The following is a 72089-nucleotide window of genomic DNA, read 5'->3' on the forward strand; positions in this document are numbered from 1 at the left end:
CTGCGGCCGATCGAATCCCAAACAGGCATCTATTGTTATTGTAGATGAACAGATCTTTGTGCGTGTTAATGCAGGCAAGGCCTTTCAAAGATTCCGCCAGCTCCTGCATCATGTAGGCCAAGGTCAGGTCTAACTTGGTGAACGTCTTTCCTCCTGCCAGGGTTGAAAATAGGTCGTCTGTCTTGGGTAGCGGGTATTGGTCCTGCAGCGAAAACCGGTTAATCGTTACTTTATAGTTCGCACAAATTCTGACCGTGCCATCGCCCTTGAGGAATGGAACAATCGGACTGGCCTACTCGTTGAACTCCACCGGCGCGATGATGCCTCCTTGCTGCAGCCTGTCCAGCTTGATCTCCACTTTCTCTCGCATCATATATGGCACCGCCCGTGCCTTGTGGTGGATGGGTCGTGTACCGGGAACCAAGTGGATCTGCACCTTCGCCTCCGAGAAACTTCCGATGCCTGGCTCAAACAACGACGTAAATGTGCTCAGAACCTGGGCACATGAGGCGTCATCAACGGACGAGAGCACTCGGATGTCGTCCCAGTTCCAGCGGATTTTCCCCAGCCAGCTTCTGCCGAACAGTGTGGGGCCATCTCCTGGTACAATCCATAGTGGGAGTTCGTGCACTGCTCCATTATACTGCTGTGCTGCCAATTACAGGGATCAGCTCTTTGGCGTAAGTTCTCAGCTTGGTATGAATAGGGCTAAGCTTGGGCCTGTGTGCCCTGTTGCACCACAGCCTGTCGAAGGCCTTTTTGCTCATGATAGACTGACTCGCACCCGTGTCCAGTTCCATGGATACTGGAATTCTGCCCAGTTCGACTTTTAACATGATCGGTGGACATTTCATGGTGAAGATGTGTACCCCGTACACTTCTGCCTCCTTGGTTCGAGTCTCTAGTTCAGTTTGATCCATCATGGATCGATCTTCCTCTGCAACGTGGTGGTTTGCAGGGTTTGCAGCTCGTCTGAACATTCGCTGGAGGTGTCCCATTGTTCCACAGCCTTTGCACACAGTGTTTGAAGCGGCATTGATAGGCTCGATGATCACCTCCGCAACACCAACAAGGTGTTAACTGGCTCGCATTAACGTTTGATGGCGGACTCTGGGTCATCTGAGGTCGTGCAGCTGCAGGCGTGTACGTTCTGCCATATGCATTCCTGCCTGACAACGACGTTACTTTGTGTTATCGCTGGTGGACATAAATGCCTGGGCTATCGTTATGGCTTTGCTCAGGTTCGGTGTTTCATCAGTCAATAGTTTGTGAAGGATAACCTCATGGCCAATGCCAAGCACAAAAAATTCTCTTAGCATTTGCTCTAGGAATCCATCAAATTCACAATGTCCTGCAAGGCGCCTTAGTTCAGCAATGTAGCTCGCCACTTCCCGGCCTTCAGACCGTTGACATGTGTAAAATCGATACCTTGCCATCAGAATGCTCTCCCTCGGATTTAGGTGCTCCTGGCCCAGCGTACACAGTTCTTCATACGATTTGGTTGTTGGTTTCACCGGAGCTAGAAGATTCTTCATGAGGCCATAGGTTGTTGCTCCGCAGACGGTGAGGAGGATCGCCCTTCGTTTGGCAACGTTCTCATTCCCTTCCAGCTCATTGGCCACGAAGTATTGGTTGAGTCGCTCCATGAAGACCTCCCAATCGTCCCCTTCTGAGAATTTCTCCAGGATGCCACAGTTCTCTGCATTTTCGCGTGATGGTTCATTATCTCGTCGCCAGTTGTTATGTTCATAATAAAGTTATGTAACTGAGTACTGTAGATGTGAGTAATAGTGACCTTAGTTCCTTTATTCGAACTCCAGAGTGTTGGTACAGCATGGGAGGCCTGCTTATATACAGTGCTCCCATGGGATGCTGGGATCCCTTGGGACTCCAACAGGTGCACCCTCTGGTGACAGTATAATACTGGTTACATAGGGTTGCATTCATAACAGTTTTGGTTTCCATATTTACGAAAGGATATACTTACTTTGGAGGCAGTTCAGAGAAGGTTCACTAGGTTGATTCCGGAGATGAGGGGGTTGACTTATGAGGAAAGGTTGAGGAGGTTGGGCCTCTACTCATTGGAATTCAGAAGAATGAGAGGTGCTCTTATCAAAATGTATGATTATGAGGGGGCTTGACAAGGTGGATGCAGAGAGGATGGTTCCACTGATAGGGGAGATTAGAACTAGGGGGCATAATCTTAGAATAAGGGGCCACCCATTTAAAACTGAGATGAGGAGAAATTTCTTCTCTCAGAGGGTTGTAAATTTGTGGAATTTGCTGCCTAGGAGAGCAGTGGAAGCTGGGGCATTGAATAAATTTAAGACAGAGATAGACAGTTTCTTAACGAATAAGGGAATAAGGGGTTATGGGGAGCAGGCAGGGAAGTGGATCTGAGTCCATGATCGGATCAGCCATGATTGTATTGAATGGCGGGGCAGGCTTGAGGAGCCGTATGACCTACTCCTGTTCCTATTTCTTATGTTCTAATAATCTGCAATCATTTTTATAATCCTATCATTATAATGGTAGGTAAGCCACTGGAGTCACAACAATAAACATAGGCAGGCTGAAATTCTTGGGTGGTTTGTGACATTACTCTTCTATTATTAAACAGGAAATCTTGCCACTCATTGAGTGATGCTCCTGGAGATTTGCTGCTTCTTGATTACATTTAATAGAGACAATATGGGTAGTTATTTTTCTTCTGATTGGTGACACGTGATCGACCAATGAAAATCAAATGAAACAATAAAACCAAAATTATAAATAAAACTAAAGGAAACTTAATAAATTCGAGTATTTTTCCATAACTTATTTGTGTTCTTTATTGTGTAAATTAATGGCCACAGCCACATTTCTTCTTGTTGAGCAATGGACTCCGGCTGTCGCCTCTGACCTACCCGATTACTCCACTCGCTTCCTCTGGAGGGCACCGTCACTCCCTGAGCTGAATCGTTCACGGCTCCAGATGCCTCACAATGAGACTATTCCATTATATTCCGTCGTGTTAACTTAAATAAACACAAATAAAAGAGTACACAGTATTTTGAGAATCTATTATTAATGTGAGTTATAATTTACCTAGATTGATATGGTCAGTGCTTGCTTATATTTTGTGTGAATGATTTCTCCCCCCCCCCCGCCGCCCGGGTGGAGTGGACGGTGCCGGCCTACTGTCCGCCCGTTGGACTTGGGCTGATTTTGACGGCTGTGCCGTGCGCTCGCATTGTTTGACTTTAATATTAACACAGGTGAGGAAGTGGGCAGCAGCCGGCGCGCTGTCGGGTGAAGGTAATTGGGAAAAGATGGCTGGTGCGAGTGGTAACGTCGCCCAGAAGACCTGGGAGCTGGCGAACAACATGCAGGAAGTTCAGAGCATTGATGAAATCTACAAATACGACAAGAAGCAGCAGCAGGAGATCCTCGCGGCCAAACCCTGGACTAAAGAGTAAGTCGGAAAGTTTAAATCGTCGCGTTCACTCCTGGCAGGATGAGCATTTGAAGAGGAGCAGTTATCGAGAGCTTTAGTAGACCAGATCTTTGTTACATGATTATTAAAGTCATGAATACGGGGGTACAGTAGCATCGTGGTTATGTTTCTGGACTCGTAATCCAGAGGTCTGGACTAATGATCCTGAGACGTGAGTGTAAATCTCACCATGGCAACTGGGGAGTTTATAAATCGGAAATGTGGTCAGTAATCATAGGAATTTACATCACAGAGGGAGGCCTTGGACCCATCATCATCATCATAGGCAGTCCCTCGAAACGAGGATGACTTGCTTCCACACCAAAAAAGGATGAGTTCACAGGTGTTTCAATGAAGGACCTAATATTCCAGATCTCGAACTACATCCTGAAGGGTGGAAGATGCATGTGCGTGGATTTTTTTTAACGTGGGGTGGCTGTTGCACACCAGTCACCACACGGGCTTGACAGAGCTAGGTCTTGGTCCAGTGCTCTTGGATCCATTGTGTCTGTGCCGGCCGAAAAAGGGTTATCCAGCCCAATCCCTCTTGGTCCGTAGCTTGTAGGGGTTAAGGCACTTGAAGTGCAATCCAAATACTTTTAAAATGGGGTGAGGGTTTCTGTTTCTACCACCTTTTCAGACAGTGAGTTCCAGACCCCCACCACCCTCTGGATGAAAAAAAGTTATCCTCAACTCTCCTCCAATTCTTCTACCAATTACTTTAAGCCAATGCCCCCCTAGTTATTGATCTTTCTGTTAAGGGAACTATCTGCTCTGTCTTGGCCCCTCATAATTTCATACACCTCAATCAAATCTCTCCTCAGCCTCCTCTGTGCCAAGAAAACAACCCCAACCTATCCAATCTTTCTTCATAGCTAAAATTCTCCAATCCTGACAACAGCCTCATAAATCTCATCTGTACCCTCTGGTGCAATCACATGTTTCCTGTAATGTGGTGACCAAACTGTATGCAGTACTCTAGCTGTGGCCTAATTAGTGTTTTATAAAGTTCAAGCATAACCTCCCTGCTCTTGTATGCTTTGGCTAATAAACAAAAGTATCCCATATGCCTTCTTAGCTACCTGTCCTGCTACCTTCAGGAATCTGTGGACATGCATTCCAAGGTCCCTCTGTTCCTCTACATTTCTCAGTATTCTACCATTTATTGTGTATTCCCTTGCCTTGTTCACCCTCCCTAAATGCTTTACCTCACACTTCTCTGGATTGAATTCTATTTGCCACTTTTTTGGCCACCTGATCAGTCCATTGATATCTTCCTGCAGTCTACAGCTTTCTTCCTCAGTATCAACCACACAGCCAATTTGTGTATCCTCAGCAAACTTCTTAATAATTCCCCCTACATTGAAGTCTAAAGCATTGATGTATGCCATAAAAAGCAAGGGACACTGAGTCCTGTGGAACCCCACTGGAACCAGGTTTCCAGTCACAAAAACATATGTTGACCATTACCCTTTGCTTTCTGCCACTGAGCCAATTTTGGATCCAACTTGCCACTTTGCCTTGGGATCCCATAGGCTTTTACTTTTCTGATCAGCCTGCCTGTGTGACCTTTTAAAAAAAAAAAAGCCTTGCTAAAATCCATGTAGCCTACATCAAACACACTAACCTCATCAACCCTCCTTGTTACCACCTCAAAAAATTCAGTTAAGTTAGTCAGACATGGCCTTCCCTTAACAAATCCATACTGGCTGTCCTTGATTAATCGTTGCCTTTCTAAATTACGATTAATACTGTCCCTCAGAATTTTTTCCAATAATTTGCCCACTACCGAGGTTAGGCTGACTGGCCTGTAATTACTCAGTCTATCCCTTTCTCCCTTTTATAACAACGATCCAACATTAGCAATCCTCCAGCACCACACCTGTAGCCAGAGAGGATTGAAAAATAATGGTCAGAACCTCCGCTATTTCCTCCCTTACTTCTCTTAACCCTCCCCAACAGCACTAGCAAAACTCCACGTGAGGATATTGGTCTCGACCCAATTGAGGTGCAACCTATCTGGCTTGTACAGGACCCACCTCTATCAGAACTGGTCCCAATGCCTCAGGAATTTAAAGCCCTTCCCCCTGCACCATCTCTCCAACCACGCATTCATCTGCTCTATTCTCCTATTTCTGTACTCACTAGCGTGTGGCACCGGGAGTAATCCGGAGATTACTACCTTTTGAGGTCCTGCTTATTAATCTCTTTCCTAGCTCCCTAATCATAGAATCATAGCATGGTTACAGCACAGAAGGAGGTCATTCGGCCCTGTGGTGACCATGAAACTACAGGATTCTTGTCAAGTCTGGTTCACTGGGGAAGTGCTTTAGGGAAGGAAATCTGCCTGGTGTGGCCTATATGTGACTCCAGATCCACAGCAATATGGTTGACTCTTAACTTAGCAAGCCACTCAGTTATACCAAACCACTACAAAGAGGTATACTAAGAATAAAACCGGACGGACCATCCGGCATCGATCTCGGCACCGGATACAACAAAGTCAAACCCAGCCCAGTCGACCCTACAAAGTCCCCCTCGCTAACATCTGGGGACTTGTGACAATATTGAGAGCTGTACCAGACTAGTCAAGCAACAACCTGACATAGGTTATGATTCTGTGATTGTGACTTTCAGCCAATTACCCAGACTCCTCCATCACCTTCCCTGGTTATGTCCTGCCCCACCGGCAGAACAGACCCACGAGAGGTGGCAGCACAGTGTTTTCAGTCGGGAGAGAGTGGCCCTGTTCTATCTATGTTGTTGGTTCCTACATGGACCACAATAACGGAACCTCCCCCCTCCCCCCTCCTTCTCCAAGTTCTTCTCCAGCTGTGAGGAGATGTCCTTAACCCTGGCGCCGGCAGGGACTCCCAGTTGTGGCTGCAGAGAACAGTATCTAACCCCCTGGTTTTACTATCCCCTACCTCTAGCACACTCCTTTTCGCTTCTCCGACTTGAGTGGCATGTATCACAATGCTGAGGACCATTTGTTCTCATCCACACAGGTAGCAAGCAATGTTCCCCCTAATTTCACATTTGGATGCGCGGCCCCTTTAATGGCCCGTTCAAAGTTTTGCGCATGTGCGAATTTTCGCATTGGAAAAGCTGGTCCTGCGCAGCTTAGAAGGAAGGTTGGTAGCAAGTACCTCATATCTGTTGGACAATGGCAAAGGCTGAAGCTCTTCCACCACTGAATCTGCGGTCCCCTCACCTGCCTGAGTCAAAGTCACATCCTCTTGCCCCTGACCACTATCCAAATCTAAACACTACTTATCCTAAGGAGTGTGACTGCCTCCTGGGTCTAAATGTCCAGGTATCTGCGACACACCTCCTGCACTACCATCTCTATCGAACCTTGTTTTATTTACTTAACGAATTAAAGTTTTATGTAATTAATTCACTTATATGTTTTAGTTTTTTAAACAGCATTAGTTTAAATTATTAATTTAATAAAGTATTAGTTATAGGTTTATAGTTTTAAATACTTAGGGCCCAAGTTTCCACACGATAAAAAATGGGTGCCCTTCCGAGCTGGGCGCCCGTTTTTCGCGCCTAAAACAGCGCCGGAAAAAAAACTCTCGATTCTGGAGCGTTCTGCAGCTCCTTGTCTGTTTGGCGCGGAGCCTACACTCGCGCCAATTTTGTAAGTGGGAGGGGGCGGGTACTATTTAAATTAGTTTTTATCCTGCCGGTAACGCTGCGCGTGTGCGTTGGAGCGTTCGCGCACGCGCAGTGTGAAGGAAACATTGGCACTCGGTCATTTTTTATAGTTCTTTGTAGCTGTTTAGTTTTTGAACATTTTTTAATAAAAGCACATTGCCATCAGCACTGAGAAGGCTGCAGGAAGCCTCAGAAAGTTGAGGCAGCCGTTTCCCTACGACCTCCCCCTTTTGCCGTCGGGAAATGGCTCCTCAATTTCTGAGGCTTCCTGCAGCCTTCTGTCTCCTTCCCTCCCTCCCTCCCTCCTGCCGTCTGGAACGGCTTCCTTCTCCCCCCGCTGCGTTTGGTCGGTCGGGCCTGCACTCCCTCCCCCTCCCCTGGCTCGCCCGCCCGGAATGGCTCTCCTCCCCCCCCCCTGTGTTCGGTCGCTCGCCCGCCGTCTGGAACGGCTTTCCCCCCCCTGCGTTCGGTCGGTCAGTTGGGTCCCTCCCCGCCGTCTGGAACGGCTTCCTCCCCGCCGTCTGGAACGGCTTTCTCCCCTGCGTTCGGTCGGTTGGTTCCCTCCCGCTCGCCATCTGGAACGGCTTCCTCCCCCCCCCCCCCCCCCCCCGCATTCGGTCGGCGGTCGGTTCCCTCCCGCCATCTGGAACGGCTCTCTTCCCCCCCCCCCCCCCCCCCCCCCGCGTTCGGTCGGTTCCCTCCCGCCCGCCCGCCGTCTGGAACGGCTTCCTCCCCCCGCATGCGGTCGGTTCCCTCCCTCCCGCCGTCTGGAACGGCTTCCTCTCCGCCCCCCCCCCCCCGCGTTCGGTCGGCGGTCAGTTCCCTCCCTCCCGCCCGCCGTCTGGAACGGCTTCCTCCCCCCGCATGCGGTCGGTTCCCTCCCGCCCGCACCCCCCCCCCCCCCCCGGCGTGCGGTCGGTTCCCTCCCCCCCGCCGTCTGGAACGGCTTCCTCTCCGCCCCCCCCCCCCCCCCCCCCCCCGCGTTCGGTCGGCGGTCAGTTCCCTCCCTCCCGCCCGCCGTCTGGAACGGCCTCCTTCCCCCCCCCCGGCGTGCGGTCGGTTCCCTCCCTCCCGCCGTCTGGAACGGCTTCCTCTCCGCCCCCCCCCCCCCCCCCCCCCGCGTTCGGTCGGCAGTCGGTTCCCTCCCTCCCTCCGTCTGGAACGGCTTCCTCCTCCCCCCCCCCCGCGTTCGGTCAGTCGGTCCCTGGTCGTCTGGAACGGCTTCCTTCCCCCCCCCCCCACCCCCCGCGTTCGGGAACGGCTGCCTCGTTTTGTGAGGCTGACTGCAGCATTCTCCCTGGCTGAAGCACTTTCACACAGGTAGGAAGATGGTTTATTTAATCTTTTCTTTGCTTATAAATTTTTATTCAGGTTGGATTTATTTGTATAATATTTGTATAAGTATAAATAAGGATTTATTGTTGAATTTAATGACTTCCCTTCCCACCCACCCCACCACCTCGTTCTGGATGCCTAATTTGTAACCTGCGCCTGATTATTTAATGTGTAGAACAGGTTTTTTCAGTTCTACAAAAATCTTCACTTGCTCCATTCTAAGTTAGTTTGGAGTACGTTTTCACTGTGGAAACTTTCAAATCAGGCGTCAGTGGCTGGACACGCCCCCTTTTGAAGAAAAAATTCTGTTCCAAAGTAGAACTGTTCTACCTGACTAGAACTGCAGAAAAAAAAATGTGGAGAATTGCGATTTCTAAGATAGTCCGTTCTCCATCAGTTGCTCCTAAAAATCAGGCGCAAATCATGTGGAAACTTGGGCCCTTATTGTCTCAAGCTTATGCAAACCACTAAAAGTGTTAAAAGGCAAAAAGTAGCACCTCCTTCCGCCCCCCACCCCCCCAGCCCTTTGCATCAAATTCCCACTCTCCAATTTCTCAACTTCCCACTCAGTTTACGATGCACTCAGTTAATGTTGTGATTTGTGGTTACGCTCTGTACCTGTTTAAAACTTTTCCACAATGTGCGAAAGAACGTAGAAGGTAGAAACCCAACGAGAAAATAGGTTTGCCTTTTAGTAACTTACTGATGGTTAAACATGAAAATTTACATATTTGTATGGGAAAGATCTATGAGGGGTGTCATCATCATCATAGGCAGTCCCTTGAAATTGAGGAAGACTTGCTTCCACTCTAAAAGTGAGTTCTCAGGTGACTGCAGTCCAATGCGGCAATTACAGTCTTAGTCACAGGTGGGGCAGACAGTGGTTGAAGAAAAGGGTGGGTGTTTTATATGGTTTGCCGCACGCTCTTTCCGCTGTCTGCGCTTGATTACTGCATGCTCTCGGCGACGAGACCCGAGGTGCTCAGCGCCCCCCGGATGCACTTCCTTCATTTTGAGCGGTCTGGGGCCAGGGATTCCCAGGTGTCGGTGGGGATGTTGCATTTTATCAAGGAGGCTTTGAGGGTGTCCTTGAAACGTTTCCTCTGCCCACTTGGGGCTCGCTTGCCGTGTAGGAGTTCTGAGTAGTGCGCTTGCTTAGGGAGTCTCGTGTCGGGCATGCGGACGATGTGGCCGGCCCGCCCGCCGACGCCGACACTCCGAGGACAAACTCCAAGCCATCGTCAACACCTTCACTCAAGCGTATGAAAGCATAGGCCTTACACTAAACATCTGTAAGGCCAACATCCCCAGCATTGAAGCACTGACCACACTTGATCAGCTCCGCTGGGCAGGCCACATAGTTCGCATGCCAGACACAAGACTCCCAAGCAAGCGCTCTTCTCAGAACTCTTTCACGGCAAATGAGCCAAAGGTGGGCAGCGGAAATGTTGCAAGGACACCCTCAAAACCTCCCTGATAAAGTGCAACATCCCCTGGGAGTCCCTGGCCAAAGACCGCCCTAAGTGGAGGAAGTGCATCCGGGAGGGCGCTGAGTTCCTCGAGTCTTGTCAACGAGAGCGTGCAGAAATCAAGCGCAGGCTGCGGAAAGAGCGTGCCGCAAACCAGTCTCACCCACCCCTTTCCTCAACGACTATCTGTCCCACCTGTGACAGAGACTGTGGTTCTCATATTGGACTGTACAGCCACCTAAGGACTCATGTTAAAAGTGGAAGCAAATCTTCCTCTATTCCGAGGGACTGCCTATGAGTAAGACCAAGGTCCTTCACCAACCTGACCCCGCCACAAAGCACTGCCCCCCCATCTGCCAGTCATCAAAATCCACGGTGCCGTGGACAACGTGGACCATTTTCCATACCTCCGGAGCCTAGTATCAGCAAGGGCAGACATCGATGACGAGGTCCAACACCGCCTCCAGTGTGCCAGTGCAGCCTTCGGTCGCCTGAGGAAGAGAGTGTTCGAAGATCAGGACCTCAAATCTGGCCTACAGAGCTGTAGTGATATCCGCCCTCCTATATGGCTCAGAGACGTGGACAATATACAGTAGACACCTCAAATTGCTGGAGAAATACCACCAACGCAGCCTCCGCAAGATCCTGGAAATCCCCTGGGAGGATAGACTCACCGACGTCTCTCGATCGAGTGTTCTCGATCAGGCCAACCTAGCATCGAAGCATTGACCACATTCGACTAGCTCCGTTGGGCGGATCACATCGTCCGCATGCCCGACACAAGACTCCGAAAGCAAGCACTCTACTTGGTACTCCTGAACAGCAAGCGATCCCCAGGTGGGCAGAGGAAATATTTCAAGGACACCCTCAAAGCCTCCTTGATAAAGTGCAACATCCCCACCGATACCTGGGAATCCCTGGCCAAAGACCGCCCTAAGTGGAGGAAGAGCATCCGGGAGGGCGCTGAGCACCTCGAGTCTCGTCGCCGAGAGCATGCAGAAAACAAGCGCAGACAGTGGAAGGAGCGTGCGGCAAACCAGACTCCCCACCCACCCTTTCCTTCAACGACTGTCTGTCCCACCTGTGACAGAGACTGTAATTCGCGTATTCGACTGTACATTCACCTGAGAACTCACTTTGAGTGGAAGCAATTTCGAGGGACTACCTATGATGATGATGATAAAATATAAGGAGAACACCCCTGCTCCTCTTCGAAGAATGCTGTGGGATCATTTACGTCCACTTGAGAGGTCAGACGGGCATCAGTTTAACGTCTCATCTGAAAGACAGCATCTCCAACAGTGTGGCACCCCCTCAGTACTGCACTGAAGTGTCTGCTTGGATTACGTGCTCAAGTATTTGGAGTGGATCTTGAATCTACAACCTTCTGACTGAGTTAGCAAGAGTGCTACCACTGAGCCACAGCTGAGACATCTGAATTCCTAATTATCCACTGTTGGTTAACATATTGGACAACATTATTGTAGGCTCATGCCCTCGTATGGACTTGAGCACAGAATTTCAGCTGATACTTCAGTGCCATAGAGAGTGCTGCATTTTTAGAGTTGGTGTCTTTTGGATGAGCAGTTAACTGCTACGCTGTCTGTTGCTTGGATGGATGTAAAAGATCAAACACAACTATGAAAGAGGAGCAGTGAGTTCTCCTAATTTGTAGTTAATATTCTTCCCGCAACCAGAACCACCAAAAACAGACTAGCTCGCCGATATTTGCTATTTGTGGGACCTTGCTGCCTGCAAATTGGTTGCCACGTTTACCTACATAATGAGTGGATGCAGTTTGTCATTTCCACTCTGGTGTTTAACTTTCATTTTGGCATTGATCTTTATAGACTTAATACACTTCGTGATATTGATAACATAAGAACATAAGAAATAGGAATAGGAGTAGGCCATACGGCCCCTCGAGCCTGCTCCGCCATTCAATAAAATCATGGCTGATCTGATCAGGGACTCAGCTCCACCTCCCTGCCCGCTCCCCTTATCGTTTAAGAAACTGTCTCTTTCTGTCTTAAATTTATTCAGTGTCCCAGCTTCCACAGCTCTCTGAGGCAGCGAATTCCACAGATTTACAACCCTCTGAGAGAAGAAATTTCTCCTCATCTCAGTTTTAAATGGGCAGCCCCTTATTCTAAGATCATGCCCTCTAGTTCTAATCTCTCCCATCAGTGGAAACATCCTCTCTGCATCCACCTTGTCAAGCTCCCTCATAATCTTATACGTTTTGATAAGATCACCTCTCATTCTTCTGAATTCCCATGAGTAGAGGCCCAACCTCCTCAACCTTTCCTCATAAGTCAACCCCCTCATTTCCAGAATCAACCTAGTGAACCTTCTCTGAACTGCCTCCAAAGCAAGTATATCCTTTCGTAAATATGGAAACCAAAACTGCATGCAGTATTCCAGGTGTGGCCGCACCAATACCTTGTATAGCTGTAGCAAGACTTCTCTGCTTTTATACTCCATCCCCTTTGCAGTAAAGGCCAAGATTCCATTGGCCTTCCTGATCACTTGCTGTAGCTGCATACTATTCTTTTGTGTATATATAACCTTTGTATATATTTGTGTGATCCAAAATACAGTGGTTATTTTATATTCGTAGACATTTGCATTTTTGTAACTAATACTAAGCAGTGTTTTGTAAAATTTTAGTGAGAAATGTAGGAAATGTATTTGTGTATTCATGTCAGCAAAATGAACACTGCCTTTTTCTAATTATTGTAATTTTATTTCTTACAGTCATCATTACTTCAAGTATTGTAAAATCTCAGCTCTTGCTCTTTTGAAGATGGTGATGCATGCTAGGTCAGGTGGAAATCTGGAAGTGATGGGCTTAATGCTCGGTAAAGTTGATGGAGAAACAATGATCATAATGGACAGTTTTGCTCTCCCAGTGGAAGGGACAGAGACAAGAGTCAATGCTCAAGCTGCTGCTTATGAATATATGGCTGCTTACATAGAGAATGCTAAACAGGTATGGTTAAAATAATTTTACAGATTTTTTTCATTTTTTGAAATTTCTGCAGTTTAAAAAAAAAAGGTACTGTTACTCATATGGTAAATTTCTGATTTGTAATTGCAGTTTAAAGCTTTACTAGTACATTGCTAATGTATACAACTTTTATTTCCAGGTCTTTGTAAACTACTTTTTATAAATCATATCTGTCTATATTTTAATATAAATCTTACATCTATCTGCACAACTTTATTGTCATATCTTTGTCACAATATTTGTCAACTTTTTCCCATTCTAAATTCTTCTGTCCACATTTCCTTTGTCTATATTTATAATGGGATGTGCCTATGTTTTTATTCATTCACAGGATGTGGGTGTTACCGGCAAGGCCAGCATTTATTGCCCATCCCTAATTGCCCTTGAGAAGGTGGTGGTTAGACGCCTTTCTGAACCGCTGTAGTCCGTATGGTGGAGGTACACTCTCAGTGCTGTTAGGGAGGGAGTTCCAGGAATTTTACCGAGTGATGATGAAGAAACGGCGATTATATTTCCAAGTCAAGATGGTGTGTGACTTGGAAGGGAACTTGCAGGTGATGATGTTCTCATGCGATTGCCGCCCTTGTCCTTCTAGGTGGTAGAGCTCGTGGGTTTGGGAGATGCTGTCGAAGAAGCCTTGGCAAGTTGCACAGTGTGCCAATGGTTGAGGAAATTAATGTTTAAAGTAGTGGATGGGGTGCCAATCAAGCGGGCTGCTTTGTCCTGGATGGTGTCAAGCTTCTTGAGTGTTGTTGGAGCTGCACACATCCAGGCAAGTGGAGAGTATTCCATCACACTCTTGAATTGTGCCTTGTAGATAGTGGAAAGGCTTTGGGGAGTCAGGAGGTGAGACACAATGCAGAATACCCAGCCTCTGACCTGCTTTTGTAGCCATGGTATATATGTGGCTGGTCCAGTTAAGTTACTGGTCAATGGTGACTCCAGGATGTTGATGGTGGGGATTATGTAAATGCATCACTCTGCCCAATCTGGCCACAAATCACTGTCAATGCTTGGGGATAAAAATCTGCACTTATTCCTTTGCAACTAAAATTTCTATTGCCAAAGTAAGGGGTTAAACAAAACAAAACAGAAAATTCACATTAGCATGATTACATTTAGCCATTGACTTATCTTTAAACATAATTGAAATATTTACTTGTAGGTCTCTGCCTTTCCCAAAGGTCTGCACATGGACTTGATATTTTTACCCAGAGCTGTGACTCTGGGTTCAACTTGGATTGTGCAGTCCGAACATGTGCAGTGTGTATTATTTCTCAGGATTCATCAGTATCAGTCAGCTGTATGGAAGAAATATTTTTCTTAAGCTTCACTACCCTGTAGCTGTTCTTCAAATTATTTTGGAAAATTTACAAAACAAATTTCAAAAGCTTAATTGAGGTAACACTTAGTTTTTTTTAAAGAGGTACGAGTATGAGGTTTACATTGGCAGATGGGTGAGGTAGGGCTGGAGGTGGACAGTCTTTGTGATGGAGGGTATATGTGGGTTAGAAGCTTAGCTCAGGGTCAAATAGAACGATTGATTTAGCCTGTGACCGTGGTCATGAGGTTGATTTATTGATGAGGTTATGGAGTTTATGGTAAGTCTGAAGACACTGGTTTCAATGTTGCCAATATTTAGTTGGAGGAAATTGCAACTCATCCAAAACTGGATGCAAGATGAGCAACATCCTGGGGTCACCAGTGACCAGAAACTTAACTGGACTAGCCACCTAAATACTGTGGCTACAAGAGCAGGTCAGAGACTGGGTATTCTGCGACTAGTGACTCGCCTTCTGACTCCCCAAAGCTTTTCCACCATCTACAAGGTACAAGTCAGGAGTGTGATGGAATAGTCTCTACTTGTTGAACTGCACTCACCCAGGCAACACTCAAGAAACTCGACACCAACCAGGACAAAGCAGCTCGCTTGATTGGCACTCCATCCACCACCTTAAATATTCACTCCCTTCACCATCGGCGTATCATGGCTGCAGTATGTACCATCTACAAGATGCACTGCAGCAACTTGCCAAGGCTTCTTAGTCAGCACCTCCCAAACCCGTGACCTAGTTTCAATAATAAGAGCATGAGAGTAAACTTGCAAGGAACATAAAAACCGACTGCAAAAGTTTCTATAAGTACGTAAAAAGAAAAAGATTAGTGAAGACAAATGTAGGTCCTTTACAGACAGAAATGGGAGAATTTGTAATGGGGAACAAGGAAATGGCAGAACAATTAAATAAATACTTTGGTTCTGTCTTCACGGAAGAGGACACAAATAACTTCCTAGAAATGCTAGGGTACCAAGGGTCTAGTGAGCAAGAGGAATTAAAGGAAATGATAATTAGTAAGAAAATCGTGCTGGAGAAACTAATGGGACAGAAGGCAGATAAACCCCCAGAGCCTGATGATCTGCATCCCAGAGTACTAACAGAGGTAGCCATGGAAATAGTAGCTGCATTGGTTGTCATCTTCCAAAACTCTATAGATTATGGAACAGTTCCTGCAGATTGGAGCATGGCAACTGTAACCCCACTAAGGAGGGAGAGAGAAAACGGAACTACAGACCGACCGGTTAGCCTGACATCAGTAGTAGGGAAAATGCTGGCGTCTGTTATAAAGAATGTGATAACGGCACATTTAGATAATATCAATGGGATTAAACAAAGTCAACATGGATTTATGAAAGGAAAATAATGTTTGACAAACCTACTGGAGTTTTTTGAGGATGTAACTGATAGAATAGATAAGGGAGAACCAGTGGATATAGTGTATTTGGATTTTCAGAAAGCCTTTGATAAAGTCCACATAAGAGGTTAGTGTTTAAAATTAAAGCACATAGGATTGGGGGTAATGTATTGGCCTGGATTGAAAATTGGTTAACTGACAAGAAATAGAGAGTAGGAAAAACCAAGTCTTTTTCGGGGTGGCTGGCAGTGACTAGTGGGGTACCACAGGGATCAGTGCTTGGGCCCCAGCTATTCACAATATATATAAATGATTTGGATGAGGGAACCAAATGTAATATTTCCAAGTTTGCTGATGACACAAAACTAGATGGGGTTGTGAGGAGGATGCAAAGACGCTGCAAGGCGATTTAGATAGGTTGAGTGAGTGGGCAAACATACGGCAGATGCAGTATAACGTGGATAAATGTGAAGTTATCCACTTTGGTAGGAAAAACATTCGGACAAAATATTATTTAAATGGTGATGGCTTGGGAAGTGTCGATATACAGAGAGGGACCTGGGTGTCCTTGTACACCAGTCATTGAAAGCAAACATGCAGGTGCAGCAAGCAGTTAGGAAGGCAAATGGTATGTTGGCCTTCATTGTAAAAGGATTTGAGTACAGGAGCAAGGATGCCTTACTACAGTTATACAGGGCCTTGGTGAGACCGCACCTGGAGTATTGTGTGCAGTTTTCGTCTCCTTACCTAAGAAAGGATATAAATGCCATAGAGGGAGTGCAGCGACGGTTCACCAGACTGATTCCTGGGATGGCAGGACTGTTGTATGAGGAGAGATTGGGTCGACTAGCCCTGTATTCACTAGAGTTTAGAAGAATGAGAGGGGATCTCATTGAAACTTACAAAATTCTGACTGGGTTGGATGGACTGGATGCAGGGAGGATATGTGGTAGGAAATTTAGGACCAAGATGAGGAGAAATTTTTTCACGGAGGGTGGTGAACCTGTGGAATTCTCTACCACAGAAGGCTGTGGAGGCCAAGTCACTGAATATATTTAAGAAGGAGATAGGTAGATTTCTAGAAACAAAAGGCATCAAAGGCATGGGGAAAAAGCAGGAATATGGTGTTGAGATAGAGGATCAGCCATGATATTGAATGGCGGTGCAGACTCAAAGGGCCGAATGGCCTACCACTGCTCCTATTTTCTATGTTTCTATGACCCCTACCACCTACAAGGACAAGGGCAGCAGGTGCATGAGAACACCACCACCTCCACCTTCCCCTCCAAGTCACACACCATCCTGACTTGGAAATATATTACCGTTCGTCATTGGGTCAAAATCCTGCAACTACCTCCCTAGCAGCACTGTGGGAGTACCTTCACCACAGGGACTGCAGCGGTTCATGAAGGCAGCTCACTACCACCTTCTCAAGGGCAATTAGGGATGGACAATAAATGCTGGCCTTGCCAGCGATGCCCACATCCCAGGAAAAAATAAAAAGTAGTCTGACAATACAGAGGCAGTGTAGGAGATAAGTATTGGGCAGCCGTATCAAGCTGGATAACGGAGCAGCAGAGACATTGGAGGAGGATGTTGTGGTCAACCACATGAGGTACAGAAAGGATGAGGAGGGATATTACACCACCGTCATAGTTAAGAGATTGTCATTCATGACTTTGGTTTGGGCCATTTTAATGCTGTGGGAGAGTTAGAAACCAGATTGGAGGGATTCAAACACTGACACGGATTTGGAGAGCCAACAACACACTCAGTGACTTTGGAGAGGAAAGGGAGGTTTAAAAAACATAGTTTGTAAGGACAAAAGGGTCAAGGAGTGGGCATGATGAAGCTGATTTTCAAAGGGTGGGATGGCGATGCATAAAGAGGAGGAGTCATTTACAATTTAAGCTGACATAGGGGACAAGAAAGATAGTTGGGTAGTCAGCAATTTAATGGCAATGGGGTTGGGTGAGTTGAAGGTGTGCCTCATCTGAGCTCTGAGAGGAGGGGAGGTAGGCGAGAAGGGCTAAAGTAGAGGGAGCCCTTGGGACAGAATTAGCATAAACAAGGAGAGAAGGGGGAAGCATTAATGGCAGGTGAACAGATGGTTTCTATCTTGATGACAAAGAATTCAATGAGCTCCTCGTATTTGTTAGAAGTAAGGGTGATGGGGGCAAGGAGATGGGTTTATAGTGGTGATTGGTAGTGAAGAGAAGCTGGATTTGCTCTTGTGGATTTGGGAAATTTTGGCAAAGGAGAATGAGGCTTGGTAGAATGTTATGGTAGTCCAGCTATATCTAAATGGATAGTTAAGTCAGCCATTGAACTTGAAGAATTGAAAATGGGAGTCTATGATGCACAAATCCCTTTCCTCCTCTCTATCAACACTTTTCAAAAGCCCTTTGATGAGGTAACACATAGTAGACTCATGACTAAGGTGGAGTCAGGGGCCAGGTAGCAGAATGGATAGTAAGCTGACTACAAAACAGAAAACCGAGGGGTTAAGAGCAAAAAGGTGGGAAATGGTGTTCCACAGGGATTGGTGCTGGGACCACTGTTATTCACAATTTACATTAACAATTTGGACTCGGGAATTGAAAGTACAATTTCTAAATTTGTGAACACCAAATTGGGGCGTGTAGTTAAAAGAAAGGAAGATTATGATAAAATACAAGAAGACATTAAAAAACTTGCAGAATGGGTGTTTAATTGGCAAATTAATTTCAATATAGATAAGTGTGAGGTGCTGCATTTTGGTAGGAAGAATAAGGAGGCCACATGCAGCTTGGATAATAGTTTAAATGGAGTAGAGGAGTAAAGGGATCTAGGGGTACAGATACACAAATCACTAAAAGTAGTGACTCAGGTTAATAAGGCCATTTAAAAAAAAAGTAAACCAAGCACTGGGGTTCATTTCTAGAGGGATAGAATTGAAAAGTAGGGAAGTTATGGTAAACTTGTATAGAACCTTGGTAGGTCACACTTTGAGTACTGTGCACAGTACTGATTGGAGAAGGTGCAAAGAACTGAGAGATTATACCTATCAGAAAAGATTGAACAAGATTAAAAAAAAAAGAAAAGGCTGTTCTGATCGAGGTCTCTCAAATGGTGAATGGATTCAATAGGGTAGATCTAGAGAAGTTGTTTCCACGTGCAGGGGATTTAAAATCTAGGGCCATAAATATAAGATCGTGACTAATAAATCCAAAGGAGGATTTATTGGATAGAGAAAGACTTCTTCACCCAGAGTGGTAAGAGTGTGGAACATGCTGCCACAAAGAGCAGTTGAGGCAAATAGCATCGATGCATTTCAGGGGAAGCTGGATAAGCATTTGAGGGAGAAACAAATAGAAAGTTTTGTTCATAGGGTTAGATGGGGATGTGAGGAGGCTCATGTGGAGGATAAAAGCCAGCATAGACCAGTAGAGACGAATGGCCTGTGCTGTATTGATATATAAATGCCATCTATTCCTGGGAATTTTTGTTCTGAGCCCTTTAACCATTTCTGACTTAATTCTCAGTTTATATTGAAATAATTAATTTTGCTTAGGTATTCTCTGTTTTATCTTCCTGAGTGAATAGTTGGAGGAAGTAATTATTCAGAATATTTACTGTATTGTGTTCCTCCGTTTCAAGCCTGTTTCCATCCTTTATGTTACTCGCCCCTTCTATGATTGCCCTCTTATTATTATCGTACATTCTCCACCACTTACAGTGGGCGGGTTGCTGGTAACGCGATTTACGCTCTATACGCAGTGGAAGGTAAAACTAAAAAGGTAAGTAACCAACATATTCTTTAAAAAAAAATCTCATTTAGCAACTGCCTCCTAATTGTTAGCAGTTGCATCCAGAATCTCATCACTAAGGTAATCCCATTTTAACGAGGTATGAAAAGCTGATTAAAAATGATTCAGTAAGATTGAATGCTTGTGGAAATTCCTTAATCAAGGTAAAGTTAGGCAGAACTATTGGTTTCTAGAATGGTTATCTAAGTATAGAATCGTGGAAATGTGATAGGTATACGTGACAGTCCAGCTTCACACATTTTTCCCCAGCCTTTCCAACACCTGGTGGTGATATTCCTGAGGTATTTGTCATACATATGATGTAAGAATAGATATTCATTTGTAATTAGCTAGATCTATTTGTACTTTAATACAGAATTTATTTTATTTTGTCTCAAACCAGAAACAAAAATGCTTTAGTAAGCCAGCAGGTGGTGCTGTTTAGTTTTGCTAACAGCTGATGTGCTAAAGTGACTTTATTTTAAGGCATATTTTGTCAACTTGTGAAGTCTCATTAGGACTATTTTTAAAAATCAATTACAAAGAATTATGATTAATAACATTATTTAGTTTTTCCTTGTCTATTTTGTGTGCTGTTAGAAGGTTACTGGTTTGAAGCAATTGCTGAACCTGACTATCAAAGTTTAGCGAATTCAAGTAGAGAAACAATCATAAATCCAGGAATAATTTGGCATCAGTTGTACATGCTTATTAAGCTTGATCACTCAATTAGACTCGATACCTGCTTCAAGCCTACTATCAACAGCATTTGCTGTTTAAAATATTGAAAAAGACAGAAATGGATTGAACAGAAGTATTTTGTGTCACAGTACAGTTGAGTTTGATTTTTTTTTTAAGTTAGTCAGCATCTGTGGAGAAAATTGATAAGTTCACGTTTCAGGTGTACACCCTTCATCAGTTCCGATTAAGGTCTACACCTGAAATATTAACGCAACTTTTCTCGCCGCTGATGCCGACGGACATTTAAGTGTTTCCAGCATTTTCTGTTTTTGTTCCAAATTTCTGGCATCTGCAGTTTTTTGGTTTTGAAAATTAGCTTCTCTACAAATCCTCACCAGTTTTACCACACTGTCATGAGGCATATTCGATTTACAACAAAACCTGTGGTGGAGGGTTCTTGTGGTTGAAGTATGCAATTTAAACTTATTTCTCTTTTCATATGTCTGTGGTTCTGTCTTCACGAAGGAAGACACAAATAATCTACTGGAAATACTAGGGGACCGAGGGTCTAGCGAGAAGGAGGAACTGAAGGAAATCCTTATTAGTCAAGAAATTCTGTTAGGGAAATTGATGGGATTGAAGGCTGATAAATCCCCAGGGCCTGATGTCTGCATCCCAGAGTACTTAAGGAAGTGGCCCTAGAAATAGTGGATGCATTGGTGATCATTTTCCAACAGTCTATCGACTCTGGATCAGTTCCAATGGACTGGAGGGTAGCTAATGTAACACTACTTTTTAAAAAAGAGGGAGAGAGAAAGCAAGTAATTATAGACCAGTTAGCCTGACATCAGTAGTGGGAAAAATGTTGGAATCAATTATTAACGATGAAATAGCAGCGCATTTGGAAAGCAGTGACCGGATCGGTCCAAGTCAGCATGGATTTATGAAAGGGAAATCATGCTTGACAAATCTTCTAGAATTTTTTGAGGATGTAACTAGCAGAGTGGACAAGGGAGAACCAGTGGATGTGGTGTATTTGGACTTTCAAAAGGCTTTTGACAAGGTCCCACACAAGAGATTGGTGTGCAAAGTTAAAGCACATGGTATTGGGGTTAATGTATTGAAGTGAATAGAGAACTGGTTGGCGGACAGGAAGCAGAGAGTCTGGATAAACGGGTCTCAGAATGGCAGGCAGTGACTAGTGGGGTGCCTCAGGACTCGGTGCTGGGACCACAGCTATTTACAATATACATCAATGATTTAGATGAAGGAATTGAGAGTAATAGCTCCAAGTTTGCAGATGGGTGGCGGTGTGAGCTGTGAGGAGGATGTTAAGAGGCTGCAGGGTGACTTGGACAGGTTAGGTGAGTGGGCAAATGCATGGCAGATGCAGTATAATGTGGATAAATTTGAGGTTATCCACGTTGGGGACAAAAACACGAAGGCAGAATATTATCTGAATGGTGGCAGATTAGGAAAAGAGGAGGTGCAACGAGTCGTGGGTGTGATGGTACATCAGTCATTGAAGGTTGGCATGTTCGAGCAGCAGGCGGTGAAGAAGGCAAATGGCATGTTGGCCTTCATAGCTAGGGGATTTGAGTATAGGAGCAGGGAGGTCTTACTGCAGTTGTGTAGGGCCTTGGCGAGGCCTCACCTGGAATATTGTGTTCAGTTTTGGTCTCCTAATCCGAGGAAAGACGTTCTTGCTATTGAGGGAGTGCAGTGAAGGTTCACCAGACTGATTCCCGGGATGGCAGGATCGACCTATGAGGAGAGACTGGATCGACTGGGCCTGTATTCACTGGAGTTTAGAAGAATGAGAGGGGATCTCATAGAAACATATAAAATTCTGACGGGACTGGACAGGTTAGATGCAGGAAGAATGTTCCCGATGTTGGTGGGGGGAGTCAAAAAACAGGGGTCACAGTCTAAGAATAAGGAGTAAGCCATTTAGGACCGAGATGAGGAGAAACTTTTTCACTGAAAGTTGTTAACCTGTGGAATTCTCTTCCGCAGAGAGTTGTTGATGCCAGCTCATTGGATATATTCAAGAAGGAGTTAGATATGGCCCTTACGGCTAAAGGAATCAAGGGGTGTGGAGAGAAAGCAGGAAAGGGTTACTGAGCTGAATGATCAGCCATGATCTTATTGAATGGTGGTGCAGACTTGAAGGGCCGAATGGCCTACTCCTGCACCTATTTTTCTATGTTTCTATGTTTAACTTTATTTTCCAATTATGCTAGGTTGGACGTCTTGAAAATGCCATTGGCTGGTATCACAGTCATCCAGGTTATGGATGCTGGCTTTCAGGAATAGATGTTAGTACTCAGATGTTGAATCAACAGTTCCAGGAACCATTTGTAGCAGTTGTGGTATGTACCCTATTATATTTGTATCTGATCTGATCTTAGTGGCCCAGAAATTGCAGTCGGAGGCTTCCCGCGGGTGGATGCCTCTGACCTAAAAAATTTCTACGCAAGTACCTGATGGTCCCGGAGGATCGTGAGATTCCATTGGGGAGGCCTTCTCTTCCCGCGCTGCGAAGCATGCTCCCGTCCTCCAGGTTCGAACGCAGAAGATGCAGTCACGTGTGACTGCTCAACCAATCAGGTAAAGTATGCTCAATTAATAGCAATGGGAACTCCATATCTATGAGTTCTCATTGCTATTAATTGAGAAAAAAAAACAAACACAATAACACCAAAATTAAAAACACACCTCACATAATTAAAATTAATTGAAATTAAAGTTAATAAATATTATAGAGAATTTTTTTTTTCCTGAGTTTAAAAAAAAAATTTAATTATGGTTTAAAATAAATTTAACGTAGTGGGCAGGATTTTTAAAAATAAAATGTGTTTTTTAAATTTAATTTTACTATATTTTTGTATGTTTTTAAACTCTTACGCCTGTAAAAGTCGGTAATGCGCCTGTTTTATCAGGCGCAAGAATTTTGAGGACATTTGCTGGGCAAGATATGGGCAAATCCCGCAATCTTGCCCTTGCAAATATCCTCGCTCCCGATATGCGGATGATCTGTCAAGTTCCAGCTTGACCGATTGGAAAAGCCAGTTTTCAGCGCATGCACATTGTGCGCTGAAAACCGGCTTTTGCGATGCCTTCCCGGGTCCGTACACACTCCGTATGGACCTGGGGAGGCCGGAATTTCCAGGCCAGTATATTCAAAATATTAAATCTGCATTGCCCTTCCTGTTAACTTTTATCATTATTATAAATTCCTATGTAAGCATTTATAATGGAATCTACCAATGTAAAACATGTCCTCGAAGATGTTGCAGTTTCCATTATAAATGTTCACATTGGATTTTCTTTTCAAAAGGTCCAAAATATATGATTTCAAAGTGAGGATGAATTGTACGTCACTCTCACTCTGTCTCCAGATTGACTCAGCTTTAATGACCATCTATAGTTCACATTCATCAGTTACAAAACTGTAACTAGATTTTGCATGTCCAGTTTAACTTATTCATTCAGCTTTGCATTATCCAAAATTTTATTTGTCTTTAACTATTTAAAATTGTAAAATTTACAGCGCAGATGGAGGTCTTTTAGTCCATTGCACCTGCGCCTGCTCTCAGAGCTATCTACCGAGTCACATCCCCTGTTCTTTCCCCTTCCCTTTAAATTTTCCTTTTTCAAATATATTATCTACTTTGTTTTTTTTTTCCCCTACACACTCCCTCCTGAATATTTTGTAACCAGGAATATTTAGTTCTCAGCCGCTGCCCTAACCTAAGCCATGTCTCTGTTACATTATACGGCACCAAAGCAATTTAAGCCTCTGGCTAACCAATTATATTCACAATACTTTGTGCATTTATGTATATAGAATTCAAACCTCTCTCTGCTAGTAGACCTCACTCATTTTAATTTCTTTTCCCTCTGTTGTGTTTTTCTTTTTCCTTGTCCTTTTTACTTTCTGCTTTCTCATTGTTTCCCCCTCACCCCCTCCCCTTCCCCCATCATATAAGTTGAACCTTTCTCCACAACACTATTTACTCTGGCAGTAAAGACACTGGTTCTACCCTATGCTCAGCTGAGTTTAATCCATCCAAGACAGTCCTGCCCAGATCTAATCCCAGTGACCCAGGAATCTCAAACACTCCCTCCTGCACTTAACCATACATTTAACTATCTTCTTTTATTGTTTCTATATGGACTAGCACACGGCACCAGGAATAATTCTGAGATTTCTACCCTTGATGTTTGACTCTCTTATTTACTTTAATTCTGTTTCTTCTTGAGCCATTGATTCCAACATGAACCACAGCTTATGGTTTTCCAATTCCTTCTCCAAAATCTTTTGCACCACTCTGTTATATTCCTCAGCCTGGCATCTGGGTGGGAGGCAACATATAATTTTGTGCCTGCAGTTAGAACTGTTTATTGCCTTGATAATGGAATCTCCAATTACTACTGAGTTTCTGCATTTCACTTCCACCTTCTTTGGAAATTGTGTTAAATAAACTCCCTTTAAATCTTCTAATCAAAAGAGGAACTGGGAAGTAAAGCAGACAAATATTGAATAGTTGAAACTCTACTTTTTTTTAATATATATTTTTAAGTTTCTTAAATACCCAAACTGCACAAGCATTCTCTTTTTCAGATAAAGACAGGAATTTCAGTATATCCTGCTGTAATTTTTTTGAAAATCTACCTTTGGTGGATTTTCAGGTAGCACGATAAAATTTGTCATGTTATGATCTACGTAAATCCTTGTATCTTGTATATAGTACATTATATTACCAAAATAGTTTTCAGTGTTTTATTTTTGAACTCTTTTCAATTCAATCTTTCAGAATTAGCATAACTGCATTTGTTTCAACTGTCAAAAAGCAACTTAATTTAATGAACATGCTGAAAGGTTTACAATGTACAGTGTATCAAAGATATCTTCACACATTAACTATTTATATGTGCATTGCACATTAACATTTTAGTTGTCTTTTTTTTAAAAAAAAAGGTCATTGTTGCTTTTTAATGCTATATTAAGAACCTATAAACAGTTGTTGATCAAACTTATTTTTTCAGATTGACCCTACGAGAACTATATCTGCTGGGAAAGTAAACCTTGGGGCTTTCAGGACATATCCAAAGGTAAATTTTACATCATCTCTTTCTGCTAATTTTCTCCCTTTGCTTCCTTTCCTCTGTTCCTGAATGCATAGGCTCCAACCAGTACCTTATGCATAAGAACATAAGAATTAGGAGCAGGAGTAGGCCATACAGCCCCTCGAACCTTCTCTATACGATCATGGCTGATCTTTGACCTCAAATCCACTTTTCCGCTCAATCCCCATATGATTCCCTTAGAGTCCAAAAATCTATCTATCTCAGCCTTGAATATACTCAACAATCAGCCTTGAATATACTCTACCCCTTTTGGGGTAGAGAATTCCAAAGATTCACAACCCTCTGAGTGAAGAAATTCCTTCTCGTCTCAGTCTTAAATGGCCAACCCCTTATCCTGAGACTATGCCCCCTAGTTCTAGACTCTCCAGATAGGGGAAACAATCTCAACATCTATACTGTCAATCCCCTCAGAATCTTGTGCGTTTCAATTAGATAATTTCTCATTCTTCTAAACTCCAGAGAGCATAGGCTCAGTCTCTCCTCTTAGCACAACCCCCTCATCCCAGGAATCAATTGAGTGAGCCTTTGTTGCACTGCCTCTAAGGCAAGTGTATCCGTCCTTAGATAAGGAGACCAAAACTGTACATACTCCAGTTGTGATCTCACCAAAGCCTGAACAATTGTACCAAGACTTCCTTGCTCTTGTACTCCAACCTGCTTGCAATAAAGACCAACATGCTATTTGCCTTCAGAACTATTTGCAGTATCTGCACGCTAACTGTCTGCCTTTCCTGTACTAGGGCACCTAATCTCTCTGAACACCAACATTTAATAGCTTCTCGCCATTTAAAAAATATTCTGTTTTCCTATTTCTACCAAAGTGAATATCCTCACATTTTCCCACATTATACTCCATCCGCCACCTCATTGCCCACTCACTTAGCCTGTCTATATCTCTTTGCAGGCTCTTTGTGTCCTCCTCACAGCTTACTTTCTCACCTAGCTTTGTATCGTCAGCAAACTTGGGTACAATACACTCGGTCCTTTCATCTAAGTAATTAATATAGATTGTAAATAGCTAAGGCTCAAGCACTGATTCTTGCGGAACCCCACTAGTGACAGCCCACCAACCTAAAAATGACCCGCTTATCTCTACTCTCTCTTTTCTGTCCGTTAACCAATTCTCTATCCATGTCCATACATTATCCACAACCCCATGAACCCTTACCTTGCACAACAACCTTTTATGTGGCACCTTATCGAATACCTTTTGGAAATCCAAATATACTACATCCACTGGTTCCCCTTTATCTCCCCTGCTAGTTACATCCTCAAAAAACTCTTAATAAATTTGTCAAACACAATTTCTCTTTCATAAAACCATGTTTACTGCTTAATCATATTATGATTTTCTAACTGCCCTGTTCCCACTTCCTTAATAATGGATTTCAGCATTTTCCCAATGACTGATGTCAGGCTAATTGGTCTATAGTTCCTTGTTTTCTCTCTCCCTCCTTTCTTGGAGAGTAAAGTTACACTTTCTACCTTCCAATCCGCTGGGACTGTTCTGGAATCTTGGGAATTTTGGAAGATCACAAACAATGCATCCACTATCTCGACAGCCACCTCTTTCTGAACCACAGGATGTAGGCCATCAGGTCCAGGGGATTTGTTGGCTTTTGGTCCCATTAATTTCTCGAGTACTTTTTCTCTACTGATATTAGTTCCTCACTGTAATTAGTCCCTTGGATCCCCACTATTTTTGGTATGGTTTTTTTGTGTCTTCTACTGTGAAAACAGATACAAAATATTTGTTTAAAGTCTCTGCCATTTCCTTGTTCCCCAATATTATTTCTCCTGTCTCAGCCTTTAAGGGGCCAACGCTTACTTTTGCTACTCTCTTCCTTTTTACATACTTGTAGAAGCTCTTGCAATCTGTTTTTATATTACTTGCTAGTTTACTCTCATTCTATTTTCTCCCTTTTTAATCAGCTTTTTGGTCATCCTTTGCAGGTTTCTAAAGCTCTCCCAAACCTCAGGCTTACTACTATTCTTCAACATTATAAGCCTCTTTTTTAATCTGATACTATTCTTAACATCTTTAGTTAGTTACAGATGGATCAGTTTTCCCGTGGATTTTTTATTTCTCAATGGAATGTATATTCGTTGAGAATTTTGTAATATTTCTTTCAATGTTTACCTACTGTCGTACCTTTTAATCTAATTTCCCAATCTACATTAGCCAACTTGCCCCTTGTACCTATGCAAATGGCTTTATTTAAGTTTAAGACTAGTTTCAGACTTAATAATATCACTCTCAAACTCGATGTGAAACTCTCTCAAATTCATTGTGAAATTCTCTCAAACTCAATGAAATTTGATTATGTTATGATCACTCTTCCACAGAGGATCCTTTACTTTGAGATTGCTAATTAACCCTGTCTCATAACACAAATTAAAATAGCTTGTTTTTGGTTGGTTCCATGACATATTGTTCTAGGGAACTGACACAAATGCATTCCATGAACTCGATCTGCAGACTACTGTTGCCAATTTGATTTGCCCGTATATATGAAGATTAAAGTCCCTTACGATTGTTGGAGTCCACAGAGCTGGAGGAGGTCACACAGAATTGGGAAGGGCGAGGCCATGGGATTTGACAACCAGGATGAGGATTTTAAAATTGAGGCATTGTTGGACCCGGGAGCACAAGGGTGATGGGTAAACAGGGCTTGGTGCGAGTTAAGATATAGGTAGCAGAGTTTTGGATGAGCTCTGTTTCTGAGGTTGGGAGATGGGTGGATGGCCATGAAAGTGTTGGAATAGTCGCGTACAGAAGTAACAAAGGCATGGATGGAACTGCCTTGGCATTCTCTCCTTTTTGGCTCTCCTGTGCTTCTCTTTAACTGGCAAAAAATATATATTTTTAGCAGTGACTGACTCCCATGTTAATTTCGCGGATTGGTACAATCTGTGTGTCTTAGACACAATGAAGAGATCTAGGGTGTAAGACAGACATCGGGAACTTCAGAGAAATGGAAAATGGAGAGAAGCGGCTGGGGAAGAGAGAAAGGGAGAAAGAATTGGGATGGACATGGTGCAACAGATCCAATGGCATAAACATAGTTACCAGAGACAAATCAGTTAAGCGAGATGTGGGAATCCGAGGTCAGAAAGATGGAATGAAAGATAAAAATCAGGGGGGCAGAGGACTCATCAGGAGCAACTTCTAAAAAAGATTTACTACTGTGTTAATTTTAATTGTAGTTGCTAGATTTTACTTAAATGAAACAGTAAATTTGTGTTAAATTTCTTATTTGTATAAAAAGATGGAAAAAACATTGATCAGAAAACAGATAAAACTGACACATTAAAACCACTTTCCGTTTAAAATATTTCAAAAATTCAATTGCATACTTTATTTTTTAGGGTTATAAACCACCTGATGAAGGTCCTTCAGAATACCAGACTATTCCACTTAATAAAATAGAGGATTTTGGAGTACACTGCAAACAGTAAGCAAACACAGTTTTTGTCACACGCCCTTCAATAATATATTAACCTTGTATCATGTGCATTTTGTGTAAATGTTGCACTTTAGAGTATTCTCTGACTCACCGTGACCAACTTCATGTAAAATATATTGTATTATAATATGTATTGGCAGATCTCCTGTGGCGATGCTCATGATGAGTCAGAGGATACACTGATGAAATAGAGATGTTTATATCATAGAGGGGATCGCATTAGTGCATTGATTTACAGGAGCAGAATAAGTCAAATACCATTTTTATTAAAAGATATTCTAGAATTTTTACTGGTGCTTTCAATTGAATTCAGCAACTGTGATAATTTTGTGAATCTTGTAAATATGTGGCCTTTCGGAATCGCTAAGAGATCATTGAACCCGGGCACAGAGATGTAATTCCCTATTTTAATAGTGGATTCTGTCTTTATTTTTTATATACTACTTGGATTTAATATTAATAGCTAAATAGCAAACCATGTAACAATTGGGAAGCAGTGTTGATTAGATTATTGGAGTCTCTCTGCAGTGCAGGTTGAGGAACTGGGAGGTGCAAAACTGAGGCATTACAGTGGGATGGTGTAATTACTGCATGATGTTTCCATAGGCAGTGCCATTATAAATGTGGACATAGTAATTTATAAGGAAAGTACATGCAGAAGTAAGATTTTTAATATCTATAACATATATACTCACACTTCCTATCTTCAAAACCTTATTACCTGTCATCATATTTTTGTCACACTTTTGTTAATAGTTATACCATTATAAATTCTTGTATCCATATTTTTAATGGAAACTGACAATGCAAACTTGTCTCACCATAATTACACCCTCCCTCCAGCAGTGCCACTATAGTGGCTCAGCTTTGTATCTCCCAACTCTACAGCCTGTACCGCAGAGAAATATCTAATTAAAAATATTTAGTCTCTTAAGTTCTAGTCCAGTTATTCCCGACTTCTCCTGAAGACTACATTTGGTCCTAACTCCTCACGTATATAGAATTTACATATGGGAAAAGTTGACATAAGTGAGACGACAGGAAGAAAGGTCTGTAGACTGAAAGTGTGTGTGGATGTAATTTTTTATCTGTCTGTCCAACTATCCATCCATCCATTAGTTATCGCCATGCACAATTTGGTAGGTGAGTAGGCAGATGAGTTACTTTCAGGACTAATGCCTCTGTCACTCTTCAGCAAAGTACCGAGGAGATTTTCTAAAATGGTTTGTATGAGATAGTGAGGATAGACTTCCACTCCAACAGTCTGCGGTTGAATGTGTTGGTGAGGCAGAGTGCTGCCTTTCGATGTATGGTATATTTTTGGTCTAGATGCACTGAAGCTTGCAAACTATTAGTCACCAGTAGCTGGCGATAAAATATACACAAACAAAAGTACAGTATTGGATTATCTTGCTTGAGAATTTAATTTTAATCCTATCTGTCCCTCATTTTAAAAAATGATTTAAAAAAAAACTTGGATCTTTAACGAGCGTTTTGATGTCAACATCCCAGCAAGTGCTTCACACAGAAGTTCAATGACTGTTCTGTTAAAAAAAAACTTAGCAGCTACTATGCGGCAGAAGTATTCCACAGCAGTAAGAATGGTTAATCTGTTTTGTGGTTGAGGGAGAAATGTTTTCCAATACACTGAAAAGTCTCCCCTGTTCTTCAAAAAGATATTTGACATACACCTGAACCATTCAAACAGCAATGGATGAGGCCTTCATTTAAAGTCATCGAAGAATGGCATCTCTGATGCACTGGTGTGTTGCCTATATTATGAGCTCAAGTCCTGTAGTAGATCTTTGCTGGACCAAGATGAAGTGATTTTCTTTGCAGAAGGGGGTTCTGCTAAATGTTCGCAAGTATATTTTACCTTGCAATCATGTTCATACAAAGCAGGTGGTTGTAGCTAAGTCCATTGCCTAGTTGTTTCTAGCTAAAGGAGGGCATTATTAATGCTAATAGACAACAGAGGAAGATTGAATAATAATGAACAGTATTTCACATCCTAGTGAAATTATATTACAGATTATATACAATCAGAAAATGTTTTGGTTTGATGTTGTGTTCTGAAGGATTTTCTTTCTTTAGGTATTATGCCCTTGAGGTTACTTATTTTAAATCATCTCTGGATCGTAAATTACTTGAACTTCTGTGGAACAAATATTGGGTGAACACACTCAGTTCTTCAAGCCTGCTCACGGTGAGTTATCTACACCTCTGAATTGATATAATTTGAAGTGGTGATGAAAATAATGAAAAAAAGGTATTCTACTTCTTTGCCGGTACAACAATACCTGTCGTCTTCACTATTTCCAGGAATTCTTTTTCACTGAGCGCTTGAGGCCCATGTGCAGATTCAAAACTCTAGACTTGGTGTACATTTACATTACAACTGTGGCAGTGTGGTTTTGCTTTGTGCTGGCACTAAGATTATATTATAAAAGAGTTTAGTTCCATCCTGACATTGGAGCGAAATAGAGTGAGACTGTTTGGAGTCTTGCTCCTCTGCTCCAATTAGATCAGTCCAAACACATAGCTACAGTTGTCATACCTACTGACCGGGTCTAGCTAATGGCCATAAATTGGGTTGGGAGGGGGCGGGGAAACAGTGAGGGCAAAAATTGTAACTATGGCTTTTTTATAAATCCACAAAATACTTTTGATTATGTGCTGTACACGTCTTGCACAGAGCTTTTGTTCCACACCCTCTATGAAATCCAAATTAATCTTTGCCATGCTATTGTTTCACTTCCTCTTAACCTTCTTGCAAGTAATCTGAGCATAGTCTTTGAGTATGTTGATATGAAACTTGTTATATTTGCTAGTATTTTAGCTTTTACTTCCAGAGCCACTATGATTATTTTCATTAAATCATCGGGCCATTTCCCTTTCAACTGCATGATTTTACAGAAATCAACAAGTTAATTTGTTGCAAAAGCAAAATCGGAGTGCATTTGTTGCCTCCTCTCCCCTGTTTTTAATTAATTCTGCTGGAATCTCACCAACGCCTGTGGCCTTTCCATTCTTGAGCTAATTTTTTGCAATCATCACTTCACACTCGAGGACTTCAGGACCCAGACAATCAATTTCCGCCTCCTCTTCCTTTCAAATTTCAGTGTCAACTGGCTTTTCCTCTTTGGCATACAGTTCTTCAGCATATTCTTACCGTCTCTTTCTTCAATTGGGTCAGTGAATAGTTGTCCATATTTATTTTTAATTGCTTTAATTCTCATTCCTTGTCTATGTAAATGGATATCTTATTACAAATATGGTCCAGAAATTGTGGGCGGAGGCTTCCCGTGGGCGGATGCCTCCGACCTGAAAAATGTCTACGAACTTGCCTGGAGATTCATAGACTTACGATCTTTAGCCTCTACGCGCAGGTACGTAGGCACTTCGCACGCGGTCCTGGGATCACGTGGGCCAGCCCAACCAATCAAAGTAGGTGTATTCCCATTCATACTTGTGGTGAGTTCCGTATGTATGGAAACACCATAAGTATGAATGGGAATACCCCCCAAAACACACACACTAATACATATATATATATATATATATATTTTTTTTTTTTAATTACATATTTAAAATTAATCAAAATGGCATTTAGTTAATTATTTAAAACAAAAATTTAATTTTAAAAATAAATTTACATATTTTAAAAGGTCTAAAAAATAAACTTGCCTTATTTAACAAGATTTTAAATGTTTAAATTATTGAGAAAAAAAATATTTTTCTGTCCTTTAAAAGTCTTGTGCTTGCTTTTATCAGTCATAAGAATTTCACGGGGTTTCTTGCCCGATTGCAAGTTCTAGGTTTAGGCACATGCGCTTTGCATGCCTAAACCCGGAACTTGCGTGGCCCCTACTGGCTCGTACGCGCCCATAGGGGCTGCGAATTCAGGGTCATTAAGTCTGCAAAGACCGACAATTTGATTTCATGTTGTCAGATTTTTGTCACACTTTCAATATCCACATTTGTAATGAGTTTTGCTTGCTTGCAAAATTCAGCAACTTCACTGCATTAGTGTAAAACTCCAGGACTGCATGCCCGGTTGTATCCAAGCCCAGGACTGCTCCCATTTCTACTAAAGTGCAGGACTGCTCTAAGTACAACTATTCCCAGTTCCCCCTCATTATCATCATCATAGGCAGTCCCTCGAAACGAGGATGACTTGCTTCCACGCAAAAAAAGGATGAGTTCACAGGTGTTTCAATGAAGGACCTAATATTCCAGGTCCTGAACTACATCCTGAAGGGTGGAAGATGCCTGTGCGTGGATTTTTTTTAACGTGTGATGGCCATTGCACACCAGCCACCGCACGGGCTTGACAGAGCTAGGTCTTGGTCCAGTGGCAAGGGTTATCCAAGACGACTGGAGACTCGGGGTAGAGCTGTTTCTAATGGGGGGCAGGCAAAATGCCTGGACTTCTCTCCTTCGTAACACAGCGCTGTTGCACCCACTGTAATTGGCAATGCTGCGATGTGACCGAGATGGTGTTCCAGCCTCGCCAGAGCGAGCTGAGCACTCAGTCCTTACAGGCTGGGAAAGCAACTTCTGTATCAGTGGGCTGACATTTCCTAAGCAACTGGGGCGGGGAGGGAAATCTGCATGTGGGCATGAGTGGTGAATTTGAAACAGTCAGTGCTAGGAGTCTGCCCCGTCGGGACCAATTGCCCAGTGCAGGAAGCAGCAGCATATTCACAAATCACTCCGGAAACAGCCCTCGTTAAGGTAATGGTGGGTTCAGACAACACTTCACCCAGAACACAAAACAATTGCATTTAATTAGCGTTTTTGCATCAACTTACAAGAAAAAAAATAGAAATCAAACTTGACCCAAACGTAAACTGGTGGGTTGTTAAACATATTCTTCATGCTCGCAGCAGGCTTTTGGTACCTTGAGGTTGCAGAAAACTATAGCCAATTTCCTCCCTCAGCCTCAGACACTGCACGGTGCGGTTATCCATTATTCTCGTCCGACCTGACCTGGTCGTAATCCAAATTAATTCCACTCCCAGGCGTTGCACCTCAAAAAGCAAGGATCACAATCTTTCCTCCAACTGCACACCATGGGGCGGGGTGGGGGGGGGGGTGCCAATGGGCCCCACATTCCCTCTGGTGGGAATCAGTGGCTGCTGACCCAACCACTCATGCATCAGTTCGAGAGCAAGGGATGGTGGGCGTTCAGTCCAATGTGGTCAGTTTTGTGGCTCTGGAGGACATGTGTGTGTGAGAGATATATCTCAACTCGCACAGAACACTCGCCTGAAAATGGAAGGTTCATTTTGAGGAAGCAGTGGGGAGTAGAGGTATGTAGAAAGATAGAGATGTTTAGGGAGAAGATTGCAGAGTGCAGGGGTTGGTGACTGAAAGCTTTGCCACCAATGGTGGACCAGATAGAGTGAGCAATGCACAAGGGGTCACAATGTGAAGGGCAGAGGGTGTGAGTTAGGCCAAAGGGAGGTTGGAAAGGTAGGATGGAGCAAGGCAATGGAGATATTTGTAAGCAAGGACAGAGAGTCTTATGGATCACAAAAAAACTTGATAGCTTGTCATGGCACCACTTTCCACCTCATAGGCTGGGCAGGTTAGCCTACCTCACTGAAATGAATTTTCATCATTACATTTTTTTTTCAATGGGAAAAAACATCAATGGAGCTTATCCTGCCCACAAAACACATAATGCAAAACTCTGTCAAATTGTCAAGGCTTCTGGTATTATCAGAAGTAGACAGCATGAAGTTGGGCAAGCATGAAAAGGGGTAAATTTTTAAAAACTGTACACTCCACTACTGCTAAATATCATGTTTTGGTGCAACTTGCATACCACCTCACTGTGAGTTTCAGCTTTGAAATGAAAAGTGTTAAAATTGAAATACATAGATAAAGGAAAATTATATATAGAGAATCCTCAAAGTACCAGTAAAAATCCAGAATTGTATCAGAAAAAATGGAATTTGATCTATTCAGTCACTGTATATTCAGAGGCCCTTATATGACACAAACACCCCTATTGTAAAGTTGTGAATTCCCTGGCTCACTGAGCAATGCCACAGGAAATCTACTAGTAATATATTCAAAATCTTGTGTCTGTGTGCCTTTTTTGTCATTTGTCTTATAATTGCCTATGTCTGCATTTATAATGGGAACTGCCAATGTAAACATGCTGTACTGATGCCTTCCTACCATTGAGCTGCTACAGAACCACCTCTGGTGGAAGGGTATATTTACAGTTTATGTTGGCAGTTTCTATTACGAATATGGACATTGGAAATTTTAATGGAAATATAAAACCAGGACAGAATCTATGGGCTAGAAATTCGGTTCAGTATTTTTTTCACCAAAATTACCGTTATAGCTATCGGGCCCGATATTTAGGCCTTAATTTGCACATCGGTAAAATTCAGCGTTGCACAAGGATTTGTGGCGCAAACCGCGAATTTCAGCAACTTTAGTTCGAGGCAAATACTGCTGCGAGAGGCCTTGGGAGGGGGGGTAAAATACCCCCCAAAAAATTGGGGGGAAAAATTCACAGAACATTTACAAAACACTTATGTATCGAATCGCTGAAAAAGAATTAAAAAATAAAAACGTTAACATATCTTTTTGCAGATCTTCATACTTACCACTGCTGGCAGGGCTGCTACGACAGTTTTTTCCCTGTTGGTATTCTGAGCGCAGAATACGGGTGTGGAGAGAGCCAAATTTCTTGCGAAAACGCTATTTCGATTGTTGCATGACGGCGCTCCTCTCCCAGTAGTACGTGGAAAGCGCCATCGCACAAAGGTCACTGAATTTCCCACCGAATGGTTTTTGCCAAAAAGGGTGAAATAGCACCAAAAATCCGGTCTCAAAGTTGCCGAATTTCTAGCCCAATGACTTTAAAATGGGGACTAAATTAGGTCTGCATTCCATGGTCCAATTATCCCCTGCCTTCTAACCCCGCCTCACTTGAAGACTGCACTAGTCTTGACTCTCCATATACAATGCCACAGGATATCAACATGTATCAATAAAACTACTAAAATATTAGAAGTATCTTTATTGCACATTAACCTACATAAATAAACAAAATCATTGCCCTTCTCCATTCTTCTAAATTATTCCCTTCTAATTTTATTATTTTAGTTTTACTCTTATTTCTATCCAATTTTCTTTAATGTAATACTTGTTTGTACTTTATCCAGTGTCTTCTAGATCCCATTAGCCTTATGGTTGCAGAACCATGTTTTTTAAAAATAAATTGTAATTTTGGTGATTTGGTGAAAACTATTTCCAAATGTCATTTTCATTCAATTGAGGCATAGAACTATGATGATTGGCAGTCATGTCAAATTCAAAGACCGATCAATCCTTGTGATTTTCTAGTGTAATTAGAGTAATACTGCTGGACGTGTTATCTCATCTGCTACAGTAGCAGCCCAGTAGGGCACAAACGAGGTCCGTGCAGTTTTTTAAAAAAATATATAAAACTGGTAAAGCAAAAAAGCCTGCAATCCAGTTATAGCAGTTCTAGGTTACCTTTGTAATCTGTATATATTTGACTCCCAAATTCAAATTGTAAGACTCTGTTCAGACATTACCATGCAGTAGTTCTTAATTAGCATTAATGTTTTTTTCTTTAAAAAAAAAAATCTCTCATCATCTTATTCATAGGCTCAAATGAGCTGCCCAATTGATCTTTCATCTACAACCCCTGTGCTTGGTAGAACAAGTGACATGGACCAAGATTATCAGGGACAAAAAAGTACATAAATTTCACAGCAAATCTTTGTAATACTATCTTAAGTTTGTCATGGATCAATGATATTTCAGACCATCTATAGAAAGTCTTGACAGCCTAAATAAACCTTTATTGTTGGAATGCGCCCGGTAGTCTGCAGTTTTGCACAGGCTTGTTTAATACCTAAAGACAAAACAAATAATGCCATTGTTGATTAAATGAAGACAGATTATCTGTTTATATATGGTCTACAGCAGGCAATGGAATTTAACGCTGGCTATCTTTAAATGAAATGATGCCAGTGTCAATAAGTAGTGTAGAACAATAACTTGTAAGGTTGGAGTGAATTTCTTGTTTCATTGCGATTGTTCTTGAGCTGGAGTGATTATATATTCCTGTTGCTTATTACCTGGTACATTATTGAAAGAAACAGAAATCACCATGTCTTATCACACTACCATATGAATTCTCTTAGAAATTGTGTTAGAATTAAAAATATAGATATGAGTGAAAATGATGCTTCTTTGTCCATATTATCAACAAATTTGCCTGTTAAGTTCCCTCTCCAGATTTCTCCTAGGAACCTGAAAAAAAAAGTGTTGCGGCACATTATATGTCGAGGCATTGCACAAAGTATATAAGCATAATTATAAACATCTACATCAACTGAGATTGTTAGACATTGAAGATATGTAATGAATTTGTATCACTCATGTGATTTAATTAGATATAGAAACTGGGACAGAGCCTGCTTTTCAATATTGGACTTGGCCCCTGCAATTATCCGAGTTATTTCTCTGGGCAAAATGTGTGTGTTGATCCAGTAATTTTTTGGCGATTTAGTCCAAATTCCTATCTGACACATTAGCATTGTAAACCCATATTACATTTTAAAACTGCCAGTTAGGGAAGGAATGCTCTTGTACGTTATGTTGCTATGATGTGCATCTGTTATGTTCCTATGAAGTGCGGCTCTTACTGTGGTTAATGGTAAGATTTACACCTTTTTTTCTAATTTTGCAAAAATCGTTTGATCTTGACTTTGTGACCGTTGTTGCGTGGTAGTTATTGATAAGTAAGAGTGGATCCAAGTGAGCACAGCCCAAAGTGCTTCCCTCCAAAGATTTTTTTTTGAAGTACAATTACTGTCACTGGAGTAAATACGACATGTCAGTTTGCACACAGCAAGGTTTTATAAACAAGTGACAAGAATAACTTCTTAATCTGTTTTAGTGATGTTTCCTCTTTCAACCAATAAGAGGAGAGCTTCATGCTCTTTTTTGAATAGTGTAATGGATCTTTTATATTTACCCAAACAAACAGAACAAGCCGAATGGAGCCTCAATTGAACATAGAATCAAAAATAATGCTGCACAGAAACAGGTCATTTGGTCCATCAAGCTTTCCCCACTTAAGGCACCGAGTCTAATTTAAAGCTCTTGCTTGTTCCCCAACCACCACCACCACCCGCCCCCCCCCCCAAATTTTTATATAATTCTTTAATACCCTTTTAAAAGTACATAGATTCTACATCAATAATGTTTTGTGGCATAGAATTCCATATTCTAACAATCTGTGTAAGTTTTTTTTTCTAACCTCCCCTTTAATTCTTTTTCTGATTATCATAAATTTGTGCATACTTGTTACCATCTCACTAACCAATGAAAACAATGTATTTACCCTGTCATAACCTTTCAGGATCTTGAAGACCTTTTATCAGGTCACAATCATCTTGGTCCTTTCCTCTGTGCAGATTTTTTGAAAACTGTGGTCTAAGTCACCACTATTTCTTCTCTAGCATCCCTCAGGATCTTCAGATGTTAATCACTAGGGTCCTGAAATTCATCATACTACCACCCACTTACTGCCCAGAAATGCAAATTTGATTTAAAAAAAAAATCAATTACTGCCCACTTACCGCCCATATTCCCGCCAGTGAGAAATTCATCAGATATTTATCGTCGGCGATAGTCCATACTGCCCGCCTATCGGAGAAGGCCCAAAAACGCAAATTTGATCAATAAGATCCATTTACCGCCAGGCCTAACTACCGTCCTGAAAAGTACGGTCTTACCTGATCTTAGCCGATCTTAAGCAGACAGTACGGACGCCATTTTGAAAACGGGTGTGTTTGATGAAAGGCTGCAGGAGACAGGAGGACGAGGAGGTTCGAACAAAAGTCAACCCAGAACGGAACCCTGTGGGACACCACTACTCACTTCCAACCACTCTTAAAAGTTGTCCTTAACTTCTACTCTCTTTTCTCCCTCATAACCAATCTTTAAATCCAGTTTGCTGCTCACCAACCCACTGATTCCACATCCCTTAATCTTCACCAATGATCGTTTCCTGTGTGGTAGCTTGTCAGAAGCTTTCCTAAAGTCCATTTACACTACATTCACTATGTTTCCCCTATATTATCATCTTACAGATTCTGAGAGATCTGTCAAGAGCGATCGTTCCTTTTGAAATTCCTGCTGGCAACTTCTAACTTTTCTTTCTTGATATGTGGTAATTTCATCCTTAATTAATGACCCTAAACTTTTCTCTACCACAGACGTTAAGCTAACTGGCCTGTAATTATCATCATCATCATAGGCGGTCCCCCTATAATTATGTGGATTAGTTCTGTCTCCCTTTTTTTAAAAAAAAAAGTAAATGGGACTACCATTTCTCAACAGTGTCTGCCCACAAAGCTCTGGACATGAGGTGATCAAGCCGCCAATGTACTCAAAACACTTTCCATTCATTCCGTGTACAGTTTCTCATCCAAGTACAAAGTCATCTTTCCAATTAGTTTTTTTCATGTTTTTATTAAATACATGAAACTAAGAGGTAGCAGTACATTTTAGAAGTCTTAAACACAATTATGTCTGTCTTTTTCTTTTATGTTGTTTGGATATTTAATTGGTCCACGGCAGGAGTGTTCAAACTGCAGCACGAGGGCCACATATAGCCCTGGTCGCTGGCAATCCAGCCCTTGACGCCCGGGCAACTCATTCATATTTATGCTTATGTTTCTTCTTAATTGGTTTGTCCTGTTTGAATTGTGAGGGTTTGGAGATTTTGGAAAGTGCTGTTCTTGGTGCTGTCTCCTAATTGATGGCTAAATCCAGTACCAGCTAAATCTAGTATCAGCAAAATGAAATTAATACAAATTAATAGGAACGTAGATTTAAGCTACATATGGCCCCGGAGCCCATGGTACACATCTATATGGCCCACGAATATAAAAGATAGGCTGCCCCTAGTCAATGGTACAACAATCTCTTGAGGTTGTTCTGACTCTGGAACTTTCCCCAAAAAACTGGCCTAAGTGTAATAGTGCTGAGTGTTTTGGATTAATGTTCAGTGCAGTGTGCCAGTGACTCAGTAAAGCAGGTAGGGTTGACTGTAGAGTTAGCTTGTGTTGCAAATTTACGGGAAGAGTCTCCCTTTGATCGCGCATGCGGAGAACTCGGCCTCTGATCTTTGCCAAGTCTAATGGCCTGCACCGCCCGCTACACCCCGATCACGCTGCTGCCCGCTACATTACCATGAAATTCGCGCTGGAGGATCTCAGCGGCAGCAGGCTGTAAAAAATGAATGGCCACCCGAATACCACCAAGAAACTGGCGGCAGCGGCACATCATCAATTTCGGGCCCTAGGTCTCTGTGATTGTCTACCTTAAGTTTGATTTGACAGTTTTAGTACCATTTCTCTTTTAATAATAACCCATTGTTTTACACTGTCATTCAGTACTTCTACAATCCCAATATCCATCTACTTCATGAAAACTTAGGCAAAGCACTTACTTACTGGTATCTCTGCAATTGCCTATCTCTTAGTTTTATCCCTACCTTCACTGTCGTTTTACTACCCATATGGAATCCTTATTTTTTGCTTTTTATGTGTTTAGTTATTTTTCTCTCCAACAGTGCTACACTCCCTTAGTACTGAAGTCTTAGTCTAAATTATGTTCAGAAGTCCTGGAGTGGCCAACCTTCTGACTCAGATGAGAGTGCTCGTTTTATTTATATATATATATATATGTGTGTGTATGAAAAGGAGATCTTCTAGAAGCAAAAGTCTTGGCTGTGATACTAAATTAGTACTTTGCATCTGTCTTCACTAAAGAAGAGGATGCTGCCAATGTCAGAGCAAAGGAGTAGGTATTAGAGAAATTGGATAGGATAAAATAAAGAGAAAGTACTTAAAAGGTTGGCATTGATCATAGTACAAAAGTCACCCGGTCCAGATGGGATGCATCCTAGGTTGGTTGAGGGAAGTAAGGGTGGAAAATGTGGAGGCTCTGGCCACAATCTTCCAATCCCCCTCAGGTAATGGAGTAGTGCCAGAGGATTGCAAATGTTACACCCCTGTTCAAACAAGGAGATAGGGATAAACCCGGCGACGACAGGCCAATCAGCCTAACATCAGTGGTGGGGAAACTTTTAGAGACATTAATTCGGGACAAAATTAGTTGGCACTTGGGAAAATATGGGTTAATAAATGAAAGCCATTGTTGGGACCACTACTGTTTCTCATTTACATAAATGACAGACTCAAACTCAGTGCAAAGTGATGAAATCTGATACCAAACTGGGAGGGTGGGTGAACCAGAAGAAGCAGCAGCTCAAATTATAGAATGAGTTAGACATAATAACTACATGGGTAAAACAATGGCAAATTAAATTTAATGCAGACGAGCAAAGTATTGCATGTAGGAAAGAAAAATGTGCGACACACCTACTCCATGAATGGTGTTAAATTAGCCAAGAAAAATAGGAGTCTTAGTAGACTTAATACTAAATCTGTCCAAACAATGTGGAATTGCAATCAATAAAGCCAGTAAAATGTTAAACTCGATTGCCAAAACAGTAGAATAAATCAGAGGAACTCATAATCAAATTATACAGTGGTCTGGTCAGACTTTGGTACTGCATCCCGTTCTGATCACACAGATGCTGGGGTGATAATTGAGCACAAGGGAGATCTTAGTCAGTACCTCGGAGTCGAGGATGACTTGGTTCCACACTAATATAAGTTCTCGGATTACTGATAAGTCCACTGCAGACTGGGGCAGACGGCGGTTGAAGGCACGGGTGGGTGGCGTGCTTGGGGTTGTCGGGCGTTCCTTCCACTGTTTGCGCTTGGCTTCCGCGTGCTCTCGGCGAAGAGACTCGAGGTGTTCGGCACCTTCTCAGATGCTTCTCCTCGACTTCGAGCGGTCTTGGGCCAGGGATTCCCAGGTGTCGGTGGGAATGTTGCACTTTTTCCAAGGAGGCTTTGAGGGTGTCCTTGAAGCGTTTTCTCTGCCTACCTGGGACTCGCTTGCCGCGTCGGAGCTTTGAGTAGTGTGTTTGTTTTTGGAGTCTCGTGTCAGGCATGCGGACGATGTGGCCCGTCCATCAGAGCTGATCGAGCATGGTCAATACTTTGATGTTGGCGATGTTCACCTGAGCGAGAACACTGACAGTGGAGTTGCAGGATCTTGCAGAGGCAGCGTTGGTGGTACATCTCCAGTGCTTTGAGGTGCCTGCTGTACATAGTGCATGTCTCTGAAGCATACAGGAGGGCGGGTATCACTACTGCTGTGTAGACCGTGAACTTGGTGCCGTGTTTGAGGTCCTAAGAACATAAGAATTAGGAACAGGAGTAGGCCATCTAGCCCCTCGAGCCTGCTCCGCCATTCAAAAAGATCATGGCTGATCTGGCTGTGGACTCAGCTCCACTTACCCGCCCGCTCCCCATACCCCTTAATTCCCTTATTGGTTAAAAATTTATCTATCTGTGATTTGAATACATTCAATGAGCTAGCCTCAACTACTTCCCTGGGCAGAGAATTCCACAGATTCACAACCCTCTGGGAGAAGAAATTCCTTCTCAACTCAGTTTTAAATTGGCTCCCCCGTATTTTGAGGCTGTGCCCCCTAGTTCTAGTTTCCCCTACTAGTGGAAACAACCTCTCTGCCTCTATCTTGTCTATCCCTTTCATTACTTTAAATGTTTCTATAAGATCACCCCTCATCCTTCTGAACTCCAACGAGTAAAGACCCAGTCTACTCAATCTATCATCATAAGGTAACCCCCTCATCTCCGGAATCAGCCTAGTGAATCGTCTCTGTACCTCCTCCAAAGCTAGTATGTCCTTCCTTAAGTAAGGTGACCAAAACTGCACGCAGTACTCCAGGTGCGGCCTCACCAATACCCTGTACAGTTGCAGCAGGACCTCCCTGCTTTTGTACTCCATCCCTCTTGCAATGAAGGCCAACATTCCATTCGCATTCCTGATTACCTGCTGTACCTGCAAACTAACTTTTTGGGATTCATGCACAAGGACCCCCAGGTCCCTCTGCACCACAGCATGTTGTAATTTCTCCCCATTCAAATAATATTCCCTTTTACTGTTTTTTTTTCCAAGGTGGATGACCTCACATTTTCCGACATTGTATTCCATCTGTCAAACCTTAGCCCATTCGCTTAACCTATCTAAATCTCTTTGCAGCCTCTCTGTGTCCTCCACACAACCTGCTTCCCCACTAATCTTTGTGTCATCTGTAAATTTTGTTACACTACACTCTGTCCCCCTCCTCCAGGTCATCTATGTATATTGTAAACAGTTGTGGTCCCAGCACCGATCCCTGTGGCACACCATTAACCACCGATTTCCAACCTGAAAAGGACCCATTTATCTCAACTCTCTGCTTTCTGTTAGCCAGCCAATTCTCGATCCATGCTAATACATTTCCGCTGACTCCGCGTACCTTTATCTTCTGCAGTAACCTTTTGTGTGGCACCTTATCGAATGCCTTTTGGAAATCTAAATACACCACATCCATCGGTACACCTCTATCCACCATGCTCGTTATATCTTCAAAGAATTCCAGTAAATTAGTTAAACATGATTTCCCCTTCATGAATCCATGTTGCGTCTGCTTGATTGCACTATTCCTATCTAGATGTCCCGCTATTTCTTCCTTAATGATAGCTTCAAGCATTTTCCCCACTACAGATGTTAAACTAACCGGCCTATAGTTACCTGCCTTTTGTCTGCCCCCTTTTTTAAACAGAGGCTTTACATTGGCTGTTTTCCAATCCACTGGTACCTCCCCAGAGTCCAGAGAATTTTGGTAGATTATAACCAATGCATCTGCTATAACTTCTGCCATCTCTTTTAATACCCTGGGATGCATTTCATCAGGACCAGGGGACTTGTCTACCTTGAGTCCCATTATCCTGTCCAGCACTACCCCGTAGTGATAGTGATTTTCTCAAGGTCCTCCCTTCCCACATTCCCATGACCAGCAATTTTTGGCATGGTTTTTGTGTCTTCCACTGTGTAGACCGAAGACCTGGTCTACAAACACTCTCTTCCTCAGGCGATAATTGAGTGCTGATGATCATGCAGCGAAAAAAACACAAGACAGATCCCTAGAGTTAGAAGTTTGAATAATGCAAAGGAGGTGCCTGAGTGGTGATCTAATAGAGGTATACAAATGGCTCAGAGATGTGGACCATGTACAGTAGACACCTCAAGTTGCTGAAGAAATACCACCAGCGATGTCTCTGCAAGATCCTGCAAATCCCCTGGGAGGACAGACGCACAAACATTAGCGTCCTTGTCCAGGCCAACATCCCCAGCATTGAAGCACTGACCACACTTGATCAGCTCCGCTGGGTAGGCCACATAGTTCGCATGCCAGACAAGAGACTCCCAAAGCAAGCGCTCTACTCTGAACTCGTCCACGGCAAACGAGCCAAAGGCGTGCAGAGGAAACGTTACAAGGACACCCTCAAAGCCTCTCTGATAAAGTGCAACATCCCCACTGACACCTGGGAGTCCTTGGCCATAGACTGACCCAAGTGGAGGAAGTGCATTCGGGAGGGCGCTGAGCTCCTCGAGTATCGTCGCCAAGAGCATGCAGAAATCAAGCGGAAGGATCGTGTGGCAAACCAGGCTCCCTAGCCACCCTTTCCCTCAACGACTATCTATCCCACCTGTGACAGAAAATGTGGTTCTCGTATTGGACTGTACAGCCACCTAAGAACTCATGCTAAGAGTGGAAGCAAGTTTTCCTCGATCCCGAGGGACTGCCTATGATGATGACAAGATGATAAAGCCTTCCTGATAAAGTGCAACATCCCCATTGACACCTGGGAGTCCCTGGCCAAAGACCACCCTAAGTGGAGGAAGTGCATCTGGGAGGGCGCTGAGTACCTCGAGTCTCGTCGCCAAGCGCAGGCAGCGGAAAGAGCGTGCGGCAATCCAGTCCCGGCAGTCCGGTCCCACCCACCCCTTCCCTCGACGACTGTTTGTCCCCCCTGTGACAGAGACTGTGGTTTTCGTATTGGACTGTACAGCCACCTAAGATGCTAAGACTAGAAGCAAGTCTTCCTCGATTCCGAGGGACTGCCTATGATGATGATGACAAGATGATTTAAGAGAATGGAAAAATACTAAACTGGTAAAAGTCACATTTATGATTGATGACAGGAAATTCTTCTTTACAAAGAGTAATCAATGCATAGAACCTCTCAAATAATAGTGAATAATTACATGGATTACACATTCAGGAAACAGTTGGATCCTGCAGTGGGAGAAATGTCCATCATTATCATCATAGGCAGTCCCTCGAAACGAGGATGACTTGCTTCCACGCCAAAAAAGGATGAGTTCACAGGTGTTTCAATGAAGGACCTAATATTCCAGGTCCTGAACTACATCCTGAGGGGTAGAAGATGCCTGTGTATGGATTTTTTTAACGTGTGGTGGCTGTTGCACACTAGCCACCACACGGGCTTGACAGAGCTAGGTCTTGGTCCAGTGGCAAGGGTTATTCAAGACGACTGGGAACCTGCTCTGCTGCATGGACCTAGTGCGCAAACATATCGCAGTGTGGGCTGGCCCGTGCTGCCCCTGGCCCTGAACTCGTGCCTCTCCTGGGCCCCGATCACATCCCTCCAGTCTCTTGCCGCTCCTGCTGTATCTGCTCCAATCACCGACCTGGACCTTGATGATGCCACACTTCGCTGCCGTCGCCCTCCTGCACCAGCTTGCGCTGCTCCCTGAAGTAGTATGCCTCCACGCTGCTCCTTTTAGGGTCCCGACCTGCCGCTAGTGTTCTCACGCAGGTTGGGGTCTCCACGCTACTCCCAGGCCGCTGCACCTCCGGTCCGCGGAGGTGCGGGGGAAATGTAGGGTGCTTTGGAATTGATGAATCAAATTTGGCTGAATGGTCTTCCTCATCTATAATGATCTTGGGAACTTCAAAAACATACTTAACAAAGGAATACATGCACACAGTATCTTTCCCTTTCCTAACTGGAGTTCCTGTTTTAACAAAGAAGTTGAATTGTGAAACCAAACAAAGCCTCTCATGATCTGTTTTGTTATTTAGAAAGAAACTCAGACTTGCATTTATATCGTGTCTTTCACAGCCTCAGGACATCCTGAAGTGCTTTACAGCCAATGAAGTGTAGTTACTATTGTAATCATCATCATCATCATAGGCAGTCCCTCTAACGAGGATGACTTGCTTCCACACCAAAAGGGATGAGTTCATAGATATTTCAATGAAAGACTCGATAATAAACGCGGCAGCCAATTTGCGCACGGCAAGCTCCCACAAACAATATTATGATGACCATATAATCTTTTTTTTAGTGATGTTGATTGACGGCTAAATATTGGACAGGATACTGGGGATAACTCCCCTGTTTTTCTTCGAAATAGTGCCAGGAGATTTTTTACCTCCACAGGATCTTGCTTTAACATTTAATCCAAAAGACAGCACCTCTGACAGTGCAGCTCTCCCTCAGTATTGCACTGGAGTGTCAGCCTAGACTTTGTGCTCAAGTCTCTGGAGTGGGACTTGAACCCACAACCTAGTGACTCAGAGGTTGAGAGTGCTACCAACTGAGTCACAGCTGACTCTAATTACTGACACTGGAGAGACAGAGAAGGAGACACTGATACAGAAAGAACTACACAGAGAGAAAGCGGCACAGGCAGAGAAACAGATACCAATATTATTCAAGAAAACAGTCACAGAACATCAGATGTAATGTTTGCAGAGATTGCTTAAACTACAAACCAGTGCTGCCAGACTTGGGGACCCCTCCTTCAAAGCTGTAAGGCTCATGCATTCCATCTCCTTCTCCTCTCACTACCGACAGACACCATGAATCCACCAGTGAGCCAAATCCCACATTCGATTGACAATTCTGCCAAATCACTGGTTACCCCCTCCACAATAATGCTGGAATCCTCCAATGCTACCAAACTCCAGCAGCTCCTCTGCAGTGCTGCAAATTTCAGGGCTCCCACCCCAGAACTGCCAAAGACCAGGAGTATCTCCTCATCCTACTGAAATGCAGCACCATCCTTGGTGAAGCCAAAACTCACTCCTCCACCCAATACTGCTAAATACTAGATATATTCCCCCATATTACATATCATATGATATGTATATGATATCACCTTGCTGTGTATTCCCAACTTTAAAACTTACAAGTTATAAAAATGCAATACATAGGTAAATTAATAGCTGTATATATAAGAAAACAGAAAAAGTTGACTGAGTGAATACAGATGTAAGATTTGTTACATATTATTGGTTGACCTGATTTAATGTTGCATACAGGAATTTACGGACAAATGCAGACTTCAGGTGAAAGAGGGTGAGATGATGGGGGATTTTTGAACCAGGCTGCACTAATCTAATGATCCTCATTTTGAAGTTGTACATGGTATTTTATTACCTCTATACATTTCTATTATACATTCTCATGTTCACATTTATAATGGAATCTGCCTATATAAACATATGCCACATTGTTATTACACTCTCATCAATGGAGACACTGATGATCATTTGAGTCTCCAACCCCCAGCTGTATTGTAGAGAAATATCTTATTACATTTCTTGTGTCTGCATTTTTCATTGCAGAATGCTGATTACACCACAGGCCAAGTCTTTGACTTGTCTGAAAAGTTGGAACAGTCAGAAGCCCAGCTTGGTCGAGGCAGTTTTATGCTTGGTTTGGACACCCATGACAGAAAATCTGAGGACAAATTGGCCAAAGCTACACGAGACAGGTAAGGGTGTACACATCTTAAAATCTCACATTTAAACCTACTAAACCATATATTGTTTGTTGTACATGTACCCAAGAGTTAGTTCAAAAGTTACTGAGATTAAAGTTGCAGTGTTCCACAGCTCAATTTCTCTATTTTTAGAATTAAAATTTACTATTTATTGGACAAAGTGGAACAATATAAATTTATTTATTATTATTTTACAAATGTAAACTTTTTCGATTTTTGTCAGGACTGTTGGAGGAAGGAGAAGGAAGAGATAATATTGCTATGTGTAGTGATTATTTGAAAGCAAGTCCTCCGGCACTGTAGCATGGAATTACTTTGTCTTTTCACCCCTCCAGAAGGCACCTGGCCTACACTTGGTGACTAGTTTGATGATCATTCATTGGTGAAAATGAACTCGATTTTAGCAGATCCAATTTAGTCATTTTTATTTGTACTGTTTGTTTTCCAGCTGCAAGACTACCATAGAAGCAATTCATGGTTTGATGTCTCAAGTTATTAAGGATAAACTGTTCAACCAGATCAATATACCTTCTGCTTAATGTACTGAGTCTCAGCAAAGGAAACTCCTTGTAGAATGTGCTTGTGATGCATGAAGAGACTCCTTACAATTTCAACTTCTTTAAATAGACAACATCTGTAGTTATTTCTCCAGAATGCTGGTGACCCGTGTATTATTACAAGAACTAATGGCTGTTTGTCTTAGTTTTCATTATCTTGACTGTTCATTTTAGACAATATTACCAAAACTTTACAAAATAGCATTTGTCAGACCATCTCCCTTTATTATTTGTAAACCCACTTCTTCTTTGGGGCATCAGGAGTCCAGTATAACACAAATTCCACTATGGAGCTTCTAAAATAGAAAAGTGTGAACAGTGTGTGCTTCAGTGTGTTATTAAAACAAGTTAATATACCAGAAGTTGTACTTCATTTACTTCCTTTCACCAAAGACATACAGTGATTACATCTTCCAAAAATAGTGCACTGTTTTACAATTAACCCACTGAGAAATCCACATTGATTCTAAACCAAGAGGTATAATAGCAATAAATGATTATTTTACTTTTTACTGCTTCTGTGTGCCTGTGTTCTATTATAAAAGCAATAACCCAACCACATATCGGGCCCAAGTTTCCACATGATTTGCGCCTGATTTTTAGGAGCAACTGGTGGAGAACGGACTATCTTAGAAATCGCAATTCTCCACATTTTTTTTTCTGCAGTTCTAGTCAGGTAGAACAGTTCTACTTTGGAACAGAATTTTTTCTTCAAAAGGGGGCGTGTCCGGCCACTGACGCCTGATTTCAAAGTTTCCACAGTGAAAACGTACTCCAAACTAAGTTAGAATGGAGCAAGTGAAGATTTTTGTAGAACTGAAAAAACCTGTTCTACACATAAAAAAATCAGGCGCAGGTTACAAATTAGGCATCCAGAACAAGGTGGGGGGGAGGGGGGGAAGGGAAGTCATTAAATTCTACAATAAATCCTTATTTATACTTCTACAAATATTATACAAATAAATCCAATCTGAATAAAAATTTATAAGCAAAGAAAAGATTAAATAAACCATCTTCCTACCTGTGTGAAAATGCTTCAGCCACGGAGAATTCTGCAGTCAGCCTGAGGCGCCCGTTCTTCCCGCGGGGGGGGGAGGAGGAGGCGCCCGTTCTTCCCGCGGGGGGGGGGAGGAGGAGGCGCCTGTTCTTCCCGCGGGGGGGGTAGGAGGCGCCCGTTCTTTCCCGCGGGGGGGGAGGAGGAGGCGCCCGTTCTTCCCGCGGGGGGGGGGGGGAGGCGCCTGTTCTTCCCGCGGGGGGGGGGAGGAGGAGGCGCCTGTTCTTCCCGCGGGGGGGGTAGGAGGCGCCCGTTCTTTCCCACGGGGGGGGGAGGAGGAGGCGCCCGTTCTTCCCGCGGGGGGGGGGGTGAGGAGGCGCCTGTTCTTCCCGCGGGGGGGGTAGGAGGCGCCCGTTCTTTCCCGCGGGGGGGGGGGGGGGGAGGCACCCGTTCTTCCCGCGGGGGGGGGGAGGAGGAGGCGCCCGTTCTTCCCGCGGGGGGGGGGGGGAGGAGGCGCCTGTTCTTCCCGCGGGGGGGGTAGGAGGCGCCCGTTCTTTCCCGCGGGGGGGGGAGGAGGAGGCGCCCGTTCTTCCCGCGGGGGGGGGGGGAGGAGGCGCCTGTTCTTCCCGCGGGGGGGGTAGGAGGCGCCCGTTCTTTCCCGCGGTGGGGGGGGGGGGGAGGAGGCACCCGTTCTTCCCGCGGGGGGGGGTAGGAGGCGCCCGTTCTTTCCCGCGGGGGGGGGGGGGGGGAGGAGGCACCCGTTCTTCCCGCGGGGGGGGTAGGAGGCGCCCGTTCTTTCCCGCGGGGGGGGGGGGGGAGGAGGCACCCGTTCTTCCCGCGGGGGGGGTAGGAGGCGCCCGTTCTTTCCCGCGGGGGGGGAGGCGCCCGTTCTTCCCACGGGGGGGGGGGGAGGAGGCGCCCGTTCTTCTTGGGGGGGGGGGGGGGGGAGGAGACAGTGAGAAGGCTGCAAGTGCTGATGTGCTGATGGCAATGTGCTTTTATTAAAAAAATGTTCAAAAATTAAACAGCTACAAAGAACTACAAAAATGGGCGAGTGCCAATGTTTTTTTCACACTGAGCATGCGCGAACGCTGCAACGCGCAGCGTTGCCGGCAGGAAAAAAACTAATTTAAATAGTACCCGCCCCCTCCCACTTACAAAATCGGCGCGAGTGTAGGCTCCGCCCCCCTGGGCGCCGCGCCAGGCAGACAAGGAGCTGCATGACGCTCCAGAATCGCGAGTTTTTTTTCCGGCGCCGTTTTAGGCGCGAAAAACGGGCGCCCAGCTCGGAGGGGCGCCCGTTTTTTATCGTGTAGAAACTTGGGCCCATCGTATTCAACTCCCTCATACACAGAATTCAATGCATGTGATTTCTTCAAACTTAAATGGTAGTTTTAATTTGGGCAGTCATTTTAGAAACATTCAACAATGCGGATACAGCTGAGGTTGATCATCGAAGATGGCTCCTGGGCTGGCAGCTTCTTACTGGGCTCCTCTTTGTAACTCTAACCTTGGTCCTCTGTTACTGTCTTTTCACCCCCAATCTCCTCTCTTCCATTGCTTCAGATCTCCTGGCTCTAATAGCTGGTGCATTTTAGTTCAAGCTACAAGTTTAAAGCTACATATGCAGAGCCCTTTGCCCATCTCTGATCCTGCTTGTGCTTCACTGTGCTCATTTTAACTGCCGAAACTCTACTCAAATTTGACTTCTCAACTCCTGGATTCCTTTGCCATCAAGACTACGCTGCTGTACTGGACTACACTTCTATGACTCTGCTCTGTTTCTCGGTAGCTTCAAGTCTTAAGCTAACTTTTTCTAGCCTACAGCCTGCACATAAATCCACTTTCTCTTGGGGGCAAAGCCCATTTCTTTGCTGCTTCTGGACCTTGTTATGGCCTGCAACTTCGTCGCTGTTGTTACTGAGACTGTATTCTCTGCTGGGTTGTCTCAATTCTGGTAGCCTGCTGCTATATCCTCAGTTTTCTGCTCTGCTGGGAATTTGTCACTACGCTGAGCTAGCTCTGATCTGTTTTTGCTTGTTCCCATCCTGTCTGTATTCTGCTCCACTGCTGCCTTTGCTCAGCCACTTTCCACCTGCTTCCCAGCATCACTGATTTCAGTCACCCCTCTGCCACTATGCTGGATACATTGGCATCCAGCTACTAATCACCAAGGCCACTACTCTCCCTCCGCATGTCAATTCTCTACCCCTCCTCGGCTCTCCATTTTCCAAGGGAATACTCTGATACTCAATGCCTCACTCTGCTCCTGGTTCATTCACCCTCCACATGACAGGCCCATTGAGACACTTGTTGCTTTCTCTGCATGAGAAGTAACCTCAATAACCCTAACTCTCTGACCAACAACTTGCAATTATATAGCACCTTTAATGTAGTCAAACAAACTAAGGCACAGCACAGGAGCGTTATCAAACAAGATTTGACACCAAGCCACATGAGATATTAGGATAGGTGACCAAAAGCTTGGTCAAAGAGGTAGATTTCAAGGAGCATCTTAAAGGAGGGGAGAATATTACAGGAATTTAGGGAGGGAATTCCATAGCTTGGGGCCTAGGCAGCAATGATGGAGTCATTAAAATAGGGGATGTGCAAGAGCCCAGAATTGGAGGAATGCAGAGATCTCTGAGGGTTATAGGGCTGCTGGAGGTTACAGAGATGGGGAGGGGCGAAGCCATGAAAGGATTAGAAAATAAAGATGAGCATTTTAAAATTGAGGATTGCCAGACTGGGAGCCAAAGATGATGGGTGAACAGGACTTGGTGCAAGAGCAGAGTTTTTGATGAGCTCAAGTTTATGGAGGGTGGCAGATGGGAGACCGGCTAGGAGAGCATTGCAATAGTCTAGAGTTAACAAAGGCATGAATGAGGGTTTCAGCAGAAGTTGACCTGAGGCTGAGTCATGAGATGTTAGAGGTGGAAGTAGGTGATGGTACAGCTAAGTGATTGGAAGCTCATCTCTGGGTGAAATATGACACCATGGTTGCAAATGGTCTGTTTAAGCCTCAGACATTTGCCAGGGAAAGAGATGGAGTCTGTGGATAGGGAACGGAGTTTGTGGTGGAGACAGAAGACAATACCTTCGGTCTTCCCAATATTTAGTTGGAAGAAATTTATGCTCATGTCAGACAAGCAGTGTGACAAATCAGCAGTGGAGCTAATCTTGCCAACCTCATACCCATCACACTCACCGCTCCCACTGCTGACCCTGTGGATTCTGCCAGTGAATCAACAATTACAACCCCTCTCTGCATCTTCCTCCTGAATGTCAGTTCACGACTGAACAAGGCCTTCTTGTGGATGATTGCATTGACATCACGGCCTTCACGGAAACTTGGCTCACAGATGGTGACACCTTGCCCCTCTCTGCCTGGCTATACCATTTTCCACCTGCACTGCCCAAATTGCTATAGTGGCAGCGTGTTTCCTATTACGGAGGTGGAACTAGACAGTCGTTGTGATGGAGAGGATATGGGGTCAGAAGCTCAGCTCAGGGTCAAATGTGATGTTTCCCCTTGTGTCCTCTCTAAGCTCCCCTTGTCCATAAGACACACCCCCTGCTCTCGACTCTATTCCCCACCACTTGCTGATCATCAAACTTCCCTTCCTGGCCCCCAATATTGTTAACGGTTCCCTCTCCTCTGGTCCTGTCCCCTCCATTTCAAATCTGCTGACATCATCCTCAAAAAATATCATCTTTGACTCATCTGTCTTTGCTAACTACAGCCCCATCTCAAACTACCCCTTCTTGAAAAGCTTGGACTGTGTTGTTGCCTCCAAAATCTGTGCTGCCTTGACTTCACTGCAGTCTTTGACACAGTCAAGCACAACATGCCAGTCCTCTGTAGTGCTGGTGAGATGAAGTGCCCCTGTCTGATTCCATGCTTATCTATCCAGTTGTAGTTAGAGGATTTCATGAAATGGCTTCTCTTCCAGTTCCACACTAGTACCTGTGGAATCATAGAATCATAGAAATTTATAGTACAGAAGGAGGCCATTTTGGCCCATCGTGTCAGTGCCGGCCGACCAAGAGCTATCCAGCCTAATACCACTTTATAGCTCTTAGTCCGTAGCCCTGTAGGTTACTGCACTTGTAAGTGCACATCCAAGTATCTTTACCACCCAGTTCCAGATCCCCACCACCCTCTGGGTGAAGAAATTTCCTCTCGTATCTCCTCTAAACCTCCCCTCAATTACGTTAAATCTATGCCCCCTGGTTGTTGACCCCTCTGCTAAGGGAAACAGGTCCTTCCTATCCACTCCATCCAGGCCCTTCATAATTTTATACACCTCAATCAGGTCTCCCCTTAGCCTCTTCTGTTCCAAAGAAAAACAGACCCAGCAGCTCCAATATTTCTTCATCGCCAAAATTCTCCAGTCCAGGCAACATTCTTGTAAATCTCCTCTCCACCTTTTCCAGTGCAAGCGCATCTTTCCTGTAATGTGGTGACCAGAAATGCACGCAGTACTCCAGCTGCGGCCTAACCAGTGTTTTATACAGTTCAAGCATAATCTCCTTGCTCTTGTATTCCATCCCTTGACTTATAAAGGCAAGTATTCCATATACCTTCTAACCACCTTATCTACCTAGCCTGCTACCTTCAGAGATCTGTGGACCTGCACTGCAAGGTCTCTTTATTCCTCTACACTTTTCAGTGTCGTACTAAATTAATGTGTATTCCCTTGCCGTGTTAGACCTCCCCAAATGCATTACCTGACTTATCCGGATTGAATTCCATTTGCCACTGGTTCTGCCCACCTGACCAGTACATTGATATCTTTCTGCAGTCTGCAGCTTCCTTCTTCATTGTCAACCACACAGCCTATTTTAGTGTCATCTGCAAACTTCTTAATCATACCCCCAACATTTAAGTCCAAGTCATTGATATATACCACAAAAAACAAGGGACCCAGCATTGAGCCCTGTGGAACCCCACTGGATACAGCCTTCCAGTCACAAAAACACCCATCAACCATTACCCTTTGCTTCCTGCCTCTGAGCCAATTTTGGATCCAACTTGTGATTTTGCCCTGGATCCCATGGGCTAGTACTTTCATGACCAGTCTGCTATGTGGGACCTTATCAAAAGCTTTGCTAAAATCCATATACACTACATCATATGCACTGCCCTCATTGACCGTCCTGGTTACCTCCTCAAAAAATTCAATCAAGTTAGTCAGACACGACCTTCCCTCGACAAATCCATGTTGACTGTCCTTGATTAATCCATGTCTTTCCAAATGAAGATTTATCCTGTCCCTCAGGATTTTTTCCAATAATTTTCCCACCACTGAGGTTAAGCTGACTGGCCTGTAATTACTCGGTCTATCCCTTTCTCCCTTTTTAAACAAAGGTACAACATTAGCAGTCCTCCAGTCCTCTGGCACCTGAAGCCAGAAAGGATTGGAAAATGATGGTCAGCGTCTGCTATTTCCTCTTTTGCTTCTCTTAACAGCCTGGAATACATTTCATCCGGGCCTGGGGATTTATCCACTTTCAAAGCTGTTAAGCCCCTTAATATTTCCTCTCTCACTATGTTTATATTGTTTAATATTTCACACTCCTCCTCCCTCATTGCAAAGTCTGCATCACCCCTCTCTTTTGTGAAAACGGATGCAAAGTATTCATTAAGAATCCTACCCACGTCTTCCGCCTCCACACACACAGATTTCCTTTATGGTCTCTAATAGGCCCCACTCACTCTAGTTATTCTCTCGCTCTTAATGTATTTATAAAACATCTTTGGGTTTGCCCTGATTTTACTTACCAACATTCTTTCATGCTCTCTCTTTGCTTTCCTGATATATTTTTTAATTGCACTCCTGCACTTATACTCCTCTAGAGGTTCTGCAATGTTGAGTTCCCAGTATCTGTCATAAGCTTCCCTTTTTTTCTTAATCTTACCCTGTATGTCCCTTGACATCCAGAAGGCTCTAGATTTGTTCGCCCCACCCTTTTTTTAAGGGAACATGCTTGCTCTGTACCCTCAGGATCTCCTCCTTGAAAGCCTCCCATTGCTCTGGCACTGATTTACCATCAAGTAACCATTTCCAGTCCACTTTGGCCAAATCCCATCTCAGCTCAGCAAAATTGGCTTTACCCCAATTGAGAACTTTTATTCCTGGTCCCCCTTTGTCCATTTGCATAACTACCCTAAATCTTACTGAATTATGATCACTAGCATCAAAATCTCTCCCACTGACACCCCAATTTAAGTTAATCTAAGGGTTAAGACATGGCAGGAGAGTTCGGACACGTGTTATGCTCCTCCTGTACTATGTGGGAAGTCAGGGATGCTTCCGGTGTCCCTGACGACTACATGTGCGGGAAGTGTATCTGCTTCCAGCTCCTGACGGACCACATTGCGGCACTGGAGCTGCGGGTGGATTCATTCTGGAGCATGCACGATGCTGAGAATGACGTGAATAGCACGTTTAGCTAGTTGGTCTCACCGCAGGTAAAGGGTACACAGCCAGATAGTAAATGGGTGACCAATTGGAAGAGCAGTGGAAGGAAGGTAGTGCAGGGGTCCCCTGCATTCATCCCCCTGCAAAACAGATACACCACTTTGGGTACTGTTGAGGGGGCTGACTCATCAGGGGAGGGCAGCAGCAGCCAAGTTCATGGCACCGTGGGTGGCTCTGCTGCACAGGAGGGCAAGAAAAAGAGTGGGAGCGCGATAGTGATAGAAGATTCGATTTTAAGGGGAATAGATAGGCGCTTCTGAGGCTGCAACCAAGAGTCCAGGATGGTATGTTGCCTCCCTGGTGCAAGGGTTAAGGATGTCTCAGAGTGGGTGCAGGACATTCTGAAAAGGGAGGGTGAACAGCCAGTTGTCGTGGTGCATATAGGTACCAACGATATAGGTAAAAAAACAGGATGAGGTCCTACGAGACGAATTTAGGGAGCTAGGAGCTAAATTAAAAAGTAGGACCTCAAAAGTAGTAATCTCAGGATTGCTACCAGTGCCACGTGCTAGTCAGAGTAGGAATCGCAGGATAGCTCAGATGAATATGTGGCTTGAGGCGTGGTGCAAAAGGGAGGGATTCAAATTCATGGGACATTGGAACTGGTTCTGGGGGAGGTGGGACCAGTACAAACCGGATGGTCTGCACCTGGGCAGGACTATAACCAATGTCCTGGGAGGAGTGTTTGCTAGTGCTGTTGGAGAGGAGTTAAACTAACATGGCAGGGGGATGAAAACCTATGCAGGGAGACAGGGAAATAAAATGGAGGCAGAAGCAAAAGATAGAAAGGAGAATAGTAAAAGTGGAGTGCAGAGAAACCCAAGGAAAAAAACAAAAAGGGCCACATTACAGCAAAATTCTAAAGGGGCAAAGTGTGTTAAAAAGACAAGCCTGAAGGCTCTGTGCCTCAATGCAAGGAGTATTCGGAATAAGGTGGACGAATTAACTGCGCAGACAGCAGTTAATGGATATGATGTAATTGGCATTACGGAGACATGGCTCCAGGGTGACCAAGGCTGAGAACTCAACATCCAGGGGTATTCAACATTTAGGAAGGATAGACAGAAAGGAAAAGGAGGTGGGGTGGCGTTGCTGGTTAAAGAGGAAATTAATGCAATAGTAAGGAGGGACAGTAGCCTGGATGATGTGGAATCGATGTGGGTGGAGCTGCGGAATACCAAAGGGCAGAAAGCGCTAGTGGGAGTTGTGTACAGACCACCAAACAGTAGTAGTGAGGTTGGGGACAGCATCAAACAAGAAATAAGGGATGTGTGCAATAAAGGTACAGCAGTTATCATGGGCGACTTTAATCTACATATTGATTGGGCTAACCAAACTGGTAGTAATGCGGTGGAGGAGGATTTCCTGGAGTGTATTAGGGATGGTTTTCTCGACCAATATGTTGAGGAACCAACCAAAGAGCTGGCTATCCTAGACTGATGATGTGTAATGAGAAGGGACTAATTAGCAATCTTGTTGTGCGAGGCCCCTTGGGGAAGAGTGATCATAATATGGTAGAATTCTTTATTAAGATGGAGAGTGACACAGTTAATTCGGAAACTAGGATCCTGAACTTAAGGAAAGGTAACTTCGACGGTATGAGATGTGAATTGGATAGAATAAACTGGCAAAGGATACTTAAAGGGTTGACGGTGGATAAGCAATGGCAAACATTTAAAGATCACATGGATGAACTTCAGCAATTGTACCTGTCTGGAGTAAAAATAAAACGGGGAAGGTGGCTCAACCGTGTCTAACAAGGGAAATTAAGGATAATGTTAAAACGAAGGAAGAGGCATATAAATTGACTAGAAAAAGTAACAAACCTGAGGACTGGGAGAAATTTAGAATTCAACAGAGGAGGACTAAGGGTTGAATTAAGGGGGAAATAGAGTACGAGAGGAAGCTTGCAGGGAACATAAAAACTGACTGCAAAAGCTTCTATAAATATGTGAAGAGCAAAAGATTAGTGAAGACAAATGTCCCTTGCAGTCGGATTCAGGTGAATTTATAATGGGGAACAAAGAAATGGCAGACCAATTGAACCAATACTTCGGTTCTGTTTTCACGAAGGAAGACACAAATAACCTTCCAAATGTACTAGGGGACAGTGGGTCTAGTGAGAAGAAAGAACTGAAGGATATCCTTATTAGACGGGAAATTGTGTTCGGGAAATTGATGGGATTGAAGGCTGATAAATCCCCGGGGCCTGATAGTCTGCATCCCAGAGTACTTAAGGAAGTGGCCCTAGAAATAGTGGATGCATTGGTGATCATTTTCCAACAGTCTATCGACTCTGGATCAGTTCCTATGGACTGGAGGGTAGCTAATGCAACACCACTTTTTAAAAAAGGAGGGAGAGAGAAAATGGGTAATTATAGACGGGTTAGCCTGACATCAGTAGTGGGGAAAATGTTGGAATCAATCATTAAGGATGAAATAGCAGTGCATTTGGAAAGCAGTGACAGGATCGGTCCAAGTCAGCACGGATTTATGAAAGGGAAATCATGCTTGATGAATCTTCTGGAATTTTTTAAGGATGTAACTAGCAGAGTGGACAAGGGAGAACCAGTGGATGTGGTGTATTTGGACTTTCAAAAAGTTTTTGACAAGGTCCTGCACAAGAGATGGGTGTGCAAAGTCAAAGCGCATGGTATTGGGGGTAAAGTACTGACGTGGATAAAGAACTGGTTGGCAGACAGGAAGCAGATAGTCGGGATAAACGGGTCCTTTTCTGAATTGCAGGCAATGACTAGTGGAGTGCCACAGGGTTCAGTGCTGGGACCCCAGCTCTTTACAATATACATTAACGATTTGGATGAAGGAATTGAAGTAATATCTCCAAGTTTGCAGATGACACTAAACTGGGTAGCGGTGTGAGCTGTGAGGGGGACACTAAGAGGCTGCAGGGTGACTTGGACAGGTTAGGTGAGTGGGCAAATGCATGGCAGATGCAGTATAATGTGGATAAATGTGAGGTTATCCATTTTGGGGGCAAAAACACGAAGGCAGAATATTATCTGAATGGCGGCAGATTAGGAAAAGTGGAGGTGCAACGAGACCTGGGTGTCATGATTCATCAGTCATTGAAGGTTGGCATGCAGGTACAACAGGCGGTGAAGAAGGCAAATGGTATGTTGGCCTTCATAGCTATGGGATTTGAGTATAGGAGCAGGGAGGTCTTACTGCAGTTGTACAGGGCCTTAGTGAGGCCTCACCTGGAATATTGTGTTCAGTTTTGGTCTCCTAATCTGAGGAAGGACGTTCTTGCTATTGAGGGAGTGCAGCGAAGGTTCACCAGACTAATTCCAGGGATGGCTGGACTGTCATATGAGGAGAGACTGGATCAACTGGGCCTTTATTCACTGGAGTTTAGAAGGATGAGAGGGGATCTCATAGAAACGTATAAGATTCTGACGGGACTTGACAGGTTAGATGCGGGAAGAATGTTCCCGATGTTGGGGAAGTCCAGAACTAGGGGTCATAGTCTTAGGATAAGGGGTAGGCCATTTAGGACTGAGATGAGGAGAAACTTCTTCACTCAGAGAGTTGTTAACCTGTGGAATTCCCTGCCGCAGAGAGTTGTTGATGCCAGTTCATTGGATATATTCAAGAGGGAGTTAGATATGGCCCTTATGGGTAAGGGGGTCAAGGGGTATGGAAAGAAAGCAGGAAAGGGGTACTGAGGGAATGATCAGCCATGATCTTATTGAATGGCGGTGCAGGCTCAAAGGGCCGAATGGCCTACTCCTGCACCTATTTTCTATGTTTCTATATTTCTATCCACCTGCCCCTCTTCATTCCCCAAAATCAAGACCAGAACCGACCCCTCCTTTGATGGCGAAAGAAATTCTCCTGAATGCATTTTAGGAATTCTGCACCCTATGCACCAGTCACACTGCCTTTTTCCCAGTTAATATTAGGGTAGTTGAAATCTCCCACTCTTACAGCTCGATATTTTTTGCACTTGACAGCAATTTGCCCACAATTTTGTTCTTCTATCTCCCTGTGACTGCTTGTGCTTCTATAGTACACTCCCAGTAATGTGATCGCCCCTTTTTTGTTCTTTAATTCAACCCATATGGCCTTGTTTGATGACCCCTCTAACATATCATTCCTTCTCACAGCTGTAATTGTTTCTTTAATCAATACTGCGACCCCCCACCCCTCCTTTTTTACCCCCCTCTCCCGTCTGAAAACCCTCTAACCAGGAATGTTGAGCTGCCATACTTGCCCTTCTTTCAACCATATCTCAGTAATATCTACAATATCGTACTTGTCATGTATCTCACACTACTGTATATAACTGTATCTTACCATGCTTTACATGACTGTAACTAGATATGACCTGTAACCACAAGCATACGTTACCACCAGGGGTGCACTTGCAGGAGACACTGCATACCTGTTCCACACAGGTATATAAAGGCAGGTCTCAGGCAAGTGTGACACTCGAGAGCTATGAAATAAAGGTGCAGGTCGAGAGTGACCTTGACTTCAGCATGTGCCTCGTGTAAGTCTGTTCTGCAGGGTCAGGACTTTACAGTGGCGACGAGTTACGGGATCACAGAATCCACAGAATGGCTACCAATGGATCAGATGAGAAATACAATGCTGGAGACAATTGGGAGGACTTTATAGAAAGGCTCCAGCAAAGCTTTGTAACCAAAGACTGGTTGGGCGATGATAAGGCAGAGAAGAGAAGAGCCCATCTCTTGACCAGCTGTGGCTCGAAAACATATGCCTTAATGAAGGACCTGCTGGCACCCGAGAAACCAGCAAGCAAGTCGTTTGAGGAGTTGAGCACACTGGTGAGAGACCACCTGAAGCCAGCGAGCAGCCTAGACATGGCCAGACACAGGTTCTACAACTACAGACGCTGTGTGGGCCAGAGCATACCCGGCTTTGTGGCGGAACTTCGGAGGCTGGCTAGTTTATGTGAGTTCTCCGATGAACTAAGGAGGGAAGTACTGAGAGACTTTTTTATTGAAGGAATAGGCCACGCAGGCATATTCCAAAAGCTTATAGAGACCAAGAACTTGACCCTAGAGGCAGCAGCACTGGTCGCAGACATTCTTGGCAGGGGAAGAAGAAACGAGATTGATCTATACTGCGGGTACGACAACTAACGAAACATCGGAACAAGGGGTTCACAGCGTGAAACAAGTCGCTAACCCCACACACAGACAAAGGCAGGAGAGCAGGCCTTCAACAGCAGGCAGTAGCGTCAGAAGCCATCAAGGGCTACATGAACGGCCGTTCACACCCCACAATGCGAGCAATCAACTACAGACTGAAAGAAGCTCAAGAGAGATCAGCCAGACGCAGCTCATTCTTCGGAAACAATGGAAGCGGTCTGTGCTGGAGATGTGGGGGAAGGCACTCAACAAGGGGGTGTCGATTTCAGCATGCTGTTTGCAGAAACTGCAACTATACAGGGCATCTGGCTCGCATGTGCAGCAAAACAGCAGCTCGGCTGGTATACAAATCGGAAGGGTCGGAAAGCGGACCAGAAGACGGTGGGGACAGTGCCCGGGACGCCGAGGTACAGCATGTCAACATGATCAATGTCCACTGTTCTTACAACAAGATGCCTCCAATAATGATGAGGGTCCTACTCAACGGGATACCCGTCAACATGGAACTGGACATGGGAGCTAGTCAATCTCTCATGAACGTCCAACAATTTGAACAGCTGTGGCCGCATAAAAGCAACAGACCAAAACTCACAAGGATCGACACCAAACTAAGGACCTATACCAAAGAAATCGTCCCAGTTCTTGGCAGCGCCAAGCTCTCAGTCACACACAAAGGGACGGTGAACCGACTTCCCCTGTGGATTGTCCCCGGAGATCTCCCAGCACTGTTGGGGAGAAGCTGGCTGGCAAAACTAAATTGGAAATGGGATGATGTCCACGCTATGTCGTCAGAGGAATAGACCTCCTGCTCAACAGTTCTAAGTCGTTTTGAACATCTCTTTCAGCCAGGTGTGGGCACCTTCAAAGGGGCTAAAATTAAAATCTACATCACACAGGATGCCAGACCGGTCCATCACAAAGCTAGAGCTGTGCCTTATGTGATGAGGGAAAAGATTGAACATGAACTGGACCGGCTTCTGCGGGAAGGCATTATCTCATCCGTGGAATTTAGCGAATGGGCAAGTCCCATCGTCCCCGTCATGAAGCCTTATGGATCCGTACGAATCTGTGGGGATTACAAGTCTACCATAAACAGAGTCTCCCTACAGGACCAATATCCGCTGCCCAGAGCGGAGGACTTATTTGCCACATTGGCTGGAGGTAAACTTTTCTCGAAACTAGATCTCACATCTGCGTATATGACGCAAGAACTGACCGAAGAATCTAAGCTACTCACCACCATCAACACACATCAAGGCCTTTTTATGTACAATCGATGCCCATTCGGCATCAGGTCGGCAGCTGCTATATTCCAGTGCAACATGGAGAGTCTACTCAAGTCCATCCCGAGGACGGTTGTGTTTCAAGATGACATACTCATCACGGGCAGGGACACCGACTCCCATCTCCACAATTTGGAGGAAATACTAAGTTGATTGGATTGGGTAAGCCTCAGAGTTAAGAAATCCAAGTGTCTGTTTCTCGCGCCCGAGGTTGAAGTTTTGGGCAGAAGGATTGCCGCTGGTGGAATCCGCCCAACAGAATCCAAAACCGAAGCAATTCGTCTGGCACCCAGGCCCCGGAAGGTCTCGGAACTGCACGCATTTCTCGGGCTACTCAATTACTTTGGGAACTTTACGCAGAACTTGAGCACGCTGCTGAAGCCTCTCCACGTGCTACTCAGAAAGGGGTGCGATTGGTTTTGGGCGGACGCCCAGGAACGCGCCTTCAATAAGGCACACCACCTTCTCTGTTCCAAGAGTGTTTTAGCCTTTTTTGACTCAGGTAAAAAGTTAGTTCTTACATGTAATGCGTCAGTGTACAGGGTCGGGTGCGTTTTACAGCATGTCAATGATGCGGGTAAATTACAACCCATTGCTTATGCTTCCAGGTCACTTTCGCGGGCGGAACGCAGGTACGATATGGTTGAGAAGGAGGCGCGCGCATGCGTGTACAGTGTCAAAAAGATGCACCGATACCTTTTTGGGGCCAACTTTGCGTTAGAAACCAACCACAAACCCCTCACGTCCCTGCTATCCGAGTGCAAGGCAATAAACGCCAACGCCTCGGCACGCATTCAGCAGTGGGCACTCATGCTGGCGTCTTACGACTACACAATAAGGCACAGACCAGGCACCGACAACTGTACCGACGCGTTTAGCAGGCTACCCCTAGCGACCACGGAAGGGTCCGACGAACAGGACTGTGAGATGGTCATGGCAATCAATGCCTTTGAATCCACAGGTTCGCTCATGACGGCTCGCCAAATCAGAGCCTGGATGACCAGCTACCCCACGTTATCCTTAGTCAAAAGATTTGTTTTAACTGGTGACTGGGCAGGGGCTCGCGATGCCTGCCCCAAGGAGATCAAACCTTTCCATAGGCACATGCATGAACTCTCACTACAGGCAGACTGCCTGATGTGGGGCAGCCGCGTAGTTATGCCCTTGCGAGGCAGAGAGGCGTTTGTCCAGGAGCTCCGCCGCGAGCACCCGGGAATCATCCTTATGAAGGCCTAAGCCAGATCCCACATCTGGTGGCCTGGCATTGACGCGGACTTGGAGCTCTGTGTCCGGCGGTGCACCATTTGTGCCCAACTCGGTAATGCCCCCAGGGAGGCCCCCCTAAGCCCCTGGCCCTGGCCCACCAAACCGTGGTCGCGGGTGCATGTGGACTATGCGGGCCCATTCATGGGCAAAATGTTCCTCGTAGTCGTCGATGCATTTTCAAAGTGGATCGAGTGCACCATTTTAAACTCGAGCACCACCTCCACCACTGTGGAGAACCTTTGAACCATGTTTGCAACGCATGGAATTCCTGACATATTGGTCAGTGATAATGGTCCGTGCTTCACCCGCGCAGAATTTCAAGATTTTATCGTTGACCACGGCATAAATCACGTTAAGACAGCACCGTTCAAGTCGGCCTCCAATGGCCAGGTGGAGCGAGCAGTGCAAATCGTTAAACAAGGCATGCTAAAAATCCAAGGTCCCACGCTGCAGAGCTGCCTGTCGCGACTGCTCCTGGCATACAGATCTCATCTGCATTCGTTGACTGGGGTTTCCCCTGCGCAACTATTGATGAAACGGACCTTAAAGACTAGGCTCTCGTTAATCCTCCCAGACATGCATGAAATTGTTGAGGCAAAGCACCGGAAGTTAACTGAGTACCATGATCGAAATTCGAGGGGGTGGTGGAATGAGATGGGGACAAAGTGTTTGTGCTAAACTATGGCAGGGGTCCCAAATGGCTTGCAGGGACAGTAACAGGCAAGGAAGGAAACAGGCTGCTGGTTGTACAAATGGACAATGGACAAACCTGCCGGAGGCATATAGACCAAGTAAAAAGTAGCTTCACCAACAACACTGCAGAACCAGAGGCAGACTACAATGTGGAACTCACACCATACCTGGTGGACACACAGAGGGAACAATCTGAGGAAAGGGCAGTCTCAACAGACCGTCCAGGCGAGATACCAGCAATCATACTGAACGAAACAGACAGCCCAGGCGAGATACCAGCAATCACACCGAAAGAAAAACAGGCACCAAGGCAAACAACTGAACCACAACTAAGACACTCCACGCGGAGCGTAGACCACCCGAGAGACTGAATCTATAAAGACAATAAGACCTTGGGGGAGGGTGATGTCATGTATCTCACACTACTGTATATAACTGTATCTTACCATGCTATACATGACTGTAACTAGATATGACCTGTAACCACAAGCATACTTTACCACCAGGGGTGCACTTGCAGGAGACACTGCATACCTGTTCCACACAGGTATATAAAGGCAGGTCTCAGGCAAGTGTGGCACTCGAGAGCTGTGAAATAAAGGTGCAGGTTAAGAGTGACCTTGACTTCAGCATGTGCCTTGTGTAAGTCTGTTCTGCAGGGTCAGGACTTTATCGTTCTCCTGTATCAATCTGTGCTCTCAGCTCATCTGCCTTATTTCCTATACTCCTTGCATTGAAGTATATATCATTTAGTATTGCCAAACTCCCCTGTTGTCTATTTTCAAGCCCTTATTTCCTCTGTCTTCGAAATACGCTTTCTATTTCTACTTCTCTGTTGTCCAATTCCAGCTTTACTTCTCTCCCCACTGAATCCCTCCGGTTCCCATCCTTCTGCCAAGCTAGTTTAAACCCTCCCCAACAGCACGAGTAAAACCTTCCGCGAGGATACTGGTCCCGGCTCTGCAACCCGTTCGGCTTGTACAGGTCCCACCTCCCCCAGAAATGGTCCCAATGCCTCAGGAATCTAAAGCCCTCCCGCCTGCACCATCTCTCCAGCCACACATTCATCTTCGCTATCCTATTTCTGTACTCACTAACACATGGAACCGGCTGTAATCCAGAGATTGCTACCTTTGAGGTCCTGCTTTTTAATCTCTTTCCTAGCTCCCTAAACTCTGCCTGCAGGACCTCATCCCTCTTTCTACCTATGTCATTGGTACCGATAACCCGCAGAATGTCTTGCAGCCGCTCAATGACATCCTTGACTCTGACACCAGAGTGGCAACATACCATCCTGGAGTCATGTCTGTGGCCACAGAAACGTCTGTCTGCTCTCCTGACTAATGAAGCCCCTACCACTATTGCTCTTCCATTCTTCTTCCTTCTCCCGCACCCCCCCCCCGTGTAGCTGAGCCATCCGTGGTACCGTGGACTTGGCTCTGTCTGTACTCCCCAGAGGCACCATCAGAACAGAATACTGGTTGGAGAGTGAGATGGACTCAGGGAACTCCTGCACTATCTGCCTAGTGCTCCTCTCCAGTGGTCACCCACTTCCTCTCTGCCTGCATATTCTTAAGCTGTGTGATGACCACCTCCTGAAACGTGCTATCCACAAAATTCTCAGTCTCGCGGATGCACCGCAGTGACTCCAGCCGCCACTCAAGCTCCGAAACATGGAGCTTGAATTGCTGCAGCTGGAGACACCTCCTGCACACGTGTTTGTCCAGGCTGCGCGAAGTGTCCAGGACTTCCCACATGCCATAGGATGTGCAATCCACGGAACTGAGCTGCCCTGCCATGCCTCTCGTTAATAGACTCGGAACTATAAGCAGAAATAAACTCTAAAACTTAGCAAAACACACCCAGCAGCTACTCAGCAATCAGCTGATTTAATTAATGAGTTTTTTTTAGATTAGAAATATTACTTTTCTATGTTTACTTTTTAAATTGATTTTAATCTTCCCTGAATTCCCATTCTTTCCAAATTCCCAAATAAACCACTGTGCACTGAAAAACTGTTGACTTTTATACACTTTGGAACTACACCCAATTTACAAGCGTTGACTCAGCACCCCTATTCTCTGTGATTCAAGCCAAACACTTACAGCTGAGTTCCCCAAGAATCTGCTTTGCCCCCCTTATTCATCATCTATATGGTACCCCTTGTTGATATCATCCAAAGATGTGAGGTCAGGGTCTACATGTACGATGATGACAGCCAACTTACCTCAACACCACTTTTTTCAACCCCTCCACTGCCTCTTGTGTTTTCAGACTGCTTGTCTGACATCCAGTGCTGCATCAGCTGCATATTCCTCCAATTAAATATTGGAAAGTCTGAAGCTATTGTCTTCAGCCTCCACTACAAGCTCCATTCCCTAGAAACTGATTCCAATCCCGCTCCTGGCCACTGTCTCAAGCTGAACCAGATTCTTCATAACCTCGGTGTCTTATTTGATCCTGAACTGAGCTTCTGACCCCATAACCTCGCCATCACAATTCCGTAATATCACCTGTCTCAGCAACAACTTGTAGTTATATAGCACCATAGTAAAACGTCCCAAGGTGCTTCATCCCTGCTTCAGCTTATCTGCAGCTGAAACCCTCATCCGTGCTTTTGTTACCTTCAGACTCGAATATTCCAATGCTCTCCTGGCTAGCTTCCTATCTTCCATCCTCCATAAACTTCAATTCATCCAAAACTCTGCTGGCTGTATCTTAACCCACACCAAGCCCTGATCACCCATCACCTCTGTGCTTGCTGACTTGGCTCCCAGTCTACCAATACCTCGATTTTAAAATTATCATCTTCATGTTCAAATCCCTCCATGGCTTCTTCTCTCCCGAGCTCTGTAGCTTTCACCAGCCCTACACATTCGAAGAACTCTGCATTCCTCCAACTCTGTCCTCTTGTGCATCCCCCACTGAGTGACCATGCTGAAGCTTTGTCAGTTTACAAAAGCCTCTGAGTGTTAAGACTTGTAATATACTCTGAAAATACATAGAACTATGACAAATACACCTTTAACAGGGAATTCGATAGTTAGAGGGACAGACGTTTCTGCGACTGCAGACGTGACTCCAGGATAGTATGTTGCCTCCCTAGTGCCAGGGTCAAGGATGTCACTGAGCAGCTGCAGGACAGTCGGAGGGGGGAGGGTGAACAGCCAGAGGTCATGGTCCATATCTGTACCAATGACATATCTACCAATGAGTAATTTCTGAATTACTCCCGGTGCCATGTGCTAGTGAGTACAGAAATAGGAGGATAGAGCAGATGAATGTGTGGCTGGAGAGATGGTGCAGGCGGGAGGGCTTTAGATTCCTGAGGCATTGGGACCGTTTCTGGGGGAGGTGGGACCTGTACAAGCCAGACGGGTTACACCTCAACAGAGCCAGGACCAATATCCTCTTGGGGGGGGGGGGGTTTGCTAATGCTGTAGGGGAGGGTTTAAACTAGCTTGGCAGGGAGATGGGAACCTGAGAATAGATTCAGAAGGGAGAGAAACAAAGCTGGAATTGGACAACAGAGAAGTAGAAAGACACGGATTAATCAAGGATAGTCAGCATTGATTTGTTAAGGGAAGGTCATGTCTGACTAACTTGATTGAATTTTTTGAGGAGGTAACAAGGCGGGTCAATGAGGGTAGTGTGTTTGATGTATGCATGGATTTTAGCAAGGCTGTTGATAAGGTCCTACATGGCAGATGGGTCATGAAAGTAAAAGTCCATGGGATCCAATGCAAAGTGGCAAGTTGGATCCAAATTTGGCTCAGAGGCAGGAAGCAAAGGGTAATGGTGTTTTTGTGACTGGAAGGTTGTATCCAGTGGGGTTCTACACGGCTTGGTACTAGGTCCCTTGCTTTTTGTGGTATATATCAATGATTTACACTTGAATGTAGGGGATATGATTAAGAAGTTTGCAGATGATACAAAAATTGGCTATGTGGTTGATAATGAAGAAGAAAGCTGTAGACTGCAGGAAGATATCAATGAATAGTGGCAAGTGGAATTCAATCCGGAGAAGTGTGAGGTAATGCATTTGAGGAGGGCGAACAAGGCGACAAAATACACATTAAATGGTAAGACACTGAGAAGTGTAGAGGAACAAAGGGACCTTGGAGTGCATGTCCACAGAACCCTGAAGGTAGCAGGCCAGGTAGATAAGGTGATTAAGAAGGCATACGGAATACTTGCCTTTATTAGTCAAGGCATAGAATACAAGAGCAGGGAGGTTATGTTTGAACTGTATAAAACACTCGTTCAACCACAGCTAGAGTACTGTGTGCAGTTCTGGTTACCCATTACAGGAAAAATGTGATTGCGCTAGAGAGGGTACAGAGGAGATTTACAAGGACGTTGCCTGGACTGGAGGATTTTAGCTATGAGGAAAGATTGGATAGGCTGGGTCTGTTTTCTTTGGAACAGAGGAGGCTGAGGGGAGACTTTATAGAGGTGTATAAAATTGAGGGGCCAAGATAGAGTAGATAGGATTGACCTATTTCCCTTAGCAGTGGGTTCAACAACCAGTGTGCATAGATTTAAAGTAAGTGGTAGGAGATTTAGAAGGTATTTGAGGGGAATTTTTTTCACCCAGGAGTGGTGGAGGTATGGAACTCACTGCCTGAAAGGGTGGTAGAGGCCGAAACCCTCACTGTTATTTATGTAAACCTGTAAATACCTTGTGTAACCACCAGAGGGCTCATCCCCTGGAGTCCCAAGGGATCCCAAAATCCCTTGGGAGCACCTGTACTTAAGGAAGCCTCACAGGCTGGAGATGCACTCTGGAGACCTGTAATAAAAGACTAAGGTCACACTTTACTTTGAGTTCACTGTATCTGGTCAGACTCTTTATTCACACATAACAACTGGTGACGAGATACAGATGACGAATCCAACGATGCAGAGAACAGTGGGCATCCTGGAGAAATTTTCGAAGGGAGATGATTGGGAAACCTTCGTGGAGCGACTCGACCAATACTTCGTGGCCAACGAGCTGGAAGGAGAAGCGAACACTGCCAAACAAAGGGCGATCCTCCTCACCATTTACGGGGCACCAACATATGGCCTCATGAAAAATCTGCTTGCTCCAGCGAAACCCACAGAGAAATCATACGATGATTTGTGCACACTGGTCCGGGAGCATCTGAACCTGAAGGAAAGCGTTCTGATGGCGAGGTACCGGTTCTACACGTACAAAAGGTGTAAAGGCCAGGAAGTGGTGAGCTATGTTGCCGAGCTAAGACGACTTTAAGGACATTGCGAATTTGAAGGACCTTTGGAGTACATGCTTAGGGACTTCTTTGTACTTGGCATTGGCCATGAAATTATACTTCGCAAACTTTTGACTGTAGAGACCCCAACCTTGAGTAAAGCCATAGCGATAGCCCAGGCGTTCATTGCCACCAGTGACAATACCAAGCAAATCTCTCAGCACACGAGTGCTGCTACTAGTACCATGAACAAAGAAATGTTGTTTTCGAATCGCAATATACAGGGCAGGACTTACACGCCTGCAGCTGCACATCCGCAGATGTCTCAGAGTCCAAAATCAAGGGTGAAGAATGCTAGGCCATTAACACTTTGTTGGTGCTGCGGGGGCATTTCCATGCATGCCGCTTCAAAGGATACGTTTGCAAGGGCTGTGGAACAATGGGACATCTCCAACGTATGTGCAGGCCCTGCTAATCCTGCAAACCACCATGTTGCAGAGGAGGACAGATCCATGGCGGATCACGATGAACCAGAGCCTCAGACCAAGGAGGCAGAGGTATATGGGGTGCACACATTTACCACAAAATGTCCCCTGATAATGCTGAAGGTTGAATTAAATGGATTCCCGATGTCAATGGAGCTGGACACGGGCGCGAGCCAGTCCATTATGAGCAAAAAGACTTTTGATAAATTGTGGTGCAGCAAGGCCTCAAAGCAAGTCCTGACTCCCATTCACACTAAACTGAGAACTTACACAAAGGAACTAATTCCCATAATCGGCAGTGCTACCGTAAAGGTCTCCTACAATGGAGCGTTGCACAAGCTACCACTCTGGGTGGTACCGAGCGATGGCCCCACACTGCTCAGCAGGAGCTGGCTGGAGAAGATACACTGGAACTGGGACAACATCCGAGCGTTCTTGTCCGTTGACGACACTCCGTGTGCCCAGGTCTTAAACAAGTTCCCCTCGCTGTTCGAACCAGGTATCGGGAAATTCCAAGGAGCAAAAGTACAGATCCACCTAATTCTGGGGGTGCGACCCATCCATCACAAGGCGAGAGCAGTACATACATGATGAGAGGGAGGGTGGAGATCGAGCTGGATCGGCTGCAACGAGAGGGTATCATTTCGCCGATTGAATTCAACGAGTGGGCCAGTCCGATAGTTCCAGTCTTCAAGGGAGCCGGCCACGTCAGAATCTGTGGTGATTACAAAGTAACTATCAATCGTTTCTCCCTGCAGGATCAATACCCACTACCAAAGGCAGACAACCTTTTTGCGATGCTGGCGGGAGGAAAGACATTCACGAAGCTGGACTTGACCTCGGCCTACATAACGCAGGAGCTGGAGGAATCATTGAAGGGCCTTACCTGCATCAACACGCACAAAGGCCTCTTCATTTACAATGGATGCCCATTTGGGATTCGATCAGCCGCGGTGATAGTCCAGAGAAACATGGAAAGCTTACTGAAGTCGGTCCCGCGCACCGTGGTCTTCCAATATGACATCTTGGTTACAGGTCGGGACACCGTCGAGCATCTGCAGAACCTGGAGGAGGTTCTTAATCTTGCTCAACCATGTGGGACTCAGGTTAAAATGCTCAATGTACGTTTTGTTGGCGCCTGAAGTGGAATTCCTGGGGAGAAGAATCGTTGCGGACGGCATCAGGCCCACCGATTCGAAGACGGAGGCAATCGAGAACACACCGAGGCCACAGAATGTGACGGAGCTGCGGTCGTTTCTAGGACTCCTGAACTACTTTGGTAACTTCTACCGGGTCTCAGCACACTGTTAGAATCACTGCACGCCTTACTGCGTAAAGGAGACGAGTGGGTATGGGTAAAAAGCCAAGAAAATGCCTTTGTAAAAGCTAGAAAACTGTTATGCTCAAACAAATTGCTTGTGTTGTATGATCCATGTAAGCGTTTGGTACTAGCATGTGATGCATCGTCAAAGGATGTTGGATGTGTATTGCGTCAAGTAAATGAATTTGGGAAATTGCAACCAGTTGCTTATGCATCCAGAAGTCTGTCTAAGGCTGAGAGGGCCTACAGCATGATTGAAAAAGAAGCGTTAGCTTGTGTTTAGAAAATGCATCAATATCTGTTTGGGCTCAAATTTGAATTGGAAACTGACCATAAGCCACTGATAACCCTCCTTTCTGAAAGTAATGGGATAAATACTAAGGACAGCAGGGGGTCCTGGCTCGTCTAGGTTCTAATCTGTCGGGCGGTAACGGGTGATTGCTCACTCTCGAATGCTTCCATTACCATGACTAAATCTGCGGGCTGTGCCATTTCCACCCCCGTGATGGGCAATGGCAGCCTACTAAGAGCATCGGCACAGTTTTCTGTGCCTGGCCTGCGGCGGATGGCGTAGTTGTATGCGGACAATGTGAGTGCCTATTTCTGGATGCGGGTCATGTTTGCCACACATGGCCTGCCTGATGTCCTTGTTAGTGACAACGGGCCGTGTTTCACCAGTGCCGAGTTCAAAGAATTCATGACTCGCAATGGGATCAAACATGTTACATCTGCCCCGTTCAAACCAGCATTTAATGGTCAGGCAGAGAGAGCAGTGCAAACAATCAAGCAGAACTTGAAGAGGGTAACTGAAGGCTCACTGCAGACTCGCCTATTCCGACTCTTGCTTCGTTATCGCACGAGGCCCCACTCGCTCACTGGGATTCCACCCGCTGAACTGCTCATGAAAAGGGTACTTAAGACAAGGCTCTCGTTAGTCCACCCTGACCTACACAAATAGATAGAGAGCAGGCGGTTTCAACAAAGTACATATCATGATAGCGCAAATGTGTCATGCGAAATTGAAATCAATGATCCTGTATTTGTGTTGAACTATGGACATGGTCCCAAGTGGTTTCCTGGCACTGTTGTGATCAAAAAGGGG

The 72089-nt window shown here is 44.5% G+C and overlaps 1 protein-coding gene across 1 annotated transcript; it reads left to right on the forward strand.

Moving 5' to 3' along the window:
* The first annotated feature begins 3161 nt into the window (after positions 1–3161).
* On the forward strand, positions 3162–48619 carry cops5 (COP9 signalosome subunit 5). Its single transcript, XM_070875357.1, has 8 exons — positions 3162–3454; positions 12700–12934; positions 22356–22484; positions 25165–25230; positions 28636–28721; positions 30828–30939; positions 47395–47543; positions 48001–48619. Exons 1-8 carry the CDS (start codon positions 3312–3314, stop codon positions 48089–48091), a joined length of 1011 nt encoding a protein of 336 aa, XP_070731458.1. The 5' UTR covers positions 3162–3311; the 3' UTR covers positions 48092–48619.
* The last annotated feature ends 23470 nt before the right edge of the window (positions 48620–72089 follow it).

Source organism: Pristiophorus japonicus, chromosome 1 (genome assembly GCF_044704955.1).
Source record: "Pristiophorus japonicus isolate sPriJap1 chromosome 1, sPriJap1.hap1, whole genome shotgun sequence".
NCBI lineage: Eukaryota > Metazoa > Chordata > Chondrichthyes > Pristiophoridae > Pristiophorus > Pristiophorus japonicus.

Bases quoted from the DNA above. Each gene is read 5' to 3' on its own strand.
- cops5 (XM_070875357.1), top strand. From the start codon at position 3,312: ATGGCTGGTGCGAGTGGTAACGTCGCCCAGAAGACCTGGGAGCTGGCG. The intron at 12,935-22,355 runs GTATGGTTAAAA...CAATTATGCTAG, and splicing joins ACATAGAGAATGCTAAACAG to GTTGGACGTCTTGAAAATGC. The intron at 25,231-28,635 runs GTAAATTTTACA...TTTATTTTTTAG, and splicing joins CTTTCAGGACATATCCAAAG to GGTTATAAACCACCTGATGA.